This window comes from Rattus norvegicus, chromosome 15 (assembly GCF_036323735.1).
Source record: "Rattus norvegicus strain BN/NHsdMcwi chromosome 15, GRCr8, whole genome shotgun sequence".
Taxonomy (NCBI): Eukaryota; Metazoa; Chordata; class Mammalia; order Rodentia; family Muridae; genus Rattus; species Rattus norvegicus.
This window is the reverse complement of record NC_086033.1, coordinates 40,974,284-41,045,957: the sequence shown is the minus strand read 5'-3', so window position 1 is coordinate 41,045,957 and position 71,674 is coordinate 40,974,284. Positions and strand designations below refer to the sequence as shown.

The following is a 71,674-nucleotide window of genomic DNA, read 5'->3' as shown; positions in this document are numbered from 1 at the left end:
GTGTCTTTGGTGTGTGTGATGGTTTGCATATGCTTGGCCCAGAGAGTGGCATTGCTAGAAGGCGTGGCCTTGTTGGAGGAAGTGTGTCACTACGGGGGTGGGCTTGGAGACCCTCCTCTTAGCTGCCTGAGGATGCTCAGTCTGCGCCTGGTTTCCTTCCTATGAAAATGTAAAACTCTCAGCTTCTCTTTCACCATGCCTGCCTGAATGCTGCCATGCTCCCTCCTTGATGATAATGGACTGAACTTCTGAACCTGTAAGCCAGCCCCAATTAAATGTTGTTACTTGTAAGACTTGCCTTGGTCGTGGTGTCTGTTCACAGCAGTAAAACCCTAGGACTGTGTGTATTATGGTATGTGTGTGCATCTGTGACTGTGTTATATGTGTCTGTGACTGTGAATGTCTGTGGTGTGTATTTGTGTATTTGGAGTGTGTATGTCTATGGGATGTGTGTGTGACTATGGGGTGTGTGTGTGTGTGTGTGTGTGTGGTGTGTGTTTGTGGTTGTATGTATCTATGGTGTGTGTTATGGTATGTGTGTGTGTGTTTCTGTGGTTGTATATATTATGATGTGTGTGGTGTGTGTCTGTGTGTCTGTGGTATGTGTGTGTTAATGTGATGTGATTATTGTGCATATGGGGTGTGTATGTCTATGGAGTGTGTGTGTTTGTATGTGTTTTGATGTCTGTGCTGTGTGTGTATCTTTGACTGTGGTATTTGTGTGTCTGTGATTGTGTGTGACTGTGGCATGACTATTTGTGTACATAGGGTGTGTATGTCTATGAGCTGTGTGTGTGGTGCATGCACACACATGTGCAAAGGTGCACAGAGGAGGATGCTAAGTGTCTTCCTCTATTGTTCTTTGTCTTAGTCCTTTAAGAGAGACCCCATTCTCAACTTGAAGCTTCCAGTTTTAGCTAGCCCAGCCGGCCAGTGAATTCCCAAATTTCACTTGTCTCTGCTCCACCGAAGCTGTGGTTACAGGCCCAGGCAGCCATGCCCCATTCTTTACATGGTTGCTGTAGATTTAAATGCAGGTCCTCATACCCACTGAGCTGTCTCTAGCCCTAAAACTGGGCTGATTGAATTGAGCAAACAATAGCTTCTCTATAAATTCCTTCCACTAAATGGTTTTGTATTGGGTCACCTGACCACCCTGGGCTACTTCAGACTCTGTTAGCTCCACACCAAATTTGAATAACCTTTAACCCAGAAATAATGAACATGTGACTGGTGACCTGGAATGTCTGTGACAATAACCTATCTGATGATTCCTTGTCCCACTTTCTGGTTACACAGACTGACCAGCTGCTAAGTCATGCCTTCCTCATTTGAAGGGGGTTTTCTACAGAAGCCCACTGATGTAAGTCATGCCTCTCATTTGATTGGTGTTTTCTATGCACACACATGTGGAGGTAGCCTAGAGACATTGCTGACATGCTCAGGATGAGTTAGTTCTCTCCCATCCATTCCCACAGCTCTCTCCCTCTAGGCCTAATTGTTCTCAAACTCTCACTTCAAGAGTAGGATCCTTGAGCACCTCTCTGTGGTTCTTAGGGAATGCCTGGTCAGGGAAGTCCAGGCACATTCAGCATTGCAGGTCCTAAGCAAGTGTGAATCACAGTTCACACCATTCTGTGGCAGACACTTTGTATACATGTAGCTGTCAGACACATGGGCAATCTTTTCTCTTCTGCTTTGTTTTGTTTCCCAGAGGAGAAGGCAAAGTGCATGCCCTGGGCCACTAGAAGCCAACACATAATCATGAGGAAAGACTCCAGTAAAGAGACACCCCTATTTCACAGCAAGGGGTAGAAGATAACACCTGCAGCACACATTTTTGGAAAGGGTGATGGTCTGGCCTTCACCATGAGGTTGCCTCTCAGTGACAATAGCGAGGAATGACTCCCAGATGTGCAGTTTCCCAAACCCAATCCATCAGCTCCCAGAGGCTGGAAACACTAATACATTTCTTTCAGAAATGCTTGCTGCTTAAACACAGCATGCCTGAGTGGACTGTTTGTAATCCATAACCGCTCCTGATACAATCTTAGGACGCTGTCCAGAATGCAGGCTCCTTTGGCTATCGATCTCATTCCATGTATGCACATCTCCACGGTTACAATACTCTGCTTTCTTTCCTCATTTTATGGCTTGCTTTGCCTTCCTTGAACTCTGAAGAGACACCAGTCCATGGGGAATGTCCTCATTTCTTTCTGAGGCAATAATAAATCACCACAGCCAAAAGCTATGTGGAGAGGAGAGGCTCAATTGCACTTTGCAGCTAGAGTTCATCATGAAGCCAAGGCAGGAACCCAAGGCAGAAACCTGGAGGGAAGAAATGAAGCAGCGAGCATGGAGGAACACCCACAGCTTCCTCAGGTGTTTTGTGATACCACTCAAGGCTACCTCCCTGCAGGGTGCCACCCACAGAAAGCTGGGTTTTCTCATGGCAATCATCAATCAAGAAAATGCTACACAGACTTACCCACAGGCCAATCTGGTAGAGCCATTTTCTCAACCGGGTTCCCTCTTCCCAGGTAACGCTAGCTTGTGTCAAGTTAACAGCAAAGCCAATCAGCACAGTGATTAAGTTCCTGAGTTTCCATGCCCTCCACCATGTGTCAGAAGTGGCATCCTAGCTCATTCCTGTCCTGTCTAAAGGACAGGTTCATCCCTGTTGGGCAAGTTTTTTTGGGGGGGGGCTGACATGTCCTTCTATGTCTTCTGAGCTGTGAGATGAAATTGTTCCCTTTCAGAGTCAAAGCATCGGTCAGATCTTCCCATCCACCATGTCTTGATTTACCAGCTCAAGGAGACTTAGACTGCTTTACTCTAGAATTCATTGTTTGGTGCTTACACTATACAATCAGATTTTATATCTCCTAAGACCAGGGGTCAGACTGTAATCCTGGAGTCTAGTATTGGATCTGCATATACTAAGCCCCCAGAAATATAGAATATTTGTAGCATATATCAATCCTTTGTTTACTTCTAAGTATGTGTGTGTCTTAGGCTTTTACTGCTGTGAATGGACACCATGACCAAGGGAGCGCTAATGAGGACAACATTTACTTGCTGCTGGCTTACAGGTTCAGTCTATTATTATCAAGGCAGAAGCATGGCAGGAGGAGCTAAGAGTTTTACATCTTCATCTGAAGGCTGCTAGAAGACTGGTTTCTAGGCAGCCAGGATAGGGGTATTAAAGCCTATGCTCACCTCCAAGGTCACACCTACTTCAACAAGGCCACACCTCCTAAAAGTGTCACTCCTTGGGCCAAGCACATTCAAGCTACCACAGTGTGTGTACATTCAAATCTCTCTCTCTCTCTCTCTCTCTCTCTCTCTCTCTCTCTCTCTCTCTGTGTGTGTGTGTGTGTGTGTGTATAGTATGCATGCCCATGTATGTGTGTGTATGTGCATGTGTGTGTATTAGTTACTATTCTTGTGCTGTTACAAAATACCTGGCAGAGACAACTGAAGAAGGCTTTCCCTCCTGGCTCACAGGTTAAAGCCCATCGAAGCACAGGAGGCATGGGGGAAGGAGTACAAAGTGTGTGGTCAGGAGCAGAGAGAGGTGAAGGCTGGTGCTTACTTTCCTTTTTCCTTTTTCTTCAGTCTGTGACCCCAGCTCAAAGGATGGTCCCACCTATATGCAGGGTGTGTCTTTCCTTCACAGTTAAACCTCTCAACAGACACTACCACAGATACACCTAGAGGTGTGTTTCCATGCTAATACCAAATACCATTAACTTGACAATAAGGCTCACCATCCCTGTTGGTTAGAAACACTCTGAAGACATGAGCAAAATGGCAGTCAGTGAAGGGAGATTGGCCAGTTAACCACAACAAAGGTTTCTGCCAAATCAGATACCCAGATTTGGTAGGTCATGGTTGGCCAGAGCATCAGCGTTGTTCCTGCTAGAAAAGGCCAAAGAGTGGCTTGGTCTCGACTGCACTCCTGCTGTATACACTCAACCTGGTTCTCATCCCTTCAGTGACTCTGGGGTTGGTCTGGCATCCCTGTACCAAGTGTCTTCCTACATTTACCCAGGAGACTGGATCCTGTTTATAGCTAAGAACTACTTCAGACTGAGGGGTTAAAGATTGTACTGTGCTGTGACACATGCATGGTCATTCTAGGGTAGCTCCCATTCTTGGGTTCATTTGTCTGTATGTTTCAGGGATCTTGTTGTCAATTTGAATGCAACATGTCTTTTGCAAATGAATGTGTTTGAACACTTGGTGCCCAGCTGGTGCTGTTTGGAAGATTGGAGTCTTTATGAGTGCATTTTTGCTGCAGGGAGTAGGTGACTGGCTGGACCTGGAGTTTTGGTCATCTGGTCTCACTTCCTGTGGGTTCTCTGCTTCTGACAACAAATGCAATGCGGCTAGCTGCTCTGTGAGTCTTCCACCAGGCCTTCCCCGCCATGATGGATGGTTTTCACTCTTAAACCACAAGTCAAATGGGCCCTTCCTTCCCTAAGCTGGTTTTGTTGACTATTTCCTCAGAGCAACAAGAGTAAGAGTGGAAAGGTCATTGGCTTGTAGTTTCTTCCCCAGCAAGAGTCCTTCACGCCTGCTCCTGCTCTGCCCCAATTCCAGGTGAGCATTGAGAGACAAGTATAAGTAGAGAGAGAGAACACTCACTCTCACTTGAGAATTTGGGACAGGCTTTGACTCAGCTGAAGTGTCAGATCCAACTCTCATAAATGGTCTATCCTGACCCCACCTGATTCCTTCCTATAACTAACTATGCTTAACTGGTGCTGAGAGATTAAAGCATTGGTCCTTTGTGCACAGCATGGGTTGATGTGAAATTATAAATTGTGTCTCCTCTTTAAAACAAAGAAGGTTTGAAATACTTCAGGTGCTGAAGGCACAGCACTGAGTCAGGACCTCTTAGGAAACAACAGGGTTCATTCTCAGTTCTCCCTCCAGGATCTAGCAGTGAGAAGAAGTGGAGACCAATTCTTCCGGAGGAACTTGGGGTGTCTCCATCCTTCTTACCTTCTACCTATGGCCTCTTCCTTTTCCAAACATGAAAGAAGATGGTGGAAGGGTTGATTCTTGATTGGAGGTGAGAGGAAGGTAAAGACTGAGTCTTATTTCTCCCTTCTTGTACCCTGTACTAGAAAGTTGAGGAACTGCCTGACTTGTGTAGGTGCCCTTGTTTGCAAGAATGTGAGTTACTTGTCAAACCATGGGGATGACATGAGTGTTGTTGATGGGATTCTATGGCCCTAGTTACACCAAGTGACCATGGATGGGCTGGAAACTCTCTATTTGGCTGTCATAAGAGCAGCTCTTTCATGTCATATGTAGATACACACAAGTGCCTTCCACAGACATGTCACTTTAGACTCTTAAACCAGGTGCTCCCTGCTTCTGTCTACCACCAGCAGAACTTTCCTATTTAAAACAAATATAATTTATAATTAGTCCACTTAGTTAACTATGTCTAGGTCACTGGTATAGAGTTAATTGCATTTCATGTGTATGGGTATTTTTGTCCATATGTCTTTGTACCACATGTATACAATTCTCATGGAGGTCAGACCTCCTGGAACTGGGATTATATAGATGGTTGTGAGTCACCATGTGAGTTCTTGGTCCAGTGCAAGAATAGCGAGAGCTCTTTAATTGTTGAGCTATCTCCCCTGCTTATCAACCTCCACTGTCACAGTATCTAAGGCAGGACCTCTAAGGATCTCATCAGGAGAGGTTTTCCTTCATGAGTGGACTAAAGTGTAACAGTGGAAGCAGGGCTCCTTGGCAAGTAGACTCTTATGAAATAGCACCTTGAGATTCCTTCATGGTGGATGCAAGGTAAATGCAAGCCTGTTCAGAATAGTCTTACAATTTTTCTGATAGTGTGTAATTTCTCCCTTGTGGCCCACCAGGACATTAGATTGCATATAATGAAAATAGAAAATCTATCATAGTCAGGGCCTTGATGTGGGGGTGGGGGATTTTTTCATGCATATCACAATGCTGGACAGAGTCTGTCATACACACATTATTCATGCACACACTCATTCACTGAGCTATTGTTGCTTAAGATGCTGTTTTAGACCAAGGGCTTTTTTTTTATAACTTCCTGGATAAGTATGTCCAGTGTCCCACAAAACCACATCACCTGTGATCCACTCCCAGGCAGGAACAACCCAGTCCTCGAGTGTCTGTGCAGTGAACACCATGCTCTGGCAGGGATGATGGACAGGTCCCCTGAGGGAGGCTATGGTTGCACTGAACTCTGGGTGGTAGGAACTTGATGGGAAGGCAGAGTGGGGAGGAAAAGGAGCGTTGATCTGCAGGCAGGAAGCACTGGTATGTTTCATGAGAGTTGGGAGCCCCCTAGCTTAAGTACTTAGAATGTAAGTAGTTGTACAGAACAGGTTATATGGTGAGGGCACAGGCCATTTTTGCTTTTACTTTGTTATTCTCCTGGATAGTTTTATGTTAACTCAACACAAGCAAAAGTCTGCTGAGGGGACCTTGATTGAGAAAATGCCTCCAGAAAGTCAGGCCACAGGGCATTTCTTTAATTAGTGATTGATGAGGGAGGGCTCAGCCCATGGTGGGTGGTGCCATGCCTGGGCTGGTTGGTCCTGGGTTCTACAGGAAAGCAGACTGAGCAAGCCATGAGCAGCACGCCAGTAAGCAGCACCCTCCATGGCCTCTGCATCAGCTCCTGCCTCCAGGCTCCTGCCATGTTGAGTTTCTGTTTTGACTTCCTTCAGTGATGGGCCACAGTGAGAGAGAAGTAGCCACATAAACCCTTTCTTTCCAACTTGGTTCTGGCCATGGCGTCTTGTTGCAGCAGTAGACTGTGATGGTGGTCAGGAAGTCAGGAAAAGGCTTTGGGAAAGAGGGTATGCAAAAATACTTGAAAAACTGGCCATATGCACAGACAGACAGAAGCAGGCAGATGGTAGGACTATGGACCCTTGGCTCTATGACCCTGTAGGAGATCAAGAACATAGCCTCTAGTGTGATGATTCTCAAGAAACAGACCAGAGGTGGGAAGCACGCCTTGTGCCCTTTAAACCGAACTCATTCTGACCCAAAGCTACTGTTCTGTGTGACATTCCACTGTGGTTACAATTGTGAGCCCCTCCCCCAATGAGAACCTGGGAGGATTATGTAGCAGGGTGACATGGGGTAGAGTCCTTGTCCCTTTGTGGTCCCACTGATGACATTGTCCTAACAGGCAGTGACACTGTCAGGCAGTTTCTGTACCATGAAGACACATGCAAAGCGAATTTGATGTCTCAATGGAAGGGCACCATTCAAGAGAAGGCTAAGGAACTGGTTGTAGTTAAACATGTGAGGATCCAGGCTTTACCCACTGGCCTATGCTGTCTGTGGAACTAGGATGTGAGGGGGAGGGAGGACCAAAGGCCTCAAAGCCTAGTGGGGACTCACAAACAAAGTCAGGCAGATTTGGCGACATCAAGGAGAGTTAAATGGGAAAAGTTTCTCCAGTTTTACTATCTGTATTTTAAAATTATAAATGTAATAAATGCTTGTTATAGAAAATATGTCAAATTCAACAAACAAAACAAAACAAAAACAAACAAAACCGAAAAAAATATCACTCATGATTCTAGAAGCAATTTGTACTCTGATACAGTTCTTTACCCTATATCTTCCTCTGATCACTTTTACATAATTAAAAGTACAATGTACATTTGTATAATGTATAGTGTACATTACTTCCTCCTTACTTATTAATTTATTTTGAGAAAACCCCTCATGTAGCCCAAGCTGGCTTCAAGCTTGCTACATAGCCAAGGCTGACTTTGAACCCAGGACTCTCCTATCTCCTCTTTGCAAGTGCTGGGATTACAGGCATGTACCGTCACACCTGCATCCCATACTAATGTTCCCAGCTTTAGGTTCTATCAGGCTTTCTCTTCTGTTGTTAACATTATTTGAAGCATTATTTCTTGGATTCGTGACCCCGATTTTCCTTTCTTTTCAAATGTCTGAGTCATGGAAACTTTCAAGTTTTTTCCCTGATGGTTTGCTATTATAAACTGCTCCATGATGAACAGATACACAGCCATTATCTCTGTTTAAGACGTATCCTTGGGACAGAGTCTTAGAAACAGAATAATGGGGCGTTAAAAACAGTAGTAACAATTAGTGCTAAAATCCAGATACACAGAAATTGAATATTTTTGAAAACCTTGGCTAATTTGCAAGGTAGATGAAAGCTGTGACTACCCTGAAAAAGGGCTTCTTTCCTGGGTGTGCTGATCTTTATAGCTAAGGTTTCCAACCCATTCTAAAGGCGGGCCCCTAATGCAAGTACCCTCTGGCTTCACAGAGTCCACTCTGCAAACAAGGGAAGAAGGCTAAGGAGTGTTTAATGAGGGTCACAGAGCTGTAGAGTCTCTTGTGGCTCCTCAGCTCTGACTGCTCTGCTGTCTGAATGCTTCACAAGACCATTAACAGAACTGAGAGAACCAGGAAGGGGGGGAGCTAAAAGGGGCTGAGGGAGAGTTCTTTGTGATATATCGGTGTTTATGGTGTTTGGTGGGGTAGATTTTGAGGCACAGAAAAATGCCATTGCATGGGTGTATGATATGCAGCTGAAAATCCAAGTGTGGTTCCTAAGAAAGTGCGCTGGAATATGTGGGAGAGACTGGGAAGGTTCATAGGACAGGGCAAGGAGGCCAAGACACAATGGGAAATCTCAGAGCACAGGCTGGGGTAGCCTGGGATGGTCAATGTGACCTGGCTGCTAGGGTGTTTCTAGCTAGATGAGGAGACAATTCTGATGACCGGGCAGAGCCGTGAGCACTGAAGCACACCAGAGAGGTCAGTGGGTCCCCACAGCTCTGCAGGAGCACCGTGGATGACGGACACTGAGCCAGAAAGCCGTTGAACTTTATGACCAAGGATATCTTCAGAGCCCCTGGCAGGGGTGAGCAGGCTGGTACTGGGGACAGGAGGCCCATTTCGCAGGATGTGGGACATAACTTTTGGAGAAAAATAAGACAAGAAATCCTTTGCAGCTCAAATCTGTTCACTCTGCTCGGCCAGTCTGAGTTTTGGCTTCCAGCCAGGGCCCAGGGCGAAGGCCCTTTATTCTTCTCCCTACATGCCCGTGTGTCTTACACAACAAGGAAGGACCCTGACAAAGCAATGGCCCTGGCTGAGTGGGATCAGGTTAGCTTCTGAGAGTAGAACAATGCAAGGTGACTTGAGGCCGTTTGGGAAGTCAGGGCAGGTTTGGGTCATGGAAACCTGTAAAAGGCTGAATGGTGGAGGAGGGGAGGACTTAGCTGAGTGCTGCCTGAAGTTATAGGATGTAACAGAGCATCTAACAGGAGGGCTGGGAGCGGATGAAGTTCATAGAAGGTCAGAGGGTCAAAGGTTGCTAGAGGGTAGCAGGACCTTGGGGCCCTGTTGGGTTAGGCAGGGGGATGGTCCAAAACTAGCAAACAGTTTCTATAGATAGGAGAGGTTGGAGAGAGCAAGAAGAAAATGGCTAGGGAAGGGATGCCCAAAGATGGAGGTCTGAGAAGGAACACTATAGAGTCCGGCTCCACTGGTGATGGCTGAAAATAGACAGGGAAAACATTGCAAAGCTAGGGCTGAGGGAAGGATGGCAGGCACGGTGCTTACCATAGCTGCGACTTCCTGTCTGCAGAAAGATGAGAGAGACAAGTGCTAGGAGAGCAGGCTTAGGCAGAACCTTGTTTTCCCACCTTGGCATGCTCGGACACGATGGCCCCTCTTTAGAAAAGGAATGCCACATTTCTGAACCCTCGTGTGCAGCAGTCTAGGGGCTTTGACACAAGGTATGTAATGGAAGCCTCAAAATGACTCACTAAGGCCCTTATGTCACAGGTGGTGGACCACTTATGCTAGTAGTGAGCGCCATCTTGGGTATGGGAGGCAGGCCTCTGATGCTAAAATTCAAGACATTTATTTGTGAATTAAACAGAGGTTAGTTGTGTTAAAGTTATCATGAAGATGATTCTACACTCTGTGGTAAGAAGTAACAATAGCGAATGAATGAGTGAATGAATGTGTGAATGAATGAATGTGTGAATGAATGAATGAATGAATGAATGAAATAACCAAATGCCCACATTGTTAGAGAACAGAGTGTGGGGACACGAGCTCCTCTGTGCTTCCAGGGGCCTCGGCACAGGGTGTGCTGGGGATTTACAACCCAGTTCACCATTCTGTTCCCCTTCTAGCTGGGGAGGCTAGAGGATGGGAGCTGCCTTTGCAGTTGTTGACAATGCCTGAGGATGCAGAGGACGCAGAGGGGGTAGCCGGACAGAAGCCTTCCGTCAGCATGAGCTAGGACAGTAGCTCTCAGTAGGACGTTAGTTCCATCTCTGCCCTCAGTTTTTCTAACAATGCAAGAACTTCAAAAACATGGAAGAAGCCACCTCCTAGGAAATTCCTTGACCTCACAGTATAGCTGGAGGATGTCTGAAGAGGCGCAATGATGGGATGCCTTCCTCCAGCTATTGACGGTTTCACCCTCCAAGCCACTAACCTGGACTGAAGTAGTAACTCAGGAGAGAAGGTGATTAGGACTCTATTCTAAAAATGGCTTGATTTTCTGAGTGTTTGCACTGAGATGACAAGTCATCACTAGCTTCCTCAGTCATATTATGTGGGCTTATCTGCACATGTATATGTGTGCATAAATATGTGTATTTGCATTTTGTATATGTATATATATGTATGTGTATACACATCTATGTGTATCTGCATGTGTATATATATGTATATACACATGTGTGCATCTGCATATGTGTGTATATGTATCTATATATGTATGTGTATACATATATTTATGTGTATCTGTATTTGTATGTGCATATATGTATATAATTTGTACATGTATACATATATGAATGTATGTTAGCTTTATGCATCTGTGTGTATATACATATATACATGTACATTCATATCTTTAATGTGTATCTGTATATGTATTTGTATATATACCTGTATGTGTATATATGTATACATATACATATATTTGTATATCTATACATGTGTATATGTATTTATATACATAAGCATGTTTATCTATATATTCATGTGTATGTATATGTATGTATGCATATATATGAATATTTATATTTACAGTTATAAAGTTGCTTACCTTTCTCTTTTTGCTGGCTTTCAGGACAATCATTAGAGCAGTTATGTTTTTCTTTATATTGCTAGATATATTTGTAGACTTCTTTTTTTGGCCCTGAGTTTCTATTCCTATTTGTATGATTGGACTTATCTCAGTACTTTGTAAAGAAATAAAATGGAAAATGGAAGAATAATAAATGGAGAAGAAATGCCTTCTCTCCATTCTGATCTGTTTGATTGAAAGGGGTACAGGGTTTGTGTTTGGTAGCAGTGGCCGCCAGGCGGCACCAGCGCTCTCTACTGTCTTCTTTAGGGAGGCCCTTTGGCCTGGAAGTTTCTCCCTGCAAATGGTCCCTGGCAGGCCACCGTACATGTGATGACTCCAGTGCTTCAGGTTCTTCCAGTCATTAAACTTATATGATCATTGTCATAGACATTCCTAAAGGAATGGAAGTGGTGGGGGTGGCTGGCCCAGGCACCTGGAGGCGGGACTTTGGTCCTGTGCTGGTTTGCCTTTTGTCAACTTCACACACATCATTGTCACCGGGGAAGTGGGAACCTCAGTGAGAAAACGCCTCCACCGGATTGCCTGTGAGCAGGTCTGTGGAAGGTTTCCTTGATTAACGATTAATGTGGGAGGACTCAGCCCACTGTGGTGGTAGAAGAAAGCTACTGCAGGTAGCAAGACGGTCAGCTGCATCCTCCCATGGCCTCTGCATCAGCTCCTGCCTCAGGTTCCTGAGTTCCTTTCATGACTGATTGGGATGTGTAAACCAAACGAACACCTTCCTCCACAATGTGCCTGTGGTCATGGTGGTTATCACAGCAATAGAAAGCTTACTCTAGCTGTCCCAAGTGGAGCATTCAGGGAGGGTGCCGTGGGGCAAGGAAGGAGCAGCCTCTCCATCACCAAGTGTCTTTGGACTTCTGTCTGAAAGGAATACACTACTGGTAGTGGCATGCCTCCTGTACAAAAACAAACAAAACCAACCAAACAACAACAAACCAACCCCCCAACCAAACAACAAAACAAACAAAACCAAAACCAACCCCCAACCAAACAACAGAAATAACAACAAAAAATGAAAACCCCAAAACCCCCAAAATAACAAAACCCAAAACAACGACAATGACAGCAGCAACAACAACAAGCAGACAACTGACGGGGGTACTCATTGACGAGACCCAAGGGACCAATGCTACTGTTCGTCTTTGCCTGCGTTATCTACTAGTAGGGAATATGGCATTTACAGTCACTCAGTAGCGAGCCCTCCATGTCCTCAAGTTAGAAGAAGCCTTTGACAAAGGCTGGAATAATACACTTATGTATAATTTTTATAGTCAGGTTCCTGGTCCTTCATAAATCTATTTGTTGCAATAACTAATTGTGACAAAGTGTATTTCCCCTGAGAATCTTCCCCCCCAACAGTGGCTTCACTTTTATTCTCTCAAGCCTTTCTAGGGGACCCAGGAGAGGTGTAACCCAGCAAAGAGCACTCCCATGGAGCAACAGGACCTGGGAGGAGACCACCGTCCACTTACTCCCAGAGCTCCACTGACATCCAGGCCTGGTGCTCCCTGCAAGAACTGTTGCTGGCGCTGTTGTCAGGGTGTACCATGAGGAGGATCCCACAGCTTATTTACATTTTTATTATTTTTAGATTTATTTTATGTGTATGAGTATTTAGCCAGTGTGTGTGTGTGTGTGTGTGTGTGTGTGTGTGTGTGTGTGTGTACTTAAAAACACATGTGCTCTGGTACTTATGAAGGTCAGGAGAGGGATTGTGAAAGAAGGACAAGTACTCTGAACCAACAAGCCATCTCTCCATCTCTTGTTTAATTTTAATGCTGGGACTGAACCCGGTGCCCCAGATATGATAGGCCAACGCTAAAGCACTGAGCATGCCCACAGTCCTCCTCCATAGTTGGTTTCATTTGTCCTTAAATTTTTTTTCTATTTCTGTTAGTCTGATCAGGTGCTTGAAGGCTGACAGACTAGAGTATTCATTCATTACAAGGAGAAGGGGCTGGATGAAATACAGACATCTCTTCTGGTTTTCCAGGGATACAGACAACAGCCACATACTTAAAGCATTCTTGGCTAAAAACAGACATCTGGTCTCCCTGGGGCCCACACAGTTCAAGGAAGGTGGTCCTCCTCTGCTGTGATGCTCCTCCTCTTTGGGCCTTAAGACTCAAGAAACACCGGCAGTAAAGCCAATTTGTTAAATACCACCCCTCCTCCTATCACAAGAGGGTCATCCCTGTCCCCATGGGTCCCTGTGATACATACTTAACCAACAGATGTAACTCAAGGTGATTTTTGTAGTGTCAGTCCAGTTGGCAGCACACTGAGACATGTGTGTTATCTTAAAGCAGATACCAGGTAGTGCCTAGTGTAGGACCAAGTGACACTCTGGGCTGTAATTAAGAATCAAAGCAAATAAGGGTTATAGTGTAAACTTGACCAAGGCATTCAGTAGTCAGCCCTCCCGGGCACAGCTGGGGGTGGGGTGGTTTCAGGTCAAGGAGGAAAGAGATTGGGTCTCACAGGACAACATAAAGCGAATGATAAGACAGACACTTCCTATATCACTGAACCCACTTTTGAAGAGGGCTAGCTTATGAGGTCATCTCGACATTTTCAGCTGAACAAATTTATGTGTCATTTATTGGATTCCAGTATCTGTCGTAAGGTCGGTGCTACCCCAAGAGTCAGGATCCACTGGGGAGCACCGGGAGGACAGCACTGGTTAGCGCAGGCTGAAAGCAAGGTTTCACAGAAGTTACTCCTCTGTGGACTCCTCCTATCTCCCATGCCAGTCCAGGCGAGCCTGGGAGTGGGCTACAGCGGGAAGGGGTACTCACAAGCCTTTCTTCTATGTAGTATCTGATACCTTTTGGGGGTCACTCAGTTTGGCAGACAGGAGTGTGTGTGTGTGTGTGTGTGTGTGTGTGTGTGTGTGTGTGTGTGAGTTCACAGAGGAAAGAGTAGAAATGCTGAGATTGGAGTTGGGCTCCAAAGCGATCCGCATGAGGTGAGTATGCCAAAGCAGGGCTACTGTGAGGAACAAGGCAGATGCCATCACAGGGATCCAGGACGCTCACTTTTACCTTCCTGACTCTTGGCAGTGACACACTAGATCCTGTCCCAGAGGCCTGCCATTACCCCTAAGTTATTTTTCCTCCTTTCTGAGATTAACATGTTTTTATCACTATTCGCTTTTGACTTGGAGTCATACTTCTGGGCTGGGGTGAGTTATAGGGACTTATCAGGAATCAGCTTCGAAGAGAGCATCCCCTTGCATTCTGAGCTTGTGGATCTGTCGCCACTGGCCTGACCTGAGAAATCAAGGTTCTTCGAGTATCATCATCACCACCACCACCACCACCACCACCACCACCACCACCACCACCACCACCACCACCACCACCACCACCATCATCGATCACCATCACCATCATCATCATCAATCATCAAATATCCTCATCAATCATCCTCGTCCTCCTCCCCATCCTCCCCATCCTCCTCCCCCTCCTCCTCCTCCTCCTCCTCCTCCTCCTTCTTTTCCTCCTCCTCCTCATCACCATCAGCAGCTGCTGCTACCGCCACTGCCCAGCAGAGGCTTCGAAAACCTAAGCTGAAGGCCAGCTGGAATCCTGAGCCAACCTTCCGCAGCAGTCTTGAGGGCTCTCCAGCTGGCACTTGAGCCAATACTGGCCACCGCCTGCTCTTAGAGAAGAATCTGATTGCAGCTCAGCCATTTCCGTTCACACAGGTTTTATTTTTCATGCTGCAATAGAAGTGATAGCAACACAGTTGGCTAAAGTTTAAACCATGGTTTGACAAACTTTAAAATATTCAGTATTTAGCCCTTCTCAGAAGTTGGCTTAATCCCGATCCAGAATTAGACGAGATCATGTTTTATTGATTTCCACAGGAGCAGAACTCGGAGTCCTGGGAAGTCCAAAGTATTTGAGGCAGGTCAGAGCCCTGGGTTTTCCTTGTGAGGATGGTGAACCTGAGGCTGATGGACGGTGATGGGGAAGCGAGCCTGAAGGCCCTGCTGGAAAGGTTCTGAAGTTGCATCTGAGCTGCTGTGGGCCCTTCCAGTGGGGAGACAGGAAGCACCACACTGGGCAGGGAATGGTACACACCCATGCTTTTCTGTCCCAAGGATAAACAGAATCTGGGGATAATTTGGCATTGCTCCTGATGCCAGAAGTTGGCATTTGGTGAGGTTGGGGTTGTAAACATAGCCTTACTGGATGGTCTAGTCACCATTCACATGGTGGCAGCAACGGACAACAAATGGGGAACGCTGGTGTGGCTGCAGTGCCTGCTCTCCCTAAGGCTCCAGTGCACTCACTGGAGGCTGGCCCTGTGGGGCGGCACCACACACTTTCCTACTTTGGGGCACAGGGCACTGGCTCACAGGTACAATCAAAAGGACAGCCAAAAATGTTCCATTTTAACTGTTTAGACAGTGCTACAAAATACAAAAGATGGCTGTGGTCATTTATGGAGAGATGTATGTAGCCCTTTTAAAGTGTGTGCTTTTTAAAGTCAGAGAATCTCACACCTGTTTCCCCAGCGCACGTCAAACCTGCTATTTGTAACTGCAGGCATTGAGTTCTCTTACACACATCAGTTCAGGGGGGACAGTCTACAGGCTTGCTTACCACCATGAGCTGCCTGAGGAAGAGTGTGCAAAACTAGTTTTCCTAACTCAGGTTATTTTATAAGTGTGCAAGGCATTGATGACTCACGCTGTCTATAAGGCTTGTTAGCTAGTTGTGTGTAGGCCCAGACTTTCAAGTGCTCAGTGGCTTCAAAGCAAGGCGTTCTGCTGTCTGCTGTGGGCTGGTGGCTGTGCTATGAACCATCCACTGAAAGCAGTACTTGTGGGTTTTCGGGTCCTGGGTCCCTGTGTGCCTGGGCACCAGGAAGGCATGCATTCTGTGCTGCACACTGACCCTGGATCAGTCACTGTGTCCTTTTCTGGTCAACATTTTGGCCTTAGTTATTTTACTTCTGGAGTATGAAAAATCATCAGTCATCTCTGACTATGCTTTCTTTTTCACTTCAAATAATTATAGGAAGCATTAGATTGTATTTTTGAACATTTAAAAATAGATTTTATGATTTAAGTGTGTCGAAAATTTATTTCCATACAAATGTGTTTCTTCTTTTTTTTTTCTTTTCTGAACTTCTAGAAATATGGCACCTGCCAGCTAAGGATAGGGGCGTGGTTGGCATGCTAACAGTCTCCCTAGACAGAGAATTAAGTTCTCTCAGAGCTGGCAATTGGGACTGAGAGCACCCTGTAAATAAAGAGCCAGCCGGGCATAGTGGTTCCTGTGACTGAGTCTGTCTGAAAGCCATGGCGCTCTCAGATGTAGAACTCCTCCATGTCATCAGCCTCGGGACCAACTGTTGTTGGAGGCAGTACTATGTCTTGGACACCCTGTGTGGCTTTGGGGTCATGACATGGCGGGGGTGTGGATGACTCTGTGAGCAAGGAGGCACCAGAAGCTGAGAGGCCAGGAGTAGTTATCTCTGCAGGGCTAGGAGACCCTTTGGTGAAGAGAGGGTGAGAAACACAGGCCGTATCTGGGCTCACCTCACTGGCAGCAGGCAGTGGTCCTTTCTCAGGACTCTTGTGTGCTGGCCAGCGGCTGCTACACCCCTCAGAGGAGAGGGATGCCTCTACTGTGTTGCAAAACCTACTGGGGGCGGAATATGCAGAGACCACAGACAGGTCTGAGGAGGACAGCCGCAGGCCTGTGTCCACATCTGTCTCTTGGGCCCCCTCTAAGTCATCAATGGACATGAGGCGGCTGGGCTTCCACTCTGATGCGCTGTGTCTCTGGGAACCAGTTAGTAGTGGCTGTGGTTCAGTCGTGGAGGTGCCTCCACTGGGCAAACAAAACAAAGACTTGCTTCTCTGGAAAGACCAGGCAGGACTGGAGGTGTTCAACTGTGGGCTATACTCCTGTTTGTTCCCAGGGAGTGGGGCCATCTGTTTGGATGGGCTGTCACGTAGGGCTGTCTGGCTGCTGCCCTGTCCTGTGTTTGGTGTGTCGATGGCTGCAGGAGGAGCGGAATGAGGCTTCTTCTCAGAGGAGTGATGCGCTCTGCTGCACTTGGGTCCCTTTTTGTGTGCCCTCTGAGCCTGTGGAGAGAGGGCTCCATTAGTCAGAGGCTACATTGAGGCTCACTGTTAAATGCAGCATGAAACATACTGCCAATCATTGGGAACTCCAACGCTGGCTAGGAAGCTACCTCCAATCTGAGTACAGCTGGCTCCTCATTCCGACAGGGTATTGAATTGTGTAGAGCCCACATGGGAATGTACTAAGGAGCAAGACCCTGGATAAGCAGACACGGGGAGACGAGAAGCCCTAAAAGTCTCCCTGCACTGCTCAACGCTCTGCTACCTCTGTCTTTGCTGTCCAGTTTGGATCACGCAGCAGGGCTTTAGTTGAGGGGAGAAAAAATGCCACCTACACTCTTCCACATTTCTAGGAGAGTCTCATTCTTCGTACTAGTCTGGTGGGTACACTCCGTGTTGACTTTAAGCAATATGATTTCTTGTCACAATGAGGGGCCAGTTGTACTTCCCCTGTCCTCCCACCCCAGACTGAGATACACTCCAACCTTAGCAGAAGACCCAGCAAGGGAGGTTTCCCAGGGCAGAATGTCTTCCACAAAAGAGGGGCTTTTGGGGAGGGGGTCAGCATTCATTCACATTTGGCCTTTCAGGGATTAGGAACAGGAAGGGGACTGTTGCCTCCTGATGAGTCGTAAGGATGGGTGGTGGGGAAGATGGCATCACCCTCCGACACCCAGCTCTGCTCCTTTTGCACACACCAGCCCTGCTGACTTCACAATTGACCAGGATCTTTTGCATGGGACTGGGCCTCTGCTCAGGCTCATTTCACCTCCCCTGCTTCTTCCCAGTGATCCCAAGCTGATAATGAAAATTTACATTAAACAACAGACTAGAGGACAACAGGTCTGAATTTATTTAGGATTGGCGCCTCTGATTGACAAAACCTAAAATAAAAAGGTGTTTCCAGGGTTTTACTAGAAGGGGCATTTCCTTCTGGCAGGCTGAGATGTGTGGTGTCTTCACAACAGACAACCCCACTTCCCCCATTAATGAGGAACTTGGTTTCCACAAGCCACCCAGGAGCTACTGCTCGGTGTAGAATATATCCATTGAGATTTTATCACGGGCAAAGGAGGGGGAGCTACAGCTGAAAAGATTCTGGTTTGACCACATGATTAAAAAAAAAAGTTATTGAAAGGATCTAAGGCAAAACAAAGAAGAGAGAGTAGAGAATGTGGTGGTCGACCTTTGAGGGTGCTGGGGCAGAGTGGATATGAGTGGAAGTGGGTCCTGAATCACACACAATCTAGGACATGGGTGTGTCAAAACTAGGTGTCTTTCTGGCAGGATGGTGGTGTGAAGTGGGGGAGATGGCTGGATGGAGGTGTGAAGTGGGGGAGATGACTGGATGGAGGTGTGAAGTGGGGGAGATGACTGGATGGTGGTGTGAAGTGGGGGAGATGACTGGATGGTGGTGTGAAGTGGGGGAGATGACTGGATGGTGGTGTGAAGTGGGGAGATGGCTGGATGGTGGTGTGAAGTGGGGGAGATGACTGGATGGTGGTGTGAAGTGGGGGAGATGGCTGGATGGAGGTGTGAAGTGGTGGAGATGACTGGATGGTGGTGTGAAGTGGGGGAGATGGCTGGATGGTGGTGTGAAGTGGGGGAGATGACTGGATGGTGGTGTGAAGTGGGGAGATGGCTGGATGGTGGTGTGAAGTGGGGGAGATGACTGGATGGTGGTGTGAAGTGGGGGAGATGGCTGGATGGTGGTGTGAAGTGGGGGAGATGACTGGATGGAGGTGTGAAGTGGGGGAGATGACTGGATGGTGGTGTGAAGTGGGGGAGATGACTGGATGGAGGTGTGAAGTGGGGGAGATGACTGGATGGAGGTGTGAAGTGGGGGAGATGACTGGATGGTGGTGTGAAGTGGGGGAGATGGCTGGATGGTGGTGTGAAGTGGGGGAGATGACTGGATGGTGGTGTGAAGTGGGGGAGATGACTGGATGGTGGTGTGAAGTGGGGAGATGGCTGGATGGTGGTGTGAAGTGGGGGAGATGACTGGATGGTGGTGTGAAGTGGGGGAGATGGCTGGATGGAGGTGTGAAGTGGTGGAGATGACTGGATGGTGGTGTGAAGTGGGGGAGATGGCTGGATGGTGGTGTGAAGTGGGGGAGATGGCTGGATGGAGGTGTGAAGTGGTGGAGATGACTGGATGGTGGTGTGAAGTGGGGGAGATGGCTGGATGGTGGTGTGAAGTGGGGGAGATGACTGGATGGTGGTGTGAAGTGGGGAGATGGCTGGATGGTGGTGTGAAGTGGGGGAGATGACTGGATGGTGGTGTGAAGTGGGGGAGATGGCTGGATGGTGGTGTGAAGTGGGGGAGATGACTGGATGGAGGTGTGAAGTGGGGGAGATGACTGGATGGTGGTGTGAAGTGGGGGAGATGACTGGATGGAGGTGTGAAGTGGGGGAGATGACTGGATGGAGGTGTGAAGTGGGGGAGATGACTGGATGGTGGTGTGAAGTGGGGGAGATGGCTGGATGGTGGTGTGAAGTGGGGGAGATGACTGGATGGTGGTGTGAAGTGGGGAGATGGCTGGATGGTGGTGTGAAGTGGGGGAGATGACTGGATGGTGGTGTGAAGTGGGGGAGATGACTGGATGGTGGTGTGAAGTGGGGGAGATGGCTGGATGGAGGTGTGAAGTAGGGAGATGACTGGATGGAGGTGTGAAGTGGGGGAGATGACTGGATGGGGGTGTGAAATGGGGAGATGGCTCGATGGTGGTGTGAAGTGGGGGAGATGGCTGGATGGAGGTGTGAAGTGGGGAGATGGCTGGATGGTGGTGTGAAGTGCAGGAGATGACTGGATGGGGGTGTGAAGTGGGGAGATGGCTTGATGGTGGTGTGAAGTGGGGAGATGGCTCGATGGTGGTGTGAAGTGGGGGAGATGGCTCGATGGTGGTGTGAAGTGGGGGAGATGACTGGATGGATTCCCTAGCAGCCCTGTAAAAAAAGACAAGCACAGGAACATGTGTCTGTCACTTCAATGCTGGGGAGGAAGATGGCCAGATCTCTGGAGCTGACTGGCTAGTCAACCTAGCTGAACTGGTGGGCTCAAGGTTCAGAGACCCTATCTCAAAAAATAAGGTGGAGAGAGCTTCAGAAAGACACCCAATGTTGACCTCTGGCCTCCACATGCATATGCTCATGCACAGGCACACAAAGATACATATATGCACCACGCATGCACGCGCGCACACACACACACATGCACACACACACACACACACACACACACACACACACACACACACACAGACCTTTTTCTTAGAGCTGAAATTATGGATGCTTAAAGAATATGATACAAGACCCAAGTGCGCGGAGCAAGGTCACAGCTGCTGGTGGTTTTGAGACAGATGCTTTTCACCATCCTTAAGCTTGGCCGGGTAAAAGACAGAATGGGCTTGTTGTGGTTCCCAGTCAAGTGACTGCTATGGGACATTCAAACCTGTCTCTCTCACGTAGCCCGGTGGATTTAAATTTGGCTTAAAGTCCAACATGGCAGGCTGGAGACTGTGGACTTGAACAGGGCTGTTCATGCTTCCAACAAGCCCACAGGTGGTCTCTCTAGTTTCTACTGCACCATGAAGCCGGGAAGCCAGAGAAACCCCATACCGTGCTGCTCTGATGAAGGCTGGCAGTGGCTCTGTTTGGCTGGGGAGTGCAACCTGCACAGTGGAGGTGCCTGCTGGGTGTGTGTCTCAAGGCTGGCACAGTACTGTGGATAACGGCAGGCATCCGGGGGTGAGAGCTTGGGAAGGAGGCTGCAGAGCTTTTCCTACCCTTCTCACATCTTCGAGACTCTAGGGCCAGGGCTGACGACCGTGGGACATCTACCTGAACCCAGGCTGGTGGCTATTCTTTAGCTTTCCCCAGTGGGATCTCATCTGACCTAAAGGCAGTCCACCTGTGCCAAGGATGGAGCCTCTGACTTGTTTCCCTGGGGCTGGCTTTGTTTCCAGCCTCTCTGCTTGATTGGGAACAATGGGGCTAAGAGCAAACCCAGAAACTCTGCCCTAGTGGGATTTCCCAGAGTACAACAGGAGCTGTGTCCTCACTGTTGGCTGCCAGCTCTCAGGGGCAGCCTTCCTGAGCACCAGCAGTGACAGCAGAGATGGTGTGAAGTCAGCACCACCTCCCTTCTCTGTGGAGCAGCGTGGGCTGGATGCCCCACTGGAATTCACAAGCTCCTTTCCTCACTATTTAAGGAACTTTCTCAAAGAGCAGAACAGCATGCATAAATTAATCTGCCACAGGAAGGCAGCCAGCCAGGGAGAGCTGCTTCTGCTTCTCATGTCACTGGCAATTGGAATCCAGCTAGGAGCTCGTCCTGAGGCTGCAGCACAGGCAGACTTGGTGAAGTGAAAGGTTCTCCTGAGCTGAAGCACCTTCCTCAGGTGTCTTAAGAGGCTCATCCGTACGTGGGTAGAGCCATTCAGTAAGTGCTAGTAGAGGTCACCAGCTCTCCCTTCCAGGGGCTCAGAGTGTCTCCCTGTTTGTTCAAGATCAGGAAACCCTGCCTCTGCCTCCTCTCTCTGAATAAGGGCATCCTCTCCTGCTCTGTCCTTGGGGTAAACATGCTCAGCATACCACTGTCTGCTGTCTAATAAATCAAAGATATACCTTTAAAATCAGGGATTAATAACAATGAGGGGCATCTCAAGGAAAATGGGTAACTGAGTCTTGAGAATCTGAGGCTCCACTGCAAAATGGTTCCACATAAGAAAGTGGGGCTTGGTTTGAGAGAAAGATGTTGCATCTTGCCTCTCTTTTCTTTAGAAGATTTTCATATGCTTTCTGAGGATGCCAGTCATGGTCAAAGCCTATGCTCCTTTGTGAATGGTCAGGAACAGGAGGAGGAGGGGAAGGAGGAGGAGGAGGAGGGGGAGGAGGAGGAGGGGGAGGAGGAGGAGGAGGGAAGAGACAGGGGGAAAAGATAGGTAAACTTAGGTGGAGAAAGCCAGCTACAATTTGTAACCCATGGCATTTTGAGGTAGAAGGTTGGAAGGGGATTATTATATAAATATCTGGCCCTTTAAGGGGGCTGGAGAGATGACTCCACTGTTAAGAGCACAGGCTGCTCTTGCAGAGGACCCACATTTGATTCTCAGCCCTCTTGGCAGCTCACGATTGTCTGTTAAGTTCCCATCCAGAGGCTCTGATACCCTCTTTCTGGTCTCTGTGGGCACCAAGCGCTCATGTTGGTGCACAGACACTTACATACAGGCAAAACAACCCTACACATAAAGTAAGTGTTAAAAGACAAAAAGCCAGTAGTTTAAGCCAATTATCAGGAGTGTCATTTCTCTGACAGAGAATCCAGCTATGAGCCCACCCTGAGATGGCAGCACAGGCAGACTTCTGGTGAAGTGAAGTGTTCTCCTGAGCCAACACACCTTTCTCAGGTGTCTTCAGAAGCTCATCCATTCACATCTTCATGAACTCTCCTATCCATGCCTGCTTAGATGCCTGCCCAGCCTCTGAGGCAAAGGGCAAGGGGATGTTGTGAAGATTGATCTGGCCACCTCTCTTCTCCTGGACAGCATTCATTCTCTTGGGCACATGAATAGGAGCAGAGTTGCTAGACCCTAGGTGAGCATATTTTTAGTTTTAATAGACACTTTCAAATATTCCAGAATTGATGGTATGAATGTACAATTCTGCCAAAGATTTAAATGTATTTTAATTACTTCACACTCTCACCAAGATCTGGTATTATCATTGTATTTAATTTTAGTTCTTCTGGTGGGCAATAGTACTTCATCATTGTGCTAATTTGTATTTCTTTGATGAGCACCCCACCCCTGTATCCAGGGACACCCTATGTGACCCAGGCTAGCTTCAAACTCAAGATCCTCTTGCTGCTGCCCTGAGGGCTGGAATTGTAGGCCTGTACCACACCATGTGTGACTGTTGGGTACCTTTCAATGCTCATTGGCTGAGACTCTGTGTGTAAAGTGCCTGCCTTTTTGTACACATTCTGGAGTTAATACTTCTACAAAGATTTAAGCATCACAGGTATTACAAACCCACCTGGAACTTGTGGTTTTATTCTGATTGTGTTTTATGATTAAGCGCTTTTAATGAAGACATTTACATGGTTTTTTTTTCCTCAAAACTGTTGCTGGTTGTGCTATCTTAAGGATGTGCAGGTGAGGTGACTCTGGGTAAGTGTTCGCTATGCGTGGGGCCTACTATAGTGAAGAGAGACAACCAAGTCCTGTGGGTTGTCCTCAGACCCTCAGGACTGCTCTGTGGTACCTGTACACACACACACACACACACACACACACACACACACACACACACAGATACAGACACATGCATACAGATACGTATGCACACAGATACACAGATAAACACACACACACATACACATAGATAATGCATACAGATACACACACACAGACACATGCACCAAATATATACACAGAAATGTCCTCTTTGCCTTGCTGAGGACCCCTCATGCTACAGCCTTTTCTTTCTTATTCAAGGGCCCATACCTGTTTCTATGGCCACTTGAATGACGATGTTCTGAATGATTTCGAATTTCCATGACAACACATGACTGTTTTAGAACCTTAAGGACCATTTTGGTTGATCTACTTGAAGTAAGCCTTTGCAACTTTGCAACTCCAAAAGTTGGCCCCTGGAAGCCAGAGACCTGTAGGGATAGGAAACCACCACTTCCCTCTCTGTCTAATGCCCTTCTGTGGTGGTTCGTTTGGCCTTCATTGCAAGTGTTTGGACTAAGGTGCAGTGAACTTGTCTTCTTAGTTCATCTGTCTAGAAAGTAAAACAGCAGTGGGAATTTACCCGACGTAGCTCCTTTGCCACAACTTTTGACCGTGTTCTTATCTGCAAACCTGTTTTTACAACAGACCCTGCTTGCTGGCCTTGAACTTCATCAGTACCAACCATTTCTATAGCGTTAGGAGCTTGCTCTTGTAATCCCATCTGTTCATTCCTTTAAAACAGAGAGCTACCGAGATCATTTGTGATGTGAAGGCTGGGGTGCTTGCCATCAGATGGCTCTCTCAGAATGAACGCCCAGGTTAAAGCCAAGAACTCCACCCTGTCTTCCTCAGAGTATGGGAAGTCATGGTCACTGGACAGGCTGAAGTGTAAAGACAGATCTAATTGTCCTAGTAAACCTGACTTACCTGGGAGATAGTGTTGACTACAGGGCTTGGTCTAGTAACAGTGCCTCTGCTCTACAGAACTGGGGTCATCACGCCATAGCATTTTGTGCTACTATGAGATGCCCAGGGAGTGTGTCAGGAACTCCTATTAGTCCACCCTAAGGTGCTCTCCTGGCCAGAAATCTGTGTGGGCTCTCCTCGTTGTGAAACTGTGAATACAAACCTTAAATAATACTTGGAAACCTCATTTGTGCTCAGTATTTAAGATGTGGAGGCAGAAACAGAGAACCTCGGGGTGGAAGAACTTGATGTTCAAGAAGGATGGTGGTAATTCTCACCAGAGACAAGGGAGAAGGCAAGCGGCGTTGCAGGGCCCAAGGGATGAACACATTTTCAGTTGTGGCAATGATGACATGTGGCAAGATGGCATTTGTCTGCAGCGACATCAGCCATTTTTGCCTCCTGGGGACATGCGGGCTGAAGGACAAATGTGGGCCTGGGGTCTCTGAGTGAAACTGAGCAAATGCTGGAGCTGCAGATGACCTTCCAGGGGGTAGGGCAGCTCTTACTCTCGCTCGTTCAGGAACACCATGAACTAGAACAGAATCCCAGAACTGTTCACTGATCCGTGACTCTCCCTTCTTAGCAATTAAGTCCCTTAGACCTTCTGCCGAGCTGGGGACCAGCCTTGGCTCTACCTGGACCAGTCCTAACTGGAATTAAATTCATCTTTCATTTTCCAGAAGATTGATTTCAGGTCATTAGTGCAAGTGTTCTCAATTTGCTTTCACATACAGAAAAACAAGCAAACAAAACAAAACCACACACTTCCCCCACCCCAGAAAAAAAAACATCTAAAACTCCTTTTAATTACATTTAGGGTGTGTGTGTGTGTGTGTGTGTGTGTGTGTGTGTGTGTGTGTGTGTATGTGTGCGCGCTCGCACAAAAATGTACATGTGCCACCATTCATGTGTGGAGAATTGTGGACAACTTGACTCCCTCTACTATGTGGGTCCCAAGCTCATCATGCTTGGGACCTAGTGCCTTTGTCTGCTGAGCCATCTTGCTAGCCCCCAAGAGCTACTTTTGAAGCTAAATATTCAGGACTAGGAACATAGCTCAGTGGTAGGACATCTGCCTGGCAGGCACCAGGCCTTGTGGCCACTCTTCACACCACCAAGTAATCGTGACAATGACACTGAGCCAATTAGAATTGTCAGCTTTCATTGTGTGCTTGTACACACACGTGCAGATCAGAGCAGGGCTTTTCCTGTCTTTCTTTATCTTCCTCTGTGCTACTGCCTGGGGGCCGGGCTTCTCAAGAACCAGAAGTTTGCACTCTGTGATAGGTTGTCTGGTAATCACTTGGTCTCTCTCTGCCAATACTGGGGTTCCAGGCATATGCCACCACACTTGGCTTTTTATGTGTGTGCTGGGGATTCAAACGTGGGTCCTCATGTTTGCACAGCAAGTGCTCTGAGCCCTGGACCACCTCCATGGCCCCTAATGCTGTCAGTTTCTCTTCAGCTGATTTCAGTTCAATTTGTAAATTTTATTACACTAGTAAAAAAATAATCTGCAAATGTTAGCAATAGTTGCTTTAAAGGAGCCTTTTGTGGCTGAATTAATTTCCTTTAATATTTTATAGCTGCATTGGGTGTATTCATATTTAGGAGTTGACTTGTTTTGCTTGGAGATGTTGGGGATGGAGCCCAGGGCCTCATACATAGTAGGCAAGCAGTCCTACTAAGAAGATCTCAGTACCAAAGGCATATCTGCAAGGTAACTAGGCAACTAAAGGGGGGAGCATCAGAAGTCAGCAACAGTGCTTATAAGTGGCTGTTGCATCAAGAAAGCTTTGTGGTAGAGTGAATAGGAATGGTCCCTTAGCTCACGTATTTGAATGCTTACTCACTGGGGAGTGGAACTCATTAAATTAGAAGGATTAGGAGGTGTGGCCTTGTTAGAGGAAGTGTGTCACTGGGAGCAGGTTTTGAGTTTTCAAAAGCCCATACCTGGCCCTGTATTTCTTCCCCTCTCTTCTCTAAGTGTCTGCCTGCCTGCCTGCCTGCCTGCCTGCCTGCCTGCCTGCCTGTCTGTCTGTCTGTCTGGCTGTGTGTCATCCTGTGGCTCAGAATGTAGCTCTCGGCTACTGCTCCAGCACCGTCCCTGCTGCCACGCGTCCCACCATGATGATGATGGACTAAACCTGAGACTGAAAGAAAATCGCCAATTAAATGTTTTCTTTTAATAAGTGTTGCCTCGGTCAAAGCAACTTCTGACAGAAATAGAACAGTGACTAAGACCTCAAAGCACCTTGCGAGGTTCTCTGCAGGTAGGTTCTTCTCTGGCTTCTATGGGCCTACACAGCATCATTCATGGGCCACAGACCACCAGTTTCTACACGCTCAAGTCCTGGTTCTACATATTCATGCCACACGAACTTGGTTCCTTCTACCTACGTGCCTATGCCAAGGGTGGAATCTGGTATAGGGAGAGTGGTTAGCAGGCTAGCTGCCTGGATTCTCCCACCCCACCAGACACAGAGGAGAACGGTCACACCAAAACTCCAGTGGGAGTCTGAGGTTGTATCTAAAGGAAAGATTGCTAATTCTGATCTGACCCCATTCTTTCTTGTGAAAGACTAGAGTCCTTCTTTTGATAACATTGGGAGGTTATAAAATCATCTTCGATAATGACTGAGCTCTGGAAACTTCCTCTCCACTCTTATTATCAATATTTCTTCAATTGTTTGCATCCCTCTTTGTGTGTGTGGGGGGAGGGTTTATTTTACCTTATAGCTTATAATAAATTATGAAGGGAAGTCAGGGAGGGAACATGGAGGCAGAAACCAAAAGCAGAGGTCATAGAAGAATGCTGCTTACTGGTTTTCTCTGTTTGCTTTCTTATAAAAGGACCACCATTGTTCACAGTAGACTGAGCTCTTCCAAGTCAATCATTAATAAGAAAATGCCCCATTGTTTTGCCTGCAGGCTACTTCTATGGGGACATCTTCTCAGTCTAAAAGGAGATGTGCTCCTTTTAGAGAACTCTAGCTTCTGTCAAGTTGACAAAAAGCTAACCAGTGCCTCAGGGAATCAGGACAAGCCAGAGCACAGGCTATGTTTAAATCAAAGTCCATCAGAGTCTCTTGATGGGCTCCCGAGAGCACCTATCTACTTGGCTCCTCATTGTTCTTGGCCTCCAAGGGTGGACTCAATAGTGATGAACCCAGAATCTGTCTTTAGTCACTTTGATAGCTGTTAGGATATCTAGAACCACAATGTGGTGTCCCTCCCTGATGGCTTCTAGAGAGGAAGAGAGAAGACATTTAATCATCATTTGTTTCTTAGGTTAACAATAGTGGGTTTCTCTCTCTTGGGTGCAGGTAGGTACTGCAGTGTTGAACGGAGCTCATCTCTGAAGTATTACATCTACACGGCTTTCTTATCAAGAAGAAAAGTCATTAGTAAGACATAGGTGTGTACGTGATATTTTCTAGAGAGTGGCGGATAATATTTAGGGAGTGCAATCCATGGGACTGTTAAAACCACACTAATCACTTTAGTCTTTGGTTATATTTTTATGCTGGATGTTGAAGACTATGTTGGTGGCCATTAACTGGCTTTGTTCTGTTGGTTTTGTGAGACAAATCCTATGTCCCCTGGCTGTCCTGGAACTCTCTATGTAGATCATTCTGGCCTTGAACTTAATGAGATCCACCTGCCTCTGCCCCTGAGAGTTGGGAATAAAGGTGTGCAGCACTACTCCTGAATAGCCATTTTTTTCCTGCTAAGGCCAATTGAAGATCTGGTCCTCGGGGGTCACTTGGATTTGGGAGTGACCTTTGGCTCCTCCAGACTCTCTTTGGCTAGCTGTTCGTTTCATTTGAAGTTAAGGTAGCAGCCTTGCTTGACCGTGGTTTCGCTTGGAAGCTGTCTTAGGGTTTTACTGCTGTGAGCAGACACCATGACCAAGGCAACTCTTATAAAGGACAACATGTAATTGGGGCTGGCTTACAGGTTCTGAGATTCAGTCCATTATCATCATCTCCAGCATCCAGGAGAGTTCTACCTCTTGTACTGAAGGCAGCTAGAAGACTGGCTTTCAGGCAACGAGGACAAGGGTCTTAAAGCCCATGCCCACAGTGACACACTTCCTCCAAGAAGGCCACACCTACTCCAACAGGGTCACACCTCCAAAGAGTGCCACTCCCTGGGCCAAGCATATTCAAACCACCACAGAAGCATTAGGGAAAATTTCTTGGGTTGGTCCACTTCTTGTAGACCTGACACTGGTTAGAATCACCAGGTGAGGTCTTCATGGCCTTCCTAAACAAGAGAATAGATGCCTTGCCACAGACATAGAACATTTGAGATGTCCTATAGTCCCCTGGGACCTCACTGACTCCCTCCTGTTTTGATTCCTTTGGCACATCAGCATGGCCATGGGTATGGAACACACAGAAGATTATTTATTCCAATCTGGCACTGTGACTTCTGTGCAACATTTACATAAAGCTTGGGAAAAGCAAGACATTGTCAAGCATACATTTTTATTTAATAAGAACCTATCAATAACTCCACTGGTTGGACATCAGTGTATTGGACTTTGATCTTAGAATTTTCAATAGCATATACATCATATCCAATTCTCATTCTTTACAAACTTGAAATGACTTACTCAGACCTCTGTGTTTGCCTGTGTTTGCTACATAGACAAACCCATCTTTACTAAAATCATTTACTCACTGTTTTTTCCTCAATAGCATGAGGCTCAGTGACAATAACACATTGAGTATCTGATGTGAACTTTTTTTTTCTTTCTCTGGGGAGTGGAGGAGAATATTGTCTATAGTCTCCTCATGAAGTCCCATGGATAAGCAAGAGCTTGGTTTTACCCTGGGAAGCCAACAAACATAATGGACTTACTTCCAGAACATGGGTGAGGGATGACTGCAGAAGTATGAGGGACCTTCCTAAGCATCTGCACTAGAAAGTCTTCATCCAGCATGGATGACGGTTTTCTCATGGACACTGTGGAGTCCTCACTCCCTAGCCCGTATACTCTGCTGGTCCTCCAATCCACAAGGCCATGTGATATTAGGGCAGAATTACCTACACCTGGCTAGGAGGAGCTGGCTATATGAGGTGGTGGTCTAAGGAGTCTGCCCAACCTGTCGTTTTATGAAGGAGTGTCAATAGTCAAAAAGCCCAGCTGTGATGATCGTCTGCAAGCAGACACAGCTGAAGCCAAGAAGATAGTAGTGTGGCTTAGAGGACAGTGCCGTGCAACACCACCCCAATTAAAGAAAGCCAAGCCAAACTAAACACACAGGTTAATGTAATAGATTAATATCATCTGTGTACATGCCAGTAGACCGTGAAAGTGCCAAGGTAAACCCTGTGGTCTTTACACCTTCATATAGTATGTAGAGCCATTTAGCATAACTATGGTTTGAGTTTTGAAGTGAGTCTAAGTAGCAGATAGAGAGATTATTAGACACACAACATAACAAAGATTATTGAAATGATGCTTGTAACACCCAAGAGAACTCAATCAAGGAAGCCCCGTGGCAACTGTGGTGTGGGGTTCCTGTAGAGATTTGTTTTAGGAAGAGGGTCTGCTCTCCCTCCCCAGGAGTGAGCATCCCATTAGCTGTTTTTGGCTGAAGATATCTCCATACTATGAGGTAAGCAATGATAATCCCTGTTGGAAATACTCTCCCCTTCGGTGCGCTTAAGGGTGCGCTGTCTTCATTCTTGGACTGTGGTTATTCTCCTTTATCCCTGTCCCAGAGTCAAGGGTCAGCACGACTCGTGATGGCAGCTTTGGAGGACACTCTGAGGCAGACATGCTAGGGTCTGAGATGGGAGGGCAAAATCTCATCTCTGTGTCAGTTTCTAAGTAAAGTCAAACAACACATGGCAATATATATATTTATACACACACATATATACACACATATGTTTATATACACATGTATACTCATATAGACACAAGTGCACACACATATATAAATATAACACACACACACACACACACACACACACACACACACACACACACACACACACTGTTTCTCTGTAAACCCAGTATCTCACATGGAACAGGAGAATTGCTGAGTTCAGTGACAACTGGCTGGACTCAGAGGACCTGTACTCCTTCTGACTAATATACATTTGTCCAGTAGATGAGTCTTTCCTTTTAGAGCTCATTCTTTCAGAATCCTGTGATAGGTAGAACACTGGGGCTGGAGAGATGGCTCAGTGGTTAAGAGCACTGACTGCTCTTCCAGGGGTCCTGAGTTCAATTCCCAGCAACCACATGGTGGCTCACAACCACCTGTAATGGGGTCTGATGGCCTCTTCTGTCGTGCAGGCATGCAAATAGAGCACTCACATACATAAAGATATTGTTCAAAGAGGCAGAACACTTCATAGGGCTAGAGATATAGGGTAGTAGTTTAGAGCACTGAATGCTTTTCCAGGACCCAGGTTCGAGTCCCAGCACCCACATGGCAGCTCACAGTTGGCTGTAACTCTACCCTCAGGAGAGCGGATGCCCTTCCCTGGTATCATCCTTGGGCACTCACACATGGGGTGCACAGACACATATGCAGGCAAATAAAATTTTAAATATTTTTAAAAACACACTTGATTTTGAAGGGTGAGTGGCAGTCAGCATACATGGCCACGGAGGGCCAGGCCAACAGAAGTGTTTGCATTGCTAATGTCTAGGCTGAGAGCTCCATTAGATGTCCAATTGGTTGGGAGCCTAAACCCATAATTATTTTTTAATGTGCCTGCAGTGAAGGCAAACACTTTGCAAAACTTTCCTCATGAAGAGACCACATCATAGGGTAATAAAATACATTGTTATCTTTTCCGTAGAGACTGCCTTTTAGCCTGCAGTTAATGTCCAGGCCAAGCCCCTGTGTAAAAATACACAGTCATCCCTCCTTCCTTATAGCTAGTTCTCTCCAAAGATGGAGGTCAGTGCTGAATTTTGTGTACTTCTTTGTTGGTTATCATGAGCAAAAACCCACGTGTACTGTGAAGAAGGGAGAATTCATTTACTTGAGGTTAAATTCCAGCTGTGCAGAGCATTGGGTTTTGGTTGGGAAATGTCCCCATGGGTTCATGGGCTCGAACACTTGGTCCCTCTCACAGAAAACATCTAGGAGGTGAGGCCTCTTTGGACAGAGGGGCCCCTGGGAGAGATTGGAGGTGTGATAGCTGCACCCCCACTTCCTGTTGGTTCTCTGCCTCCTGATCACAGAGGCAACATCAGCTGCTGCTTTCTGCTTTTGTCACCCAGCAGGATGGGCTGCAGCCCATTCAACTGTGAGAAGAAACTCTCTTTTCCCTGACAAGTTCCTTCCATGACAGAAGTAGCTAATGCGCTGAGGAGACAGCTATAGCTGTGAGGCTGCAGACAAGCTCTTGGACCTGTGGGGACACGAGACCTTGTCCTACAGCTCTCTAGTCTCCTCTCCGCAGGTGAGAGTCTGATCTGTCCCACTCAAAGTGGGACACTTTCCCCTCCCTGGTGGAAAATACAGCTGTTGTCTCATTCCAAATTTTGCATATGGGGGGTTTAGCCACCAGAAAGGGGAGTAGTTTTTCTTTCCAAACTCTAGTTCCTAATGTCTATGTGATGCCAGGGGCACAGACAACCTGAATGCACCAGTCACATCCAGGGAAGCCACACTGGGTCAGTCTGCTGTAGGTACAGCAGAAGGCTGGACCGGGTCAGCCCTCTGCTCAACACAGTGCACCAGCTACAGTTAAGGAGGCTGGGCTGCATCAGTTATAACTGTGCATGGGGTAGAGGGGCTTTCAGCCAAGGCCTTCTGGGGAGGGTATGTCTTGGCAAAATATAGACCTGAACAGCACCTGTCACAGAAGAGGAAGCTTCACCCTTATCCTCAGCCCCCACTTACATGCTTCAATGGAAGTAGTTTCTCATAGACGATTAAATTATTTTTCAGTTACATGAATGCTATCACCCATCCGGAGAAGGGCAACACTGGAAACCATCTTATTTACATGGAATTTATAGAACAAGAAACCTGGGCAGCCCAGTGCTTTAGAAAGTAGTAGGAAACAGGAGGAGTCACACAGTGACTAATGTGCAGCCTGGCCTTGCAGTCCCAGGTATTGTCTTTGCTTTTCTTTGTTATCTGCCATTGCAGCAGACGAAGCAGCTACAGAGATCGGTAACACTCGTAATTCTCACAATAAATACTTCAGCTAAGCAGTGCACCAAGTTCAGACAAGAAGGGTCTGCATCTTGGAGTTTTCAAAACAATATATTTTGTATAATATATACTATGTGAAGGCAGAAAAGTGAACTTGAAAAGTGAGTATGATCTTCTCATCCCAGAGGAGTTTATCCACATTTCCCAAGTTTTTGGTGTGTGTCTTAGCACACACAAGCACAATTCTAGCTTGGCTAGAGCCAACTGAGAACTCTCGGATGCTGACAGACTAATTAACTCTGCTTTTATGAACAGAATCAAACTCACAGTGGAAATTTTAGAAGCTAGATGGAATCCTCCAACCCCTGTACCTCCTAACATACTCTACAATTTTTATTATACCTCGTTTTTGCTATCTGCCTCCCCTGCAGACGTTAATCTCACTAAAGCAGTGACTTCTGCTTGGCTGCATCCAGAGGTCACAGTGCCTGGCCTGGAGAAGGCACCCTGTGGATTGGCTGAGTCTGGCTACAGTTAGGCCTGATCTATTTTCCTCATGACCTAAGGATTCCAGCAGTGTGTGATACAGGCAATGCCATGAAGGTTGGTGACAGCTGTCGGCGTTGTGGCTATGAGTACTCTGGGATTGAGTGTCTCGTCAGTGTCCAGGCTGCATGTAAGTGATTGAGGCAGCTGCTCTGCGTGGTACCATGTCTCTCAGGGAAGACATTCTCAGGACTCTGTCTTGAAGCTCATTTTGACAGGCAGCAACTTCTTGTGTAAGGCTGCTTTGCTTTTTACATCGTAGAAAGATGCATTTTTATTTACTCTTCTGTGTGCGCCTGTCATGGGTTGGTACACAAGTGTGAGGGTCCCCTGAGAGATTAGGTGTCGGATTCACAGGAGCTAGACTTACAAGCGGTTGTGAGCCACCCAACGTGGAGGCTGCGAACCAAACTTGGGTCCTTCAGAAGAGCGGCAAGGCCTGTACCCACGTCAACATTACTCTTTACTTCAAATCCTTCTGTATCGAGTTGCTGTCCTCTCCTTGCTGAGTATGTGTAATGATCAGTCATCTTTTTAAAAAATGTGGTATGTACTTATGAGTATGCAAAATGAGTATGCACGGAGAGGACTATAGCCATTCTGGACCTTGTTTTAACTAATACCTTCTCTTCTTGAGCAATACAGAGCTCAGGGAGGGGCTGTGTTGTTTATAGAAAACAAAAACAAAAAACCAAAAAGCAAATAATCCCTCTCCTCTGGAAGAGCTACAGAGCTACAGAGGAGGAAGAGGTTCCAATCCAGAGTCTGGACAAGGAAGAGGAGGGGAGAAGCTAAATGTGGTCTCAGTCTAAACAAGGCAGCTGGCGAACTATGCTGTCAAGGGTTTCTATGGTGTATAACTACATCCACTGATCAAAGTTTTTCTACAGTGTATAACTACATCCATGGTTCAAAACTTTATCTTAAAAAGTATACTTGAAGAGAGTTTTAGGAAACTGTAATGGCTAATTCTGACTGTCAACTTGATTGCACTAAGAAGTGCCTGCTCTGACCTGTGGAGGTGTCTGTGAGAATCTTAGAGGTTTGACCGAGAAGGGAAGACTCACTCTGAATGTAGTTGGCACCATTTGTCCCTGCTGGGGTCCCACGCTAAATAAAAAGAGAACCAGGAGTGCAGTCATTTCTTAGGCTCTTCCGGATCTGCTGAGATATGAGTGGGCAGCCTCAGCCTCCAGAGGGCACAGCTTCAAGCTTCCTGGGGCTAAGCCCTCCCTGACACAATGGGCTGTGTGTACTCTCACATTGTGAGCCCAGATAAATTCTTCCTCCCTTAACTTTCTGTCTCTCCCAGCAATGAGCATTGATGATTGTAGGAATACTTGGTTACAGAAAGAAAGGAAGAAAGAAAGAAAGAAAGAAAGGAAGGAAGAAAGAGAGAGAGAAAGAAGAAAAGAGAGAGAGAACTGTGCATAAAATAAAAAGAACTTTCTTCAGTGTCCTTCCCCTTATGACCTGAATACTGTAATTTTGTTAAAGACTGATATATAAATTTTTATTCTAGAAAGTAACTTAGAGAGACGGGCAGGTGTGTGGCTGTGTTAGAGCGGAAGGCTGTTCTCTGTAGGTGAACAGTGACCATTCTCCAAAACTGGGAGGTGCAATTTGTTGCCCCTGCCTGTGGTATTTACCTTGCTGCAACTGGCTTAGAGAAAAACTCTACATTCCTTAGTCCCAAGAAGAGATTTTTTTTTCTTTCTCTTTCAACCATTGGTCTTCAAAATCCCACACCTATGTAGACTTTATAGTCAACAAAATGTGTGGATCATCTTTGATATCCTTTCAGAGTTTCCTGTGAGTCAGGGCCCAGTCCAAACCTTCTAGACTGTCCTTTCTTTTGCACTATTAGAAGGACCAAGACAATTCATGACAGTCATCACCTCTACCTGGGCCCCCAAGTACACATATGACTTCTGCATGTCCTTAACTTTTACCTGTGTGGCTGTTAAACTTTGCATACAAATTTGTCAGTGTTCAGATACAGAATTGTTTTTCTCACACTTCAAAGATTAGAGAGCAAAGGCTAGTGTTTATTTAATAACAGAGCCACATTCTTCCAAAGGAAGTCTGAAAATCAAGGAGGTCCTATCAACAGCGGTCATCTCTAGGTGACCCTGGGGTTACTTAATATAATATATCACCGATTGTAACAATCTTCCTGTGGCATGTGGAAAGCAGAAGGGGAGGGGGTGGTGAAGAGATTCATAATCTTGTCTATAGACTTGGCACGATTTTCAAACCTCTGGGCATCTTTTGTAGAGAACATACTTGAGAAACCTCCCCGTGGTATGGAAGATCAAATTAAGGGCTCTTTATCAGCAAGTTCCCCAGCTGAGAAGCCTGTGTACTTCCACCCCAAAAGGGCCATGAGTGTTAGGAGTGCTCAGCCTAGGACGACACCTGGAAGAACTGCTCATGCGTCTACGGAGACCACACCACTGCAGGGCAGAGAGATCTTTACACCTCTGCTCTAGATGGGAAGAGTGAGGGATACCCTACTACTCTAGGATGGACACGGCCATTGTGTTATTCTTTGCCCTAACTTGGCTGTGCAACTTCTACACGACTTTCCGGCACAACGGACTCGCAGACAAACAGACAGACAGATGTCAGACGACCTCTGTACCTGCAGAAGGATCTTGTTGCCATCATGGTCCTCAGTCTGCCAGCGCCCCTCACTGATGGGGCTGCAGGGGTTGGGAAGGAGGGGTACCAGTTGCCCGATGTCCTTCACTCGGAACTCCAGCACCGAGGAGTCGGTGGGCACTGGCTTCTGGTCGCAGGGTAGTCTTTTCAGGGAGAACTGGATGTCCACATCCAGATTGGAGAAGATGGGGAAGATGCAGAAGTCTGCTTTCCGTTGGCTGGGGCTCCGCCGCAAGATCAGCTCATAGAAGCGGAGGCTGTCAGCATAGCTGTTATGGCGACAGTAGATGGTGAAGCGCACGATTTCCTTACCGTAGTGCACTGGCCTGATTGCCCACAGCGGGGTCCCGGGAGCCAGAGTAAAGAAGTCCTGACTGCAAGGCAGGTAGGGTATGAAGCGGCCGTGCACTCGTTCTGTGTGATGGTGGCGCCAGGGCGGCTGCTGCAGCACCCTGTGCACCTGTAGGATCTGCTCCTCTCCGTACTCCTCCTGCAGGAACAGCACCACCGCCAGTGCTGGCTGTGCACCCTTGGGAGACTTCCGTCTTCGCCTGCTTGTGCGCCGCTCAGACACTCGGAACAGTGGGAGATCAGGGTGAACCCATGCCAAAACCTTGTCGATGGCCTCCTGCAGTGGCTGAGACTCCCCTGGGTCTGCGATGATGTGGATGCTCACCAGGAAAGGGTCCTGGGCCTCCTCCACAGAAAGCTCACCTGGGAGCACACAGGAATGAATGAATGAATGGCCAGATGGCTGCTTAGGTAGATGGATGGAGTGGTGGATGGATGGATGGATGGATGGATGGATGGATGGATGGATGGATGGATGGATGGATGGATAGGTGGGCCAATGGATGAGTGGATGGACAGATGAATATATGGATAAATGAGTGCATGAGTGGACGGATGGGTGGGAAGTGGATGCATGGATGGGTGGGATGAGTAAGTGGATGGATGGGTGAGTGTATGGATGGGTTAGTGTATGGTTGGTGAGTGTGTGAAGTGATAATTATTCCACTAAGAGAAACAGTAACGATATATATTGCCAAGGCAGGAAGAGAAGCCAAATTCTAACTGAATGGAATCCATGATCCTAGAGTTTGTGATTTCAAGTTTTAGAGAGGAAAAGGAGGCTATTAGTTTCTATGGTGGACAGTGTTAGGAAAACCTTGGTTATCCATCAGCTTGCCTAGTTTCTTCTAAATAAGGAAAGTCGTGTCTCTCCCTTTACACTATGCCAGCTGAAGGAGGGCTTTGCTAATGTTAGGCCAAAATGTGCCTTAACTTCTCATCTCAACTCTGTTACCCAACTGGAGGACGGCTGGGGTCACTGTGACCCTTCCCACTCACTCACAATGTCTGAGCAGTTGGTGTGTATAAAGTGCTAGGGGTCTGTTTGGGAAGATTCCCGATGAACAGTGCTCTCTTAGTCATGAAGTGTACAGCCCGTGTCACCGCAGACTGCAGCTTTAAACATAACCATAGCCACAGGGGAGACTTTCATGATTTAGGTGGGGAACACAGATATAAAATTGTAAACCCGGGGGCTGGAGAGATGGCTCAGTGGTTAAGAGCACTGACTTGCTCTTCCAAAGGTCCTGAGTTCAATTCCCAGCAACCACATGGTGGCTCATAACCATCTGTAATGAGATCCGATGCCCTCTTCTCTTGTGTAAAGGACAGTGTGTTCATATACATTAAATAAATCAATAAAAAAATTGTAAACCCAATGTAGTATGTGCCTAGAATGAAGGAAACAGAATTGCATCTTGGGATGGGGGTTAACAAGAAGTTAGGGCTACCTGTAGAAGGTATAAACACTGGAACATGCTTTTAATGTTCATTTATTGGTGTGGGAGGTGAAGTCCAGAGGACTGGAGTCGGTTCCCTCCTTCCACCGTGTGGGTCCTAAGAATCAAACCTCGTGTGTCAGGCATGGCAGCTTCTACCAAATATGAGAGGGAGGGGGCGGGGTAGGCCGATTTGTGTGGACATTTAGATAATGCCTTGCACTTGTGTGGTTATCTGATATGTGGCTTTCCATCCAGATTCGAATTATGAAAATCCGTCATGATTGGCTTAGAGAATCATCACGGGGTTATTCTGGCCATTTGGGGAGCTCGCCCTTTCTGCCTGCTTGGCTTCCTTACATTTCCTTATATGTTGGCGTCACCCTAGCAACAGCACAGATGAAGTGGAAGCAGTCCCTTCCCCGTGCCACAGCTCTTCAAAAGAAGGCTCCACAGCTACCAAAATATAGCTGCCCTCTCCCAGGATGCCTTGAACTCCTGACTTCGGAGACATACAACTTTGCTAAACACCAGTCAATTTTCAACTTAAATGCAAAAGGGCTTGGTTTTGGACAGGACAGTGACGAAGCTTGGTCGAGGCATTACGGACGGCTTCTGTCAGGAAAACAGGAGTATTTGAAGCAGAAGAAATGCTGGGTAAAGAACTTGTCAGAGGAATGAGGTAGTCCCTTTAAGACTCAGACCCCTCACAGGGTGCACACATAGCCAGAGGCCAGGAGTGAGCGAACTAACAGGAGTTCTTTTGTAAAGATTTGAGTACACAAGCTCATTTAGTCCCAGTTCAGCCCTTGAAGTGGCTGAGATCGCAGCCTGCATTTTAAAAAGAAGAAAATCAAGATACCAGAGCCAGTTCCCCGCTAAGAGTGGCAGAGAGACAGAGGGGCAGAGGGGCAGAGAGGCAGAGGGGCAGAGGGGCAGAGGGGCAGAGGGGCAGAGGCAGAGGGGCAGAGAGGCAGAGGGGCAGGGGGGCAGAGGGGCAGAGAGGCAGAGGCAGAGGCAGAGGGGCAGAGGGGCAGAGGGGCAGAGGGGCAGAGGGGCAGAGAGGCAGAGGCAGAGGGGCAGAGGCAGAGGCAGAGGGGCAGAGGGGCAGAGGGGCAGAGAGGCAGAGGGGCAGAGGGGCAGAGGGGCAGAGAGGCAGAGGGGCAGAGGGGCAGAGGGGCAGAGGGGCAGAGGCAGAGGCAGAGGCAGAGGGGCAGAGGGGCAGAGGGGTAGAGGGGCAGAGAGGCAGAGGCAGAGGCAGAGAGGCTCTAGCATAGGCACCTGTGAGCCTCTGAAGCCCCTCTCTCTGCTATGCTTACATCCTAGCCGTATGCTCAGCACATGTCTGGCCACACTGACCCCATCTTCCCCTCCTCTCCACGGTCCTTTCCTAGCCACCAGCTAGGAAGTTTCAGATACTTATTTGCATTTCTTACCTCTGGCCCCAGGTTCCTTTTGAGGACAAGCATGCCAGAAGCCACCTCCCTCTTGGCTCATGCCTAAGTCTTTATATCTCAAAATGGAGGGCACCACAGGCCAGAGGCACAGGTGGTGTATCCAGGAGATAAAAACAGGGCAGAAATTTCAAGAAAGCCCACAGGTAGACAGGAAAGCCTGGGCATGAAGAAGCCAGGAGTGGGAGTTACATTTCCCATCCTAGACTTGTCATGGCCCTCAGCCTTGTGCCATCTCCTGCAGCCACATAAAGGTTTCCCAGAGAGCAGGAACAAAGGCTGAAGCCTGTGTGGATGGTGGAGTGTTTACAGCTTGCAAAGGGCAGGCCGCCCAGCCTGGGAGAGCGAGCTGGGACTGAGAAGCATTGCAGTCAAGATCAAGCAGGTGGAAAGACAAGACCAGGGCCTGCATTGCCTTTATGTTGTATGAACCTGGAGCCAGGAGAGGCTGAGGTGCTGCCCCAGCCAGCCCTGGGGAGCATCTGAGTGCCTGCTGGTGCTCTCCTGAGCAACCCTGAGCACAGCTCTCAAACAGTTGTTGGGCACGAGGGTTGCGTGGGCATCTCTGTGGCACTGAGCAGGAAATCAAGTATTTGAGGGGAAGAAGAGGAGACATGAGTAATTAATAAACATCAACAGTTCCCGGACCTCCCTGGAGGAGAGAGGGGCTGTGCCCAGGTGTGCTCTGCCTTTATCACATCGATCTTCCGTCTTTTCCAAGGACTCCACAGAACACCTCTTCCATCACGGCACAACACAGCAAAAGCAACCCCACAATGACCGCCCCATGCCTCCGGAGAGGCTGGAGGCTGCCACGGTGACAGGACCTGCTTTCAATTAGCTCAGGTCGCTCCTCCTGTGGCTACAGGATTAGAGTTTCTCCTGATACCGTGGAGCAGCTCAGATGTTAAGGAAGGCAGAGGGGAGGCCAGGCCTTCCCCAAGAAAGGATGCACAGCCAGCCCTGGCTTCCAATGCTCCCACAGATTTTCCCAGCCTTTAGACGTGCAGCGTTTTTTTTGTTTTGTTTGTTTTGTTTTGTTTTGTTTTTTTGTTTTGTTTTGTTTTTGCATAAACTCAAGAAAAAAATACACAACCCAAACATTTATTAAGTCATTATTGCTTGCCAAGTACTATCCTAAAGCCTTTGTGTGATCTCATTTAATCTTTGAAACAAAATGCGGGTGTATCTTACCCATTTTGTGGCTAAGCTGCTGAGTTGCTAAGGCCCTTGGGCTAGAGAAGAGCAAGGGCTATCTGAACCCCAAGTCTCCCCAGTGACTGTTATCAGATTTCCCCGCTGACTTAATAAGTCAATTCAGGCCAAGTTAAAAGTATAAAAGTAGGTTTATTGTGGGCAACTCTAGGACAGTGTCACCAGTCTCTGGGGACGGGGTCAGTAAAGTTGCCATATCCAGACAGGGAGAGAGTGAGGGGAGACATACACACACATACAGAGAGAGAGAGAGAGAGAGAGAGAGAGAGAGAGAGAGAGAGAGAGGAGGGAAGGAGGGAGGGAGGGAGGGAGGGAGGGAGAGAGAGAGAGAGAGAGAGAGAGAGAGAGAGAGAGAGAGAATGCAGAGAAGGGGCAGAGAGGAGGGCAGAGAGAAAAGTCAACCAAAATGTCTGGATTATTTAGGAAAGAGACTCTGAGGGAAAGGCAGCCCAGCCCCTGGGCTAGAAAGGGATGGATGTGTATAGGATTTTGTGTTGTCTAGATGGGCAATTATATCTTATCAATTGGATCAGAGGATATTGTGTGATATGTTCTTTCATGTGACAACTTAATTGAGTTCAAGAGAGTGTGTGGTGGCGGGACACAGTGGGCCCACCACAGAACTGAGATGTGTATGCCTGGCATGGTGGAAACTAGCCAGGAGAACTGTGAGTGAGGGCGGGGTGGCCTGACAGGGTGCTGTGTTGGCATGGCTTGAGGACAGCAGATCAGGAAGTAGATGGGGGCGACATGGAGCTGCAGAGATAAATTAGAACGAATTCCAATGACCTGCTGGAGCTAGAACTAGCGAGAGAGAGCGTGACCGCCAGACTATGCTCGGGAACTGGTTCCTCCACTTTTTTTATCTTTACTGCAACAGGGTAATCCATTTGAAACCATTTATTTAATCGAGGGATGCTCATTGAACACCTACTATGTGCTGGTTACTACATAATGGAAAGTAGGCTAGATAGCCTTCAGAGAGTGGATACTCTTGTGGGAGGAGACGCGATGAATAGTGACATAGACAGTGAAAACTACTTAGCAAACATGACTTCCATGTGACGTGGGAAGGAGCCCCAGCAACAGCCAGAACCAGGTCCTGTCACTGAACAAACCATTCGGCGCCCTTCCAGTGCCAAAATGCCCACCAATGAATACCGGTACCCAGAGCACTCAGGAGGCTCACACTGCCAGCTGAGGGCTATCATTTTAGGAAAGGCAGAGGAGAGAGACTGAACCTCTGTGGCCGCTCTAAGGCCTCACTGAGGCAATGAACTGCCCCAGGCATTGCTGTGACTGTCAATTGGATGCAAGCAACCAGCAGTAGAAAACACGCATTAGACATGAAGTAGACTCCCCCAGCACAGGCTGACACTGAACCACGAACAGGTTGGAAGGCGAGAAGGAAAGATCCCAGTAACAAGGAACACAGACTTCACAGGGGGCCATGCTTTCTATTCAGCAGCATCGGAAAGGGGTGCGCTCCATCCTGGAGAGCCGTTCCTCCAGAACATAATGAATGAGCTGCCTTCTTTGCTTTTAGCATGTTTTAAGAAGACAGTTGTTTGCATCTTTGACCTAAGGAGAAAATCATTAACAATTCCCGTAAGCTGCCAATATTTAAGACAAATCTCAGATTTCCCCAATTACTGATAATTTTATAATTTCAATAATAAAATTGTCAGGGAAGCAATTGTGGGCAATTACAAGCCACATCTGTAGTGTAAGTAGAATGGCTTCTCCTCTGTCAGTTCCTCCAACTCCCTGCAGCTCAGAACCAATTCAGGCTGCATTGGTTAAGCGGACACCGGAGAACAATAAGGAGTCTCTGAGCTCCCTGGGCCCTTCAAGCTTCTGTAAACAACAGGCCTCTGCTACAGCTTGGACCACTTAGGCTCTCTGTTTTCAGCATTGGTACAGAGACAATGTCAAGGGCCTGGATGTCTAATCTACGCACTGAGCTCTTCTGCCGGGGCATTATTAAGAAAACAGAACTCGGCCAGTAAGGCAGACAGCACAAAGCAAGGCTGCCTGTGTGACAGTTCCCCACTTGGAAGCAGGGCTTCCATTTCACCTTAAATGCGTTTCTGAGCTCTGTCCGGGCTGTGTTCTGAAACACCCGGGGGAAGGGGAAAGATCAAAGGCAGCTGCCAGACAGTGAGAAAGGAAACTTGAGCTGGGCATAGCCTGACACAGATTCTGAGAGGGCATTAATTAGTCTGAGGAGAGATGAACACAACTAGAAACAAGCATGCTAGAGCAGAATTTGAAAGCTTCTGAGAAGGGACGCCCGACTCTGCCTACCAGGTTCTCTGACAGCTCAGACTCCGCTGTACAAAACTTCTGGTTTAAGACCCTGGTGAGGCTGTGGCATTGTACCCTCTCTTAGTTAGGGTTTCCATTGCGATGAAGAGACACCATGACTACAGCAATTCTTTTAAAGGAATGCATTTAATTGGGGCTGGCTTACAGGTTCAGAGGTTCATGGTGGCAAACAGGTAGACATGGCGCAGGAGAGGTGGCTGAGAGTTCTATATTGACAGGCATCAGGAAGAGAGAGAGTGACAGTGGGTCTGGCTTGAGCATTTGAAATCCCAAAGTCCAACTCCAGTAACACACTTCCTTCAGCAAGGCCACACCTATTCCAACAAGGCCACATCTCCCAATAGTGCCACTCCCTATGAGCCAATGGGGCCATTTTCATTCAAGCCATCAGGTGCCCCCAAACCTTTCTTCTGCTCAGAGACTTCAATTCTTTCCAAAGTACACAAAGACTTGTCACATTTCCCCTATAGCAAAAGCATTCTAAGAAAGTTGTACTCTTACTATCTTACAGATTTGAGAATGTGGCGGCCAGCCGTGGGAGGAACACACTCAGATTAAAATCCATCTAGTTGCAGAAAATTAAATGAGTCTATTGTCACAAAACAGACAAAAGAGAGATGTAGCCGGCACCGAGCTCATGGACTTGCTCACTGGAGAACTCCAGGCCTCCCATTGTTATAGGAGGCTGGGGACAGGAGCTTCACAATTCTAATGAAGATTTCTCTGAGAAGTGGTTTGGTCTGGTGGGTGTTAAGCATTAGGTGAAATTGCTATTCTAATTGTTCAAAGACAAGATCCCTTGTGCACACTAGCCAAGTACACCCTAACTGCCTGCCTAGGAAACCAGAGCTGTGACCCTGTGCTGGCCTTGCCCCTGCTTAACCTAGAAATGGGCGGAAAGGAGCTCCGAGACTTCTTTTGGCCTAAAAGTCAGTGGAAGAGTCAAGCATTTTGGCAGGTTTGGGATGGCACCAACATGCTCTCTGTTGTCCCTGTACACTTCAGGCTTGCTCGAAGAGAGAGCTGCTTGGACAGAGATACAACCTAAAGACAACGGGGACATTTCATCTGGGCTTTTGTTAACAGACAAGTTTAAGCGCTATTCACAGGTAGACCAGTCTAGAAGTAGAGCGAGCATCTCCCAACTTGCACTTCTGGTCTCTAAACTTCACCTCGGTGTTCCCTGGCTCCAAAGTGCAGAAACCTGCCAAAGCCCTAAAGATTCAAAGGAAGAGATGGGTGCATACTCACCATGCCATCGTGTGCCGGCATGACTGTCAGAGACCAGACTCATCTTGTTCATGGACTGTAAGGATGGAGTTCCTCATGCTGAGGAAGGTGTGGTGGAGTTCTCAGAGGGGAGAGCGATTCCTATATGTGGTGGTCAGAGCTTGAGAGGGGGTTGCGCACATCTTGGTGAATCAGTAGACAGGGAACTCAGGCTGGAGCTGCGCTGAGGCATAGCCCCTGCCTCTACAGCTCCGTGCCTTAAAGGCCCACCACCTCAGACAACGTGGTCACTAGATGGGAACCAAGTGTTCAAACACAGCAAACAATAGGTCGCCCTTGCCCTGGGGACTCAGTACCGTGCAACTGAGCAAGAAAGACTGACATGCAGACATAGGGAAAAAAACTCATGGGGGATGTTTAGTTCCAAATATGGAGAGGATGGAATGCAGGATATAGATTCCCCTTTCCCAGTTTTTCTACTATTTCAAGTTCCCACTTCTGCAAATTCCTGCCTTTATTGCTGTAGGATGAGAAAAACCCAAGAACCAATGTCCTGAAGTTTTTCGTTTGTTTGAACTTACAGCAGAGGAAATAAATGGTCTGAGGGGCAGGGCTTTCTACTCCAATAGTAGTGCTGTGGGGCTGACAACTGACCGTGGTTAGCAATTCTTCTAGGCTCCGCCCAACAGTTACCTAGCAACAGCTTGCTAGCTGGAGGGTAGGAGCCTGGCTTGAAAATAAGAAGGGCTTTTGCTCTCTCTCTCTCTCTCTCTCTCTCTCTCTCTCTCTCTCTCTCTCTCTCTCTCTCTCCTTCCCTTTCTCCCTCTCCCTCTCTCCCTCCCTCCTTTCTCCTCCACACACCTCTCTCCCTCTCTCCCTCCCCCTCTCTCTTTTCACCCTCCCCCTTCCTTTCCCTAACCCCTTCCCCTCCAGTCCTCTTTCCCTTCTTCTCTTCCCCTCTCTCCTCTCTCTGTTCTTCTCTGTTCCCCTCCTTTCCCTGCCTCTACCCCTTTTCCAGGTCTCCTTCCCATCCCACCAATAAACCTTCATATTAGGTCTGTCATTTAACTGATTCTTCAGGGGAACAGGCAGGGCCCTCTGCGGGGCTCCCTCCCGCTGCGCTATACTCCAGTACATTTTATAAAACACAAGGGCAACTCTCTATGATGCCATCTCACAGAAAGACGTACACCTTCTCCATTATGACATGTGACCCCCGTTCATGTTATCATCAAGCCTGAGGCAACAGTAGAAGTGCAGAGAAAGACCCATAGTTGAAAGACTCACCACCACCACCACCACCACCACCACCACCACCACCACCACCACCACCATAACCACCACCACCACCACCACCACACCACCACCACCACCACCACCACACCACCACCACCACCACCACCACATGAATGCTGTGCTTTCCTGTACAGGTTAAACAGTTCAGCCTCACTTCCTTCAGGAGTCAGTGGGTGATGCCAGAGTGAGATAAAAATAAAAGAGGAAGTGAGGGAAGACCGATCATTTCTTTCCACCCATAGCCACCGTGTTGTACAAGACAAGTTTAACAAATGTGCAGAATGGGGGTATGGAGGCAGGGAGGAGACTTACAGGTCCCAGCCTCCTCAGTTCTGATCTGGGGTCTTTGTGAACATCCTCCCAAGTCATCCTGCTTGAGCCTCATGTGTTAAAGGCAGCCTGTAGGGATGTTGACCAGGAACTGCCCACAGGAGTGGGAACTACTTCTCATGAAGCCTGTTCATTGCCCCATGGTCTTGTGGCTACTACTGCTGCCTGAGACCAAGAGGGAACTAGGTCACACTTTAAATGAGAGGGGTAAAAAAGCCTTCAACCTGAGGAGCTCCGCCCCACAAGAGTCTCATTTCAGACTCCACAGAGCATTTTTGCTCATTGCCTATATACAGTGTGTCTATGTGCAGTGTCTTTGTAGGTGTGTCTCCCTTTTGCATATTAAGTCACAGTGTTCACGGGACATCTGGTTATTCTTCGGCGGTGTGGGAGAGTGAAATGGTTTACAGGGGAGAAGACGGTGTTGTGAGCTTTGCAAAAGCACATCTTCACCTCAATGGTTCTACCTGTAGGAGTTGCCCCTCCGAATGGATGAATACAGACTGAGTAAGGATGACCCTGGAGGCCGTGTTGATAATGGTGAACGTGGAAATGGTCTGCTTTAGGCACTGGTGACTGTCCCAAGACACAAGCGATGAAATAAATTCTGCTCAAACTGTGACAGGAAGATGCTCCTGGAGACACAGTTACTTACAGTGAGGAAATGATAGACAATGAGACGTCCGTCTTTCTATCTGCCTCCGCCATTCTAATAACAATACTACAGATGTCATTAAAAATATGCAAAGGATGACACCAAACGACAAATAATGGATTTTCTGGGTGGGATTCTAGGTTTTAATTTGCATTTTCTGACTAAACAAAATAAACGACAACAAAAACCCCAATGGCTATGAACAATTTGTACCATAAAATTATTTTTAAAATGAGAAATGTAGTAGTCACATCGAGGACAGCTGCAAGTAGTGCCAGCTACTCTCTTTTGTCCCCCACCTAGGGGCCTGACAACGCTGGTAGAGACCATGTATCCCTGAGGGGCCACTTGTGCTTTCCCTGGGAAAACTTAAGCAAGAGAATCTGGCTCCATTGTCTGTTTTCTTCTTTGGTAGAAATTTCGTGTAGTTGCACTTAGTTCAAAATGAGAACTTTGAAGCCATATCTCCTATTTTTGAAGCCAGAAGGATTCTGCTGTATTTTAAAACTTAGATCTGAGCAGTGCAGAGCATCGAGTGTGGGGTGGAGGGCTGTCTGTGTGTCAGCGTCTTGACCCTTTGATTTCCTGACACACTTTGCCTTGTCAGTTGTCAAACACCCATACACTGTAGCTTTCATCTCCCGTGCAGAAAAAACAGGAACTCTACACCATCGGCCACAGTGTGGGTACAAGTGCTTAGGCTGTGCTTCAGTACCTCAGAGATTTCCTTAGCTACTTCTACCACTGTAAATGCTGCTGCCACTTGTCACAAAACCGAAGGGACGTGGTCCGGGTTTTAAAGTAAACCATTCTTAGTGTGTGTGTGTGTGGGGGGGGGGATGAAATTATTTGTTTTAAAAGCTCAACAACACGATCTAAGTATTTATCAAGTGAGCACATTTCCTAAGCGGACAATCTGAAAATCGGAGAACCACAAAGCTAGAGTCCAAGTACAGGAAACACACGCACACGTCACTGTGTCACTGAGCACTGTGTCAGGGCTCCCCAAACTACCCCAAGCAACTTCCGGTGGGGACACTCTGCATCAGGGGCAGCAGTTCTCCAAGGCAGTAACTGCATATTGTCTTCCAGGCTTTGAACAGCATCTTTGGGAAGCTGATAAAATGTGGGGTCACATAGGCTATCCAACCTGCTAACTGTGGCTAAGCCTCCACTCGAACCATTGCAAGACCCAGATATATCAGGGTGCTATAAGCTATTAAATGACTCCATTGCTAAAAGGAAGGTCCAGGAACATGATAAATGTCTCCAAGGCTGAAGCCATGATTGTTACACGAAGGCCTGATGTGCAGGATGTGAGAGGAGCTGCCCCCAGCAGGCTGTTCTTTCCCTCAGTGTGAGTGAGGCCCTTGCTTTTGGGAGGAAGGTAAAAGAACGACAGTGGGAGCTAGATATGTCCTGAGATTCACAATCCTGTGTTAGAAACAGAAGAGAAACATGATTATGATGTTTCCAAGCGGATTGGAGTTAAATTTGATGCTGCCAGCTTCTCTAAAACACCGATCTTTCTTTTGATAAAATGGCTCTAAAGGAAGATGAAGTTGTCAAGAAGTGATGTCCACAATAAACAGAAAGAAGAGAACCTCGCTCTGCAGAGTCTGTGCAGATTCCTGCACAGCTTGAGCTGTCTCTGCCATCTACTCTTTCAAGGGCCAGTTAAGCTAGTGATTAAGCCACAGGGAGGTCACTTCTCTCCAAAAGGTTACAGGGATCATGAACATAACCAGTGCAAAATGCCAATCTCTGATGCTTCACCGAGTATCCTGCAATTGCAAGAGGAAGCAGAGCCCCTAAGATGTGAAAAGGAGATAACCCGCAGGTACAGATGTTCTCAGCACAACCTGTGGCTCCAGACGAGCTCCAGACGAGCTTCAGGCGAGCTTCAGTGCCCTGCAGCCAGCCGAGACACCCACCCAGGCTTTCTAATGGGAAAATACCTCCAATTCTTGCTTCCTCTTTCCTTGTGGTAAGAAGCAGGAGGAGAGCTAACGGGTGTCTTGAGTTTACAGCTGGGGCCACTTTAGGCTCAAACTAGGAGGGTCCTAAAGAATGACCTCAAATACAGCTAGTTAATTCTTTGTTTCCTACACAGGATTAGAGATCTGTTTCTGGGATTAGCGATCCTAAGGAGATGTCATATGCTCCCCACCAAAAAAGTAAATTATAAGCTCCTAGTACCTTCTGAGAGTAATTCTCCAGTGTGATTATAATAATCTATATCTGAATGGAAATTCCCAATCACATGGGATCAGATCCCAGCAGCATTACATGGTAAGCTTAATTCCCCCTCCCCAGTATAATGACTGTTTTCCTTTCATCCTGCTTGTAAAATTTGTCCCCTTTATTCAAACCACTTAAGAATGCAAATCGGAGGGGCTGGGGATTTAGCTCAGTGGTAGAGCGCTTACCTAGGAAGTGCAAGGCCCTGGGTTCGGTCCCCAGCTCCGAAAAAAAAAGAACCAAAAAAAAAAAAAAGAAAAGAATGCAAATCGGGCCTCATGGCTTGATGATCTCACCAGAGTTCTGGAAACACCGTTTAAGATTCTGAGAGTGAATGGAATTCCTCTTCCTTTACCTCAGTGAAATTCTATGAGGGACACAGTGTGCCGAGCTTTGCAGAAAGCCTGAAAGGGGGCCTGGCTTTCTCCACCAACCTAGAAAGGGCAAATGAACCATTCATAGCTGGCAAAAACTCATGCCCGCCCCCAAATGAAGCCACACGGTAGAGAAGCCTCTCAGCTATGCACCCTCCGTGGTTAGACGGCATCACAAGATGTGAGTGCAAGCAGGATTCCAGGATCATTCAGAAGAGGCACATCGTTAGCTCCAACTTCCTTCTCTCAGACATGGACAACGAGGGGAATTTATTTGTTTACATTTCATATTTGATCCTCCTTCCCAGTCTCCCCTCCATGAACCCCCTCCCCATTCCCTTCCCCTTTGCCTCAAAGAGGGTGCTCTCACACCCACCCACTCACTCCCCGCCTCACCTCTCTAGCATCTCCCTTCTCTGGAGCATCAAGCCTCCACAGGAGGTTGGAATAAACTTTTCTTTGTTTTACCCACGAAGGGTCTATTTTGGTTTCTTTACTGCGCTCATTTTGTTTATCGGGTGCAGAAACCGGGGATTGGTAACTTGGCCTCGGAACCAAGGCTCCTGCCTGTTAGCATTTTGTCTGGGCTCCGCCCCACAGTTACCTGGCAACAGCCAGGTGTGCCTGACTCACTATAAAAGGGGCTGCTCGCCCACTCTGTTCTCTCTCGCCCTTGCCTTCTAGTTCTGGCTCTCTCCTCTCACTCGCCCCCCTTTCCCATTCCCTCCCCGCCCCCCGCCTCTCTCCAAGTGCTCATGGCCGGCCTCTACGTGTCTACTCTGCTCTCTCTCTGCCTTTCTGTCTCTACTACCCTCTTAACTCCCCCCTCCATGCCCTGAATAAACTCTATTCTATATTATACGGTCCTGTGGCTGGTTCTTCATGGGGAAGGGATGCCTCATGCTGAGCCCACGGAGGTATCCCCTTACCCCACACCTTACCGCACATCCACCAAAACATACTTCTTCTCCCCCTTTATCTTTTTATAAACACACACTGCCAGCCATTAAATTTGACCCCAAATTCTAGACTCCATCACACCTCTCTCCAACCCTGTAGTTCCAGAATCCTGCTCTGCCCGTGTGTCCCACCCCCACCCCCAGGAAAAGCACCACCACGGAGCTGCCTGCTTCGTCTACCCCCACCCCCTCTACTAGATAAACTTCACCATGGAGCTGCCATTAGAGCAAACGCTCCTCTTGCCCCCTCTGGGCCCCGTGAAATCACAGGGACAAAAATCTGTGATTTGGAACATTTTCCTCTCTGACAAGTTTCCCGTTTCTCTTGGGGACATCCTCCCCGCCATGAATATTCTTGTTACAAGTACACTTTATCCACCTCAGCCACTGTCAGGGACCGGACTGCGGGACTAGGCAGATTCCTGAGAAGGGCTTGACCTTTTCGAAGAAAGAACCTGTCCCCGGAAGACTGTTGCCTCCTTGTCTAAGGAGAATATCTTGCGGTTTAGAGATTCACCTTATGTCCTTGGGCACTTCCCAGTACTCCCCCCCCCCCCCGCCCTAAGCTTCAGTTCCTGCTTCAATTCCTGCTTCAGAGCTTTAAATGCTATACATTCCTCTCAATAAACAGACCTTGACAAGGACACTGCTTGGTCTCGCTCCTCTTTCCCGCAGGTATGGGTCCCCGTCGACCCCAACAAATAACTGGGTCCCAGCTGGCGGGGCAAGCCACTCTCTACTGCCTCCCCCAGGAGCTTCCTGTGATTTTTTTTTCCGTGACATTTTCCTTGTCTAGGGGAACCTAGAGTTCCGTGGCCTAAAGTTCCACGGCTGGTGGCTTCCATGGTACTTTGCAGCCCTAGCCTCTTTCAGCTCCCTCCTAAAGTGTCCTCTTCTCTGTTGGAGCCCAGACAGGCCACCAGATGTGAGCTAGCTCACTCTCCATCTCGACCTCCCCCCCCCACAACACCTCCCCACCCCACCCCATCTTGGAGCTTATAAAAATTCCCCCAGCAGAATTCTGTTTTGCAAACCACTTTCTCCTCTTGGACTATAAACACCTTGGCTTCAATACAGATCAATGACCAAAACTTGGCACCCTTGATTTCCAAGTTCTCACAAATCATAACACTGTCTGCCATTGTCTGAACAAATGATCCCCAGACATCACATCTAAACATGCCCTGTTCTGAACTTCCGAAAGATTCTTATCTCTCAGGTTCTACTTCTCACTCTTAAAACTCTTTTCTCTCTATGATTTCTCTGGGTTCTGCTTTCAAAAATAAAAAAAAAAAATCTCTTCAAACTCTGCTGTAAACTATCAGGACTTGTATGTTCATTGGATAAGGTTAAAAACTGTAAAATCTGTTACAAAACTTATTTTAAAACATATAACAAAAGGCCTATAGCTAAAAATCGACACATAGGTAATCTTAATTTGCTACAATTTACTAATATTCAATTCAATCCCTGTTTAAAATATTTGTAATTTAGCTCCAACTCTTGTTTTAAAAAAACAGATGTGCAGAACAACCCCCCCAAATAAAACAACCCAAACACATTTAATACCAACCGCATGGCTGGCAGCCATTGTTACTAAGGTTAGAGAAGTGCATGTCACGTCACTCACCATTGTAAGATAATCACGTGGTATAAACCAGCTAAGGCAACACGCAAGGCTTCTTAGTCCTACTGAGCCTTCGGTCGACCCCCCTACCTCCTGTTAGACTAAGAAAGCAAAGCAGTTCTCCAAAATATTTTGGATTGGTATGGGTTTTTTGGTATGATGATAAATTCCTAGGGTTATAAAGATATACTCGGGTTACCAAAAGCGAACATAGGGACGTATGTCTAGCTGCTTATGTCACCGTCCATTGTTTTCACCACCGCGTAACTAAAAATTTTAAATAAGGAACAACATATGTCTGACTAGGCATATTTGGTAAATAAGATTTATAAATTCCTGAGGTCTGCACAGGGTCACCATGATGTATGTCTAACCCTGCATCTCTGCTCACTGTGTTAAGCTTTAGCTATCTGGGTAAACTGAGTCACACAAGAAATTGTGATATTCTATAATGGTGCACTACAAAAGGGACAGGAAAGTAGGGCTCCCAGCTTCTCTGTGGTCTGTATTTACATATTATGCATTTATGCACTTATGGTCTAAAATTTTATTTTGATGCCAAAAGATCTTCAGCTAAATCTTCAACTCAAAATTGTAAGGTTCAAACTTAACAGGGAGAAAGCTGTAAATTCCTAATCTTATAAAAAAAACTGTTCATGCATAAGCTGTTAGATAATTCATTTAGTGACAAGCTTTATTTAGCCTCCTGTGTTTAAAACGATTAAAGTTTGTTTAACTCAGGTATGCTTAATAGATTCTACTTCTCAAACTCTTCAGAGATCTGCTGACTATGTCATTTAAAATGGTTAATGAAAAAGCTTCCCCAATAGATAGAAGGGCTGGCTCCTAGCAGGAACCCTACGGTTTTGAAAGAAGAAGGGTAGAGCATGACCCCACCTGGACTGTGGTAACACTAACCACTGGGCAAAAATCTTCTCCATGTCTCAGCTGCTGCCAGGGCTGGGCCCAAACTGTGGACCCTGTTGGGATGACGACTATACTCAGCCTGGTACTCAACCTGGCCAAAGTAAGATCGAACGCTCCAAGTTCCTCCTGCACATAAAAATCTCTCAGGTCTTCTGGGTCTGGCACCCATAGGCCAGTGATGCTGCTCTGTCAGCTGAAGACTGAGTGGTGAACTGCGTGACAGCTGAGGACTGACTACTGCCCAGGACAAAGTCATCCAGGCCATGGGAGCCTAGGTCAGCTGTCTAGGTGGTGGGTAAGTCTCTGCCATTTTAATTGATATGTAAGCCTTTATTTAGCTTTTAGATTATACCTCCTGCTGTAACTTATCCTTCTCAGATCTCTGGTGATGCTGCCTGACTAACTGTAGCTTTAACAGCATCAGTGCCCCAGGGTCGGCAGGAAGTAGCAATACAAAGATCACCGTCATCATTCATTACCAACCAAAAGGCTGGGATGTTAGGTCTCAAACTCGACTCAGATAGCAGGGCTGCCTATTTAACACATCAAAGCAGACTCCGGATGCCAGGCTCTCCCAGCATCCCTCAGTCCCTGTTATAGGATCCTCCTTGCTGGCATGCCCTGCAGTCTAGGGGGCTGGCTGCCCTTCCACGAGCTTCTCTTCCCTGTATAATCCAGCCACTTGGGCTATACTGGTCCTTTCTACCCCTCTGGCCTCTTGGTCTCCTCGCTCTCCCCTCTTCCTTTCCCCCTCTCTTCACATGGCCTGGCTGGAGGTCATGTTCACTCTGGACTCTTTCAGATGTGTCTGCTTCTGCGGCTGATTGCATTCTCCCTTTTATACCAATAAACATTCTCATCCACCTTACCTAGAAGCAGCTATGTCCTTCCTCCTTTTTATTTATTTATTTTTACATTCAGGGTTGATTCCTTTAGCCCTGACATTGGCGTAAACAGGCCGCACATGTTTATTTCCTCAGATTTTCATTCTGGGAATTCTGGGTCAAAGAGAACAAAAAGGTGCAGGCTCTTCTTGCCTCTCCCTACACAGGTATAAGGTAAGGATTGAACCTGCTGATCATACAGGGGGACCGTACCCGGTCCTCATGATGGAGAGAGACCCCCACAACAGAATCTTCAGGACAATGACACAGTTGTCATTGTTCCTGCTCTGCCTCTCGGTCACAGGAGATGTGATTTTAACAATCTCCTTGGATGAGCATATTGCACCGTGGTGATACTTGTGTTTTCCACGATAGACTTTAGACTTAATTTTTAACAATGTTTTCAGAAAGTGCACTCTTTCAGTGACTGCCCAAGGGGCCTTCTGGATGTGGGTGGGGCAAGATTTATGTGCCTGGCTAGGAGGAGGGCCAGGCGAGGTGCTGAAGCAGGCCAGCTGGGATCCACCAGTATTCTTTACTACCAGGAAAGGGCTGCCGAGCCCTGGGAACTAGAAATAAACATTTGTCAAAAATCTGGCTCAGGCGTAAGAAAATTACTAGGTAAATGTCTTTGGGAAAACTTTCCAAGCAAAGACTGGGCCTGGAGATGTAGCTCAATGGTTTCCTGGTTATGGAAACTATTGGAATGTTCAAGAGATTAGAATTCCCCTGACTTTTGCTGCAGGGAGAGAAGGGCTGAAGCCTGGGGCTAGAGGAGGAAACTGGCTCCTCAGGAAGAAAAACTGAACAGTTCCTCCTATAACCATGACAAGGGACACTGGAGTCAAAACAGTGATGGGCAAAGTCACACGCTGACCCAGACTGCCTAGTCGTGTTTACTTCTGGCCTCTGTTTTAACCGTGGACTTGGGCTTTCTCATCCAAGTGGAAAACAAGCCCTTCTCTCTGCTTTTTACTGTTAGCCATGTCCTTGAACTGGTGCACTGAGGATGGCTGGCTTTTTCCGGCTGCCAAGCTTCGACCCTAAAATCTCTGGTAACACTTTGGCCTTCCTCTTCTCCTTTTCTTGAGAATAAGGATGGGAGGACGGTTGTGGTGGCAGTAGCCATATTCTAAGTCTCAGGCGACCTTCAGGGTAGAGCCAAGGGACGAGCCTGGTGCCACAGAGTGACTGAAAGTGCTCCTCAGATCTGTGCCGCATTCGTTTTAAGGATGAAGGAGAATAAATCTCTACTTGCTTAAAGGCCATTTTTCTCCTGTTCCCTGATAGAAACACGCACTGAGTATGAGCTCTCCCGAGTGAGGCACAAACACCACGGGTTCGGATGGGGGAAGGACAGAAACTCAGTCCTCAATCCCGGATGGCAAAATGGAGGAGAGGGAAAAATCCAAACCAAATGGCCGCACTCGCTGCCTGGAGAGGAGCTTCGCAACAACAGAGGATGGCCACGAGAGAGCAAATCCAGCAGTGTCAGTGGGCCGGGAGTTTAGAGAAACCCTTCTTGAGGAAGTATAGTAGTGTCTGGGTCAGAGAGGAACGAAAGCGGCAGTCTGGAGAGCAGTTTGGAGGCTTAGTTGTGCGCCAGCCAGCGGGGACCTGCTCTCATGATTACAATGGCTTTAATAACGGGGGCGGGGTGGGGGGGTTGGGGGGGTGATGCTGTATCCCCAGTTGGCTACGATGATCAGAAACTGCTCACTGCAGCCATCACTAATAAGTGAGTAAAGTTTGACACTAAATTACAATTCTAGATACTCAGTTTTTTTCATAGTTCCTGTTGCAGAGCAAAACCAAGCCAGAACATCCGTAAACATAATGAGTCAATTAAGCGTCTCTCCATTTGGGAATTACTTAGAGTTGAAAACTTAACAGGATCAGGAGAGAGGGCAGAGCAATTCAGTATTTATTGAATCAAAGCGTCAAGGCGTTTATTGTGAGACGATTGTTTTGGGTAATTTTAAAGCAAATGTTGGTGTAAAGTTTTTAATCACTGAAAATCCTGTCTAGACACAAGACTTCATTCTTCACGTGCACATTTACTGATATTTTCATATTGAGTATAAGCACCTTTCAATGTTCAGAGTTCACTCTGAGTATAAAACACATTTCTATTCATTGTTATTACATTCAATGATCGTTTATAAGCCAGGAGTTACTGAATTAGGAAGATGGATTAATAAAAATGTTTACATCTGGAACTGGAGGTCCATCTCACGGAGGGCGCTTGCTTGGCAGGGCCCAGACTCAGGATGATCTCGAGAATCTCTCTACTCCTTTTAGCAAAATTTGAAGTGGAGAAATAATAGGTAACTTGTCTAATTATAGCCTCTGTTGGTGTTGGTATTGCTGTAACACACTTCACAGGAGTTTCCATAGCAGGGTGTCCTCTCTAAGTTGGGAGGGGACATTTGCCTTCTGAGACAGAAGTGAGAGAAGCCCTGAGAGGAGTGAGCTGAGCTCCATGGAGGCAGCGCAGGCTCTGAGGTTTTTTCTTTGCCTTCACACAGCAGGAATTGGAGCACTCAGGGTCAGGGGATGAGTTAATTTGCTTCCTGAGGAGGTCTACAGGCTGCTGACAAAGCCTGGGGCACATCTGTCCCCATATCTAACCCTAACCCTAATCCAGGCTGGGTCTCTAGGGAGAGGAGTCACATACCCAAGGGACAGGAAGAGCCCCCAGCTCAGAGTTAAAGTCTCCCCTACTACATTCTGTGGAAAAGGGCTTCCTTGGCCATTTCTACTCATATCAAAGCATGTGCCACACAGATGCTCTCTGAGGTACTTGAGCTCTGGAGGACGGCTAAGACAGCCTTGATTCCTCAATGGAAACTTCCAAATCTGGAAGAACCTAGAGTAATATGCTCCAAGTTCTACAGACCATGACTGTCAATCTAGACTACTGCAATCAGAAAGCTAACTGTCATAGTTAAAGGGGAAAGAAAAACTTCCCATGGTACAAATAGGCTAAAATAATTCCTACCCACCGAGTAGTACTAGAGAAAATAATGGAAGCAATGTTTTGGATTGAAGAAAGGACTAGGCACAGCCAAGAGACTCTACCAGGAGGATGAATGAAGTTATAATCATAACACACAAAGGACAACTGTGACCACAAGCAGCAAAAAAAAAAAAAAAAAAACACAAAAAAAAAAACACAAAAAAAACCAAACCCAATAAAATGACTGGAACCATAGAATTTTCAATAATAGTTAATATTAACAGCCTCAACTCTCTAATCAAAAGACACAGGCCAAATAAATTGAATAACAATTTAAACAAAACCCACTTTTCTGTTGCCTACAAGAAACTCATCTTACCTCTCGAGACAGGCAACACCTTAAATTGAAGGACGGGAAAAGCATTGCAAGCAAACAGGAGCCGGAAGCAAGGGGGCAATGCCATCCTACAAACAGGAGCAGGAAGCAAGCGGGCAATGCCATCCTAAAACCGGACACAGTGGACTTCAAACCAGCACTAATCAGAAGAGATAAACAGGGGCACGTCATTCTACCCAAGAGGACAGTTAACCAAGAAAACATTGCAGGTACCAAACTCTGGTGTACCTAATCTCATTAAAAAATGTACTGTTGGAATTAATGACACAGATTAATAACAACATACCAATGGGTGATTTCAACATCTCACTTTCTCTAAAAGTCATCTGAACAAAAAATGAAGTGATAAACATCCGAATTAAATGCCATCATACATCAAATGGTCCATATATATATATGTATATATATATATATATAATATTTCACCAAAACACCAAAGAAAATACATTCTACTCAGCAGTTCATCAAAGCCTCTCTAAAACATATCACATATCTGGACAAAGTTAGAATATTGAAATAACTTAATGCCATCTGCTAATTTGTAACAAAACTTAAAAATAGGTAGCAAACAGCTGCCCCCCAAACCCTACGGTTATGTTCACAAGCTCATGGAGATCAAACAGCTCATTGGTGAATAATGAATGGGTCAAAGAAACGATCAAGAAAGGAAAATAATCTTGGAACCAAATGAAAACAAACACACGGCACAACCAAACTGGGACGCCTAAGAGCCAGGCTAACTGAATTGATTACTAATGACTTCTTGTGAGGGAATTTAGAGCTCTAAGCCCTGACAGTGAAAAATCAGAAAAAGCACAAATAAATGACTTAATGATGCAATTCAAGGATCTGGAAAAACAGCAACAAACCAAGCCCAAATCCACTGGATGGAAGAAATAATAATAAGAACAGAAATTAATGGCACAGAAACAAACAGTACAAAGAAGAAGTAAACCTAGGGTTGGCTTCTTTGGGACAATAAACAAGATCCATGGTCCCTTGGTCCAACGAATAGAACGAGAGGACCTAAGTTAACAGAATCAGAAATGACACAGAAGCATTACAACAGACGCCACTGAGAGTCAGTGACTCTGAATAAGGGAAGGCTTTCAAAATCTGTGCTCCATTAAGCTGGACAACCTAAAGGACAGGGGAGCATTTCTAGATCTATCTAAACCACCAGGGTCAGATTAAGATGAGGTCAACTACTGAAGCAGACCAACAACAAGTAAAGAGATTGAAGTGCCCAAGGAAAACACAGGCTTAGCTGTGCACATAGCAGAAAGGAAAGGGAGCAGAGGGAATGCCTGGGAACTCCCTCTACAAACCCAGCAGCCTTCTAACGTCAGGATCAGTCAAGACAGGACAAGAGAAAACCAGGCCAGTCATATAGATGAAACATGATCAGCAAAGTATTTGAAAACTGAATACGGGTATAAATTCAAAAGATCACTCTCCATGGTCCAGTTGGCTTTATCCTAAAGATGCAGGGATTGTTCAACATACGTAAGTCCATAAAACATAATAAACCATGTAAGAGGGCTTAAAGACAAACATTGAATGATCATCTCAATAGATACAGAAAAAGACACTTGACAAAAATCCAGCATGCCTTGCCGAGGAAGGCAAGGATTGAAGGGAACATTTCTAACATAGTAAAGCTATATATGGAAAACTATAGCCAGCACATACTACATGGAGAAAAACTCAAAGTAATCTGATTAAAATCTGGAATAAGACGGTGCTGTCTCCTACCTAATACAGTGCCTGAAGTTTGAGCTGGAGCAAGAAGAGCAGAAGAACAAGTCAAACTACTCCTATTTGCAGACTCATCTCAAGGATTCCATCAAAAACGCCTAGAAACAAACAGCAATTCAGCCGAATGGCAAAGTATGAAATCAACTTACAATAATTCGTAGTAGCTGACTTGGGAAGAGATCACGACAGACTCTCATTCACGGTATCTTCAAAAAGGAACAATATAACCAAGAATAAACCTTCCAGGGGAGTAAAGAACTGGGCTACGAAAACTTGACTCACCGCTGAAGCCAGAGGTTGAGAAAGACACCAGGAAACGGAAAGATAACTCTTGATCATGGATCGGTAGATTTGATGTGGAGACAATAACAACTCTAACAAAAGTAACTTACGGATTCATTCCTAATCAAACACCCACGAGGACCTTTGCGTGAACACAGAAGAGCACCCTAAATTAATATGGAACAAAAGCAGCAAAAACAAAATACTCCCACAATCCCAAGCACCATGAACAACGCCGGAGGGACTACTATTCCAGGTTTCAAGCTGTGTTATAGAGCCAAGTAATAAATATGACCATAAACAGTAAAAAAAAAAAAAGATGTATAGACCAAGGGAGGAAATTAGAAGACACAGATATAAATACATACCACTACAGCAGTCTGGTGGCTGGCAAACATGCCAAAAATATACACTGGAGAAGAGGCACGTTCAATAAATGTTGCTGGGAAAACCGGATGTACATATGTAAAAGAAACGAATAGATAAGACCTGTATCTATCACCTTGCACAAGAATTAACTCCAGATATAGCAAAACAAAAACAAAGACAAACAAAAAAAAACCCCACACAAACAAACAAAAAACTTTTAACATGAAATTGGAAACACTGAGACTGCTAGAAGGAAACAGTCTGCACCTGCACGGTGTGGATGTAGACAGACTTTCTAAGCCTCATTTGCTCAGGCATCTGTCCTTGCCAAGTGGAACTTCATGAAACCAAAAGGCTTGTGCACAGCTAAGCAAGACATCAGTTGAGTGGAGAAGAAGCCACAGAAAGGGAGAGACTCACTCCTTCCAGCCACAGTTCTGACAGAAGATTAGTATGCAGAATATATAAAGAACTCAAAACAGAGACTCAAGAGAACAAATGATCCAGTTTAAAAATGGGTTTTGTATCCAAACAGGACTCTCGAAAGATGAAATAGAAAAACAAGAAACATTTCAAAGGAGTATTTATTCACTGTTCTTAGCAATTAGGGAAATGCAAATTAAACTACCGTGATTTCATCTCACCCCAGTCTGAACGCCAACATTCAACAGAATAACTGTCAGCAAATGCTGGTGAGGATCTGGGGGAAGGGGACCCACATCCATGGAGGCAACCACTGTGGAAATCAGCATGGGGAACTCTCAAAAAGCTAAGACTGAGTCTACCCTAAAACCCAGCTCCATCGCTCCTTGGCACACACCCAAAGGACCCGACATCCTACTGGACAGACGCATACAAATACATGTAACTACACTGCTGCTTTTATCCACGATAGCTAAGACATGGAAATAACCTACATGTCCTCCGACGATGGACAGAGAGTGAAAACATGGTAACACGATGAAGTGCTCCTCAGATGTCAGAAGCAATGAAACCACAAAACTCGCAGGTGCATAGACTCTAGAAAATATTATACTTTGCGAGGTAACGCAGTCCCACAGTGACAGATGCCATGCATTCTCTCTTATCTGTGGTTCCTAGCTCCAAACATTCAGATATGAGTACACAATCTGGAGAACTGCAGAAGTCAGGAGACTGAAAGGACCATGGTGTGTGTTGGGGAAGGAGTTCTAGAGAAGGGTAGCAGGCTACAGGTGATTTGGAGGGGAAATGGGAAAACGAGGAAGGGATTGTCTATAACTGAGGGGGGTGTCAGTACAGGAAGACAGGGAGGGAGAAGGGGTAAATAAAACTAATGATGTTTGAAAAGGGGCATAGGGAATTATTATTTTACATTTACCTAAAATTGCATATGAAATATACAAGTATATGTGCACACATAAATATAAGTACATACATACATACATATATACACATAATACACATACACACACACACAGAGACAGAGAGAGACAGAGAAATGGAAGGACAGAGGGAAGGAGGGACAGAGGTTGATTTAATGAAGTTTTAGTGAAGTTACACCACTTTGGGCTGGCTTTAATACTCCATCCAAGAACCATAGACTATCTAACAAAAACCCCAGTAGCAGGCAGGAGAAACCTCCCTTTGAGTTATTGGGCAGGGGAGTTCAAGACTCTCCTAAAACAATCTATGCTATTGCCATTGCCCTTGGTTGCCTCCCAGAGGCTGAAGGTGAGTCCTTATTGCCAAAGACACCACACATATTGGACATCGAGCCTGGAGGATTTGAGATGGAGTTAACCTGACCATCTCCGCCCTGTGAACTAGCTTTCATAGTGCTAGAAGGTGCTATGAAAGCTGCTGAGAGGCACAAGCGGTCAATTGCTCTACCCAGCTGTGACACCTATGAACCACAGCAATTCCAGCATGACAAGATATCCCTAAAGGGGCAACGGTGGGACTTAATCTTAGCAATAACCAACAGCCATCTTATTGAACTCGCAGCTCACCGAACAGGAGGGAAATCATGTGTGGTACTGTACACTGTAAGTTGGCCAACTATATGTGACAGGTCAGGTCATGGATCTTAGAGGAGAACCTACAACTGCCACTTTCCTAAAGCAGCACATTCCTAAGTATATTCTAAATACTTACTCTTTACACTCAGAGTTAAGTGTAGATCTTACCCCAACCAAAGAAGGTTCTTTTTGCAGCAGGAGGCCATTACAGAAAGCGCAATTAGCCCCAGCCCCTACTGATGCATCTGCTAATCAACTCCTGCATCTAAGGACCAGGCAACATCATGGAAGAGGGGTAGAAAGAGTGTAAAAGTCAGACCAGGCACTTTTCTGTGAGACTGCGCCTTCTAGTTATGACAGGGAAACTACAACCATGAGATCTCATCATCATGACAGGGTCTCAAGATCTGAACCATTCCAATAGCAGTTGACATCCCAACATAGATAGAGGAAATATAATGGGATCCCCACCCCTCCCTGAGGAGCTACACGCAATTGACAACTTCTGAGAGACGGAGAATTAGTGTTCTCCAGGGGTGAGCTCCTGAGTGGTTATCCAATACTAAGTGGTCAGAAACAAATGCATGCAGTAACACAGCCTGGTTATTTGTTGTTTGAATGTTTATGTAACAACAATGATTAAAGAAGAGGAGGTCGTGAATTTGGAAGGGAGTTGGGGGTACATGGGACGGGTGGGAGGGAGGGGAGCAAGCAGGAAAGCGATGTGATTATATTTCAATTAAAAAGACAACCTTGAAGGACATTCAAAGGATACTTACTGCTGGTGGAGGACAGATGGCTGTAGTCGGACCTGAAACATAAGAAGTAGGATCAGACACCATTTTCCTCTGTCCAAATGAACCTCTTGTTGCTAAAAGCTTCGTTAATGGTGATATGGTAGGAGCATTTGCCTGCTAAAGCTGTCACGGGTGAAAAAGTGTTGAGGCTTCTTTTGTGCAAATCAGCGCTGTGTTTGAATTTTGGAAGCAAAACTGGGCCTTCATATGGGCTCCACGAGTCGCTCTGTGTGATTCTCAGGCCCTCTAAATTGCTGTAGAGTTTTTGAATATTTGTTTATTTTTCTGGTGAGAAAGCGTCTAAGTTTTCAACAGATTGACAACTCCTCAAAAGGCTACACTCCCATCGTTCTAGCAGCACCACTGGGGTGCTTCCTTGCTGACACGATGGGAGGGACCCTGAGGAAGGACGACAGAACTTGACCAGGGAATAGGAGAGCATCCACAGGTCCACAGGACAACAGGAACCCTCAGCACCGGGCACCTCAGTTGATTCCCTTCCTAAGCCTGCTGGGTAGGAGAGCCACAGGGTACGGGCTGTGATGGGGAAGGAGAGTGGAAGAGAAGTGATCCATCCATGCGAGTTTTATGTGAAGAACTAGATGGCTGGCAGTCAGTCAGTATGTGAATGGAATCCTGCCAAGGACCTGCCCTGCCTCCTTGTCTGCCACATTCCTGTCATCGGGTAGGGCTCTTAAGACTTTCCTCTTTGGCAAGAAGCTGTCAAAGTCATTCTCAGTAGGAATCTCTTAGGGATGCAGGGATTCACAGTGCCTGGGAGTTGGGGGGTGTAGTTTTGTAAATGAACTGCTACATGGAGTTTAATTTTATAGGTATATATTCTCCCCTTTGCACCTCAGTCCCCAGTTGCCTTTCTTGAACTATCCAGTTTCACCCCATTACCACATTTAAAAGTTGCACATAAAATTTTTGAAAGATTATCTTTTATATGTTAAAGTGACCACAGTGCCCAGACTAGACGATGCCCTGGTTTATTGCTAAGAAATAAAATGGAGGGAAAAGGGCACTGGCTTTCTCTTCCTGATGAAATATTTCAGTAGTCAAAATCATTTGGTCTTTCAAGCTGGAAAGAATAAAAACTGCTAAAGAGATTTACGGGTCTTCTTATAAATTGCACTCACATGTGCCAAATTCTATTTTCTTGTCTGTCATATCAGTTTGGGTGACAAAATACCTGATACAAATGACTTAAGAAGCAAGGATCTTGGGGGTGGGGAGAACGAGATTGTGCACAGACAGGAAGTGGAAAGAGAAGAAACTTGGCATGCAGCCCTTCCTCCTCTCTCTCTCTCTCTCTCTCTCTCTCTCTCTCTCTCTCTCTCTCTCTCTCTCTCTCTCTCTCTCTCTCTCTCTGCCTGTGGGAGGATGCCACCCAGATTCAAGCTAGGTCTTCCCTGTTCAGCTGAACCTCTGGTAGCATCTTCACTGACATGTCTGGGGCTCTGTCTCCTAGGTGATTCTAAATCCAGTCGGTTGGTTACTTTCCATTTGGGAAGTGAAAGTGGTACTGTCTGTTAAGGAGACCCAGAAATGAGGAAGGACAAGGGTTTGGACCCACTGGGCAGAGTGGACGGGAAATGAGCAAGTTAGAAAGTCGGATGGGTTGGGCTAGGGCATAGTGCCATATTGCCTGAGGGAAACGAAGCAAAGGCTGGTGACATCCTGAAACCCAGGATTTCCGCACCTGGCATTGGCACCTTAAACTCTTTCTGATGCCAGACAGAGCAGAAACAACACATTAGGCTGGCACTGAGGAAACTAACTATATAAAGTGCAGCGGATGCCCAGAAAGCATTTGATAGCAAGGCTCTTCATCACCGTTCTTCCACATTTTCCACAACTATGATCATCGTGGGATGACCAGACTTTCCAGAAACTGCACGACTATCCAAATACCACACAGGGAGTGTATTACTATGCCTCCTGTAGCAAAATGGTGCCAGTCTTCTCAGCTAGGGCTTGGCAGAGATGAGATTCACACAGGCAGGCGGGTAAAGATCTGCATGCAGATGAATATGAATGCAGAATGAATATTACATCAAAACCACAGTTAAGAATCTTGAAGCGCCTGGATAGTATTTTAGGATAAGCACGAGAGTAAAGGACACCACTCCGCCAGGCTCCCCTAAATCTCTTATGGCAATGCTGGAGTCAGGCTTGCTGAGCATCCAGTCTCTGACAGATTCGTGAACTCCAGTTCTTTCATGCAGCAGCCAATCTGTACAGCTCCAGGATCCTGTCTGACTTTCAGTGGTGTCCATGCTCATTAGCTAAAACACAAACCCCTTTCTCCACGAAGGGTGACCCCTGCCCAGCTCTGCAGAGCTTTTTCTATTCAAACCAATTCAACAGAAGAGGCATCTGAAATTTCACCTTGCTCTCCAGGCCCTGGCTCTGAGTTCATGTGATTTGCACAGTTGCCATGACGATAGAGGCAACAGCTCTGAAGTGCTGCTCTTTTCATTGTAAACCATCTGATCGCGTCCTTGGCAGCCTGTGGTTCCCACTTTCGATGAAGTGATGCCCTGCAATCCACTCAACCCTTCTCTTCGGAAATCGCTGCGTGGTTGTTCTTGGTTGTCCACGTTTGCAGAATACAGGGCCACGAGGTATTTATGAGTAAAGTTTTGTGCTTCCTTTCATGTCCTTAGAAAAACTACCATGACTGGGCGTACACACTGGGTCAAGGTATTCCCCATCTGCGGCTCACACTCTAAATGAGTTTATTTAATGGCATGGCCAGGGAAAGACGATCTATAAAGCTTCAGACAGCTATATGAAGAAATAGATTGAGGTGATTTCAGAAAACAATCAGGTACTCGACCAGACTGCTTGAAGGACTTTGTGCTCCCCAAACTTACTTAGTGGGTGGGGACAGCTTGAGATTTTTTTTTCTTGGTCTTGATCACAAAGTGGTCCCCTGCTAGCTCTGCGGATGACATGCAAGCCTTCTAGAATGAAGCATGAGAGGTGAACTTAGGAATCCTGAGATGTAAAATTCTTGAATCTATACTGTACATGACATATATTAATGTAGGGATTATTCTCTCATACCTGACATATATATTCCAAATATTGTTTCATTTAATAACTGTGCTAATAATAAAAAGTTCATTATGATCCGGACTGTATGTTAAAATGCACACATTTGGGATTCTAGGGTAAGGCATTCTGTAATTAAGATGGGTCACCTCTGCCGGAGGTCCACTAAATAATTTGCACATATATTCTTTTTATTTAAAAAATGAGTATCTTTCTAATTCTCTTTTCCAGGAAGCTATGGCCTAACAACTGATCTTGGGCTTTCTGTAAACCTGGCCTTCCTGTTGATGCAGACGCATGGCTCCCTGTGTCATGAACATCCACACTTATTCTCAGTGCACTAAATTGAATGATGGTAACAGAGCTAAGTGGCCTTGGACACAAAGGATGTACTCCTGTATGCAGTATGTCAACGTTCTACAAGGACATTTTGCACTCCCTATAAGGTTTCCTTTTTTAAAAAGGCTGACCCGTTTAAAATCTCACTGTACCCATTCTCCCATACTCCTGTTTCTCTTCTCAGTCCTTGCCTCTTTTCTTAGGCTGCAGGGGGCGGTTGGGTGTCGTTCCCTGAAATGTATGCCACTGCCATGAGCCAAAAGGTCAGTGACACCTGACACAGAAGTAGACGTCCCCAATGCCAGACCAAACTACTGCCATGGCAGGGTAGAGGCTATGTCTTGAAGGCTCACTAAATCTAGTCCTTGCTGGCACTGGCTTTTATTTGTATTTTCAAGGAACTGCCTGTCCCTCTGTTAAGAGATTCTGTGTCACAGGCTACCCTGCCAATGTTGCCAATGGCTTGCTAGTTTCTCCTAACGGCAGACAGAAGCACAGGCTCATCTTCCAGTGCAGCTGCCAAATGACATCTATTGTCACAGAACACTCGTCTGCCATTAGCCTTGGCCCACGTTAGGAAGGTCTGAAAAGGGAGCATTTCCTCCAAATAGAAGCAAGAACTGATTATAGATGAAATGGTCCCTTGAGAGGTGAGGCCACGAGGTGAGGAGGATGCTGAGGACTTGGGTAGCAGAACAATAGGTCATAAACCCCTTGGGTTGCGGCACCCCGGCACCCCATCTGAAATATCGTAACAATCCCCAGTGTGGCTGGTGCTCTGAACAATGAAGACCAGCTTCCTTCAAATGTCTAAAAACATCCAACTGTCTACTGTGTTGGATACAAAGAATGCACAGAGCTCACTGTAGGGGCACATGTCTGTAAGGCCAGCACTTGGGAGACTGAGGCAGGGGCATTCACAACTGGTGGCCACCTCAGCTACATAGTAAGACTGTCTCAAAAACAAAACAAAAGGAGAACTTGTGGTTACGATGTCCCCATTGCTATCCTATAGAATATAGTCTGTCATTTGGAGAGTCCTTTTCATAACAGTATGATGAGAAATGAGGCTCAGGGGCTCCCTTGACTGGTGCCACTCACCAATGACTGAGCACACTCATTTAATCCTGACACAAAGAAATACTATTGTCTCCACTGGATACAGTGGGGAACCAAAGGCAGAGAGAGGAGGGGATTGGCTCATGGTTTCACACTTCCTAAGTGGAACCAAGGCTTGAATATAAGCAGGTAGACTCTAAATTCCAGAATGACCAGCCCAGTCTGTTTGCTGCCAGCCAGACCCACGGTGTTTCTTAGAACCATTTCTCTGATCACACAGAAAAAATAAATAGATAAATCAACCTAAGTGATGACCCAGAGTCCTTTGCTTTGTGCTCTTCTCTGCACATACACCCTTCTCCTAATCTGTGAGGACCACAAGTAGCCAGGGACTCTGTGAGACCTGAGGCACCGAGGCTACAGGGAAAGAAGCAGCAAGCCAGCTCTTGCCTCCTGGTGAACGCCCACTCAATGCTGCCCATCCGTCCATGTCAGAGCTCCAGTCTGTATTGACACAAAGAGGAGGTGCCATCTGCTCTTTCCTCTGCCCCCCTCTAGCCAAGGCTGGCCCATCCGCATGTGGTCTGAAGTCCTCCTCTTCAGAATGCGAACTGATGCAAGTCAGGTTTTCTCCTGTATCTTGATTGTTCCTTTGTAGTAGAACCCCTTCTGTGGACACGGACTGATCCATCACAGCCCTGACTAGGACTCGTTTGCCCCTCTGGCTCCGGCCTTCTTAGTCCTCATTTTTCTGGATAGTTTTCCAGACAAATGCCCCAGCATTCACCTTTTCCTTACAGTCTGATCCTCTCCCCCATCCTCCACCCCCCTCTAGCCACTGCTCTCATCTGACTTCTCACCACCACTCCACTTCTCAAAGCCTCACTTCAGTTATCTCCATTAATAAAATGACACTTCACAGTCCTTATCTTAATGAGATTCTCAGTTAGTCATTATTGACCTTTGTTCCTCCCAAACTTAACCCTTTCTCAGATCCGGGACAGCCTGTTTCTTCTTCTTGGGCTCTGTCATTAGTTTCCTTCCCTTTGCTTAACATTTCAATGCGATGGCTTCTCAAAGCTGACCAAGGACATGGAGAGCCCACAGAGCGAGCAGAGGCTTAGAAAGACAGTGGGGGTTACGTAAATGTTCCCTGTGACCTTCAACTGAGTTCATCCCCCCCAGGACTTAAAGGGCGGTTCTGAAGAGATTGTCACGTTAGACCTCCACACTGAACTCCAGATACCTAGTGGCTGACTGCCCATCTTAAGACTGTGTTTGCTGACACCAAAAACATCTCACATTTCCCCCCTTTCGAAAGGATCATGAGCTAGTTTTAGAATCCAATTAATTTTTTTCTTCTCATAAAACTTTACCAAGTCCATTGTGCTGTATATGCCTTGAAGTCGTTTGTGGACCCCAAATTAAGGACACACATCCTAGTGGATATGTCACTTGAGCTGGGTTTTGAGAGAGGGAGTAGAATTTCACCTGATAGATAGGCATGCCAGGCAGAAAGCGCAGATCTGGCAGAAAGGGCAGTTTGGCGAAAGCAAGGCATCAGAAAAACCTGCCAGGGTGGCCAGGTCAGAGAGCAAAGAAAATACCTGAGGAGAAGTGGGACCAGTGTAACAATCCAAGGCTACGTTCAGTTCTTGCCATTGATAGACAAAAGAGCTGTCAACACTTGGAAGGGAGAGGGACATTACTGAGGAAATCCTGCTCGGGATACAAGCCTGTAAACTCAGTATTTAGGAAGGGAGGCAGGAAGATCAGGGTTTAAGGTTGTCATGGCTACTTAGTGATTTCAAGTTCAACCTGGACTACATTGTTTCCAACGGCAGCAGCAGCAGCAACAAGCAGTGGGGATATTCAGTGAGGGAGCTTTCTGTGCTTAATATTCGGCTTGGAGAAGAAAGGGAAAACAGCAGAAAGATGAGCCAACTATGAACATCCCTTTCTATAGTTAAACCAAAATTCAAAATACATAGAGGTCAAGAGCAAATATAAGGTTAATGATCACAAATGAAACTTCTGTATAAAATAATATCACCTTACATTTTAAGTTTTCTAGTGGTGCAATGAGAGTTCTTTAAACAATCCTGTCCTGTTACAGCCACACTCTTTAAAGACAAGCAGAAAATAGAGGCGTGGGTGTCTCCATTTTAACTAGCTCTTCCCAAGTGTCCTGGTAGCTCTCATACTAGCCTGACTCTTGTCTTTGACACCCCTCAAAGACAGCACTACTTCTTCTCCAAGGCAAGGTCCTTGGGCAAACATCTGCTCTAGGTGAGCCCTTCAAGTTGAAAACTAGTGGAACAGTGACTGCTTCATGCTAGCTATAATAGAGCTGGCAAAATTGGCTTTTTTTCTTTTTTCATGGTTCAGCTAACCATGGGGAAGGGGAGGGGAGGGAAAGGGGGGAAATGGAACCAAAGGTCGTCAACTAATGTTGATAAATAGTGGCGGTGTGAGTTAGTGAAAGAATCCTTGTCTATTGTTTGTGAGGCCTTAGGTTGGAACTCCAGAACCCCCAACCCTCCAAAAAAATCAAGAAATAAACTAAGTTGACAACTGTCACATCAACAGAATTGAAGCAAAAGCAATGGTGGACAGGGGTGGGGGTGGGGGCTTCAAATCAAGTTACTCCTCTCTCACCGTTACCATGGATGGGTGACAAGAGAAAGCCCCGCTGTGGGGAAGATTGAAGGTCTAGATTTAGGGTAGGGCTGGTGGAGAAGGCTGCAAGGAAGGGTGGGGTTGGGAGACAGGAAGAGCTTGGGAGACTCTTTCTTGGGTTAGGTCAGAACATAGGTCCATTCTGGAACTGGCCTCTCCCTGTCCTCAGTAGATTGCCAAATCTCAAAATTAGCTTGAAACCTCTCCACCTTCCAGGAATTCCGAGGTCTTCTGTAGTCTGGGTAGCCCCTGACCTCTAGCAGGACTTCTCTAGATAGGAAAAGACACACTTTCCTACTGGAGTAGCACTTGCATCCTGGATGTGGTGCTGACTGTGCACAGGGAAATCCTCTAGATATGGGCTGGGTGGAAACCATTATGGGACATTCATTTCTGAAAATGCATTCCGTCTTTTGTCCTACTCAGGAAAACTGCTGTTGGGAGAGGGCTAATTAGCCTCCAAAGGTTTGAGCTAATTACTGAGTCCTTTGAAGCACACCGACCCCATCCTAGCATCCAGTAGGTACTCCAGGCTGGCGGGGTGGAGAGGCTCAGCCGCACAGTGTAAGTGAGATATGCAGTTCTTCTAGCCGGCTTCCTGTGTCTTTTTCCTGTGCCCGGAGTCCCACCCTCTCCACCTGCTTTCCTCTTCACCAGCCTGGGGCTCCATAGCTATCACAGATGCCCTGCTGGTGGGAACAAGTGCAGGGGCATTTCTAGCTGAAGGGAGATACTGGCTGAACCTGGCACCGTGGGGTCCACAGGGCTGCGAGGAATGTCGCTAAGCCTCAGGTCTCAACCTATCAGCCCCGGGTGGGGTTCTTCCCGCCCCTCCCCACCCCGCCCCAGGCAACCACACATCAAACCGCCTGCACGCAGACACTGAACCCCAACCCCAGGACAACCCCGGCTCGGGCTCGGGACCGCAAGAACTGAGCTCCCGTCCCGCCCGGCTGGGCTTGGCTCACCCTCCGGTCTCGGCTCCAGAGTCCACGCAGTCCTCTTCCTCACCGGCCGCCTTCGGGTTCATGGCGCGCGTGGCCTCTGCGCTCCCTCGCTCCGGGACCCTCCGACAGCCTCGTACCCGGCCTTGGCAACGACCCAGTCCCGAACGCTAGCCGCTCGCCGCGCCCTCTCGCGGCCGCGCCCTCCCCGCCCTCCGCTCTGCTGCGCGGGCGCGCCGGGCGCCACTAGGCGAGGATCCGAGCGTGTGCACGGGATGCGCGCGTGTGCACGAGCCCGAGCGTGAGTGCGGGAGGTGTCGGGGGATGGACTCTCTCGGTGAGCATGGAGTGCAATGGGCGTGCAGTGTTTACCTTGCAACCCGCCTGGCTAATGCCCCGCTGCTGTGCGTTCTACAGTGACTGGTGCGGACAAAATGTGTGTCTAGTAGCAAAGCTGCCCTCCCCTGGGCCCACAGTAAGGAGTCCGGAGTCCCCGGGCTTTCCCAGAGATTTTCCAGCCCCAGTCTGCTAGCAGCACTGGAGAAACACCCACCAGCACAACCAGGGCAGGGTGCGATATCTCCATTTGGGGACCACTTAAAACACGTGGGTGTTTTCTTCCAGGTTCCTTAGAACTGCATACATTGAATTCATTATCACCTTGCTCAGTGCACAGACTGGCTTCTCACTGACCCAACTTGCCAGGGAAAGGATTCTTTTGTTATCTGTCTTAAAATAACACGAAGAGCCCTCCCTGGATGTGTCTCCATTCAAGGGGTCTGGCAGCAAGAGGGTGATGGATGTTGTTAAACCCAGCCACTCCTTGGGGTGGGTTAATGACTGAGGTAGCAGGAAGTCATTTTCACTCTAGCAGGCTGAGGTGAGGCAACTTGGTGATGGGAGGAGGCGGAGGGGGAGTAAGAACAACTTAGACTTAATTCTGGAGGTGTCATTAGAAGCCATGGAAAGCGCTTTCTCGTAAGCCCTATTCACTTTTGTCGGGTAGTGCCGAAGACGCGACCAGTGGCCTTGCGCATGCTCTGCCAACCGGCTATAACCCAGCCACCTTTTCTTTTCAGACAAGTTATTTAACCTCTTGGAGCCTTAATTTCTTTGCATACTGGGCTACTGCTATTTTCCCTGTACCTCCATTGTGATTTAGAAGGGATCATATCTATTTAAGCTACTGCGATCTTCCCTGTATCTCCATTTGAGTTACTGTAAAACGGCTTGCGTGCATTCTGCTACGTGCCAAGTACTGGTTACCCGGAGCTGCCAGGGTCACAGGCGAAGGCTAACTAGCTGCGAGCCTTCTCTCAACTGGCACGGCAGCGTCACTCCTGTGTGACAAGTGTCAAAGAGGAATCTTCCTTTCTTTCTTTCTTTCTTTCTTTCTTTCTTTCTTTCCTTCTTTCTTTCCTTCTTTCCCTGTTCTCCCCACTTTACATAATCATCATTGTTTTCTAAATCTTATTTTAAACATGTTACACAAAAGAGAAGGGCAGAGTAGAAACATAGTATTGACCAGGAAAAAATATAGGTAAGTATGCCCATGCCAAACCTGAATAGCCTTCCCTAAACCTAAAATTCTTTCCCCAGAACAAGCAAAAATAGATATGTTATAATCAACTTGGTGCTCATTAACTCAAACAAAGAGCAGTTCTTTAAGGGAGACACAGCCAATTTACTGTATTGTGGTTTGAAATCTAAAAATGTCCTTTGAAGTCTCATGTGTTAAGAGCTTGGTGACCAGCTGGTAGGCTTTTTGAGAAGTGATTGGATCAGTAAGGTGCTAACCTCATCAATGGATGAATTCATAGTTAATTGGACAGTGTGTGTATGGGGGTGGGGTCTAGTCG

General features: G+C 46.8%; 1 protein-coding gene and 1 long non-coding RNA gene across 3 annotated transcripts; both read right to left on the bottom strand.

The window, feature by feature from the left end:
- Positions 1-14,888: 14,888 nt before the first annotated feature.
- On the bottom strand, positions 14,889-70,169 carry Fam124a (family with sequence similarity 124 member A). Of its 2 annotated transcripts, none has more exons than XM_001080220.8 (4): positions 69,840-70,169; positions 61,714-61,745; positions 35,840-36,573; positions 14,889-17,300 (listed from the first exon to the last, which is right to left on the bottom strand). In XM_001080220.8, exons 1-4 carry the CDS (start codon positions 69,899-69,901, stop codon positions 16,518-16,520), a joined length of 1,611 nt encoding a protein of 536 aa, XP_001080220.3. In that variant the 5' UTR covers positions 69,902-70,169; the 3' UTR covers positions 14,889-16,517. The 2 variants fall into 2 exon arrangements, with proteins under 2 accessions (XP_001080220.3, XP_063130944.1); XM_063274874.1 differs by lacking the exon at positions 14,889-17,300 and adding an exon at positions 25,877-30,349 and having other exon boundaries at positions 69,840-70,106.
- On the bottom strand, positions 41,756-45,157 carry LOC134482129 (uncharacterized). The gene is made up of 2 exons (XR_010058166.1): positions 43,898-45,157; positions 41,756-41,899 (listed from the first exon to the last, which is right to left on the bottom strand). It is a non-coding gene; the product is annotated as an uncharacterized LOC134482129 (long non-coding RNA).
- Positions 70,170-71,674: the final 1,505 nt, after the last annotated feature.

What these genes read in the sequence shown, in the direction of transcription:
- Fam124a (XM_001080220.8), bottom strand. Translation starts at nt 69,901, where the DNA reads ATGAACCCGAAGGCGGCCGGTGAGGAAGAGGACTGCGTGGACTCTGGA. An exon ending in TCTGGAGCCGAGACCGGAGG is followed by an intron (nt 61,746 to 69,839) that starts GTGAGCCAAGCC and finishes CTTATGTTTCAG; the next exon opens with GTCCGACTACAGCCATCTGT. An exon ending in GCAACAAGATCCTTCTGCAG is followed by an intron (nt 17,301 to 35,839) that starts GTACAGAGGTCG and finishes CTCTCTCCACAG; the next exon opens with GCTCAGAGGGCACACAAAAA.